At 47.7% G+C, this 71,643-nt stretch overlaps 1 protein-coding gene and 1 long non-coding RNA gene across 3 annotated transcripts; one reads left to right on the top strand and one right to left on the bottom strand.

Moving 5' to 3' along the window:
- The first annotated feature begins 35,791 nt into the window (after positions 1 to 35,791).
- LOC146340945 (uncharacterized) lies at positions 35,792 to 38,419 on the top strand. The gene is made up of 3 exons (XR_014784099.1): positions 35,792 to 35,936; positions 36,067 to 36,315; positions 37,380 to 38,419. It is a non-coding gene; the product is annotated as an uncharacterized LOC146340945 (long non-coding RNA).
- A 7,488-nt stretch (positions 38,420 to 45,907) lies between these two features.
- LOC146340944 (vomeronasal type-2 receptor 26-like) lies at positions 45,908 to 53,739 on the bottom strand. 2 transcript variants are annotated; one of them, XM_084808236.1, is made up of 4 exons: positions 53,663 to 53,736; positions 53,216 to 53,425; positions 51,140 to 51,266; positions 45,908 to 46,956 (listed from the first exon to the last, which is right to left on the bottom strand). In XM_084808236.1, the coding sequence occupies exons 1-4, from the start codon at positions 53,711 to 53,713 to the stop codon at positions 46,034 to 46,036; spliced, it is 1,311 nt and encodes a 436-aa protein (XP_084664362.1). In that variant the 5' UTR covers positions 53,714 to 53,736; the 3' UTR covers positions 45,908 to 46,033. The 2 variants fall into 2 exon arrangements, with proteins under 2 accessions (XP_084664362.1, XP_084664363.1); XM_084808237.1 differs by lacking the exon at positions 53,216 to 53,425 and having other exon boundaries at positions 53,663 to 53,739.
- Between the last annotated feature and the right edge of the window lie 17,904 nt (positions 53,740 to 71,643).

Genomic DNA, 71,643 nt, shown 5'->3' with positions numbered 1-71,643 from the left:
TGTCCGCAGACCTGCCATGTGGATGCACCCGGCCGGTGGCTCCGCAGAGTTGCCACGGAGCAGAGCCAGTTGGGATAGGATTTCAGGGGGAGGTACGGCACGCCGACCGCCACCGTGAATGTCACCCTTCAAAAAGGAAAGTGACTTTTGTACATTCCTAGTCTAAATCTCCAGAGAGTCACTGCCTGTCAGCATGGACACATCCTCCCCAACCTGGTTCCCTCAATGACATGCAGGGATGGAGAGGCATGGGGGGATCGTTCCCTCTCGCTTCTCCTGCCCTGAATTTGCGGCTAGACAGCCAATTTTGGATCTCTAGCTGTGGGACCTACAAGAGGGGGAAGTGGCAGCTGGATGATATGTAGGATGTGTTGTACCTTCTGACATCTCTGCCCTGGTATGCCCACAGAAATGCCCTGTTTTGCTGCTTTGTGCTCCTCTTCCAAGTGCAGTTCACAAGGCTGCTCCCCACTGCCTACGATGAAGCATTGGAGGGCGTGGAGGTCGGTTCTCAGGGAACCGACCTCAAAATGTGGCCTATCCTATGGCCATCTAACCCCTGACTACTTTAGATAGGATTGCACCATTGGTGACTAAAGGATCTGGGTTAGAATACAGGTCTCAATAAAATTGCACAAATTGATTACTGATCTGTATAGTCCCACAAACCAATGAATTTTGGTTGTCTTTAATTGAGCAAATAACATTTCTTAGGTTGCGGCGTTTCAGCTCATAGGCTAGCAATTTAGAGCTTCTATCCACAATACATCATATTTTTGTTGAAGACAAAGGAGTGATGTCGAAATCGGACCTACTTCAAGGGCATTAAGTTCCATTCTTGCTTGTGAAAGAAGACGGTAATTTCTTGCCCTAACTGATTTTTTGTTTCATTTCCAGAAGATTTATTTCTGACAAAAGTCTTTGTTTTTTTCGTATTGAAATCTCCTGAACTGCTGTCAATTCATTTATACATATGCCCCTTATAACAGAGTTCATTGCATCCCATATTCTTCATGTGACAATCCTACTTGCTCATTTGGATGGAAATAATGTTCTATTTCACTTTTAATTGTCACAACACAGAGTTGGTTTTATGGATGATAGGATTGAAGTGCCAAGGATCAGTTTAGAGGATTGGTGTAAACAAGGGTGTATGGTGAGACTTATAGCTGAATGATCTGATACCCTTTTTTGATAGATCTCAGTGCTTATGATGGAAGAGGCATGGGTCGAGAAATGAAGAGATGGTCTATTCTAGTGTATGTCTGATAGTGATGGACAAAGTATGCATAATCTCAGGATCCTATATTTAAGAAACTATTCATTTAAATGCAGCCAAAAGGTCCCTAAATGATGACATAGTGGTGTTCCTGCACTCATCCCCAAAGCAAGTTCTGTCCAGAGCTGGATCACTTACTATGTTGAAATTCCCCCTGTAATTGTTACACCTTGTTGAAATACCACTAATTTCTGCAAACTGTCATGTCAAAAAGTGTGTTGATTTGAATTTGGGGAGTACAAAGTGGCAAATGTATACTTTGCACCTCCTATGGCACCTTTCATAAATAGGTCTCTGCCACTGGAGTCTGCCAAAGTACTTTGTATGGATAGAAGAACGGAGGTTTCAAAAGGAATAGCCACACCACAGGCTTCTGAATAGCCTGAGGCAGTAAGTTGTTGTCCAAAATGTGGGTGTTTTAAGACTGCCTGATCTCTCTTAGTTGGATGCGTCACTGGAGCATGCTTTTTAATTTCTGCTTTAACAAAGGAACACTTTTCCTTTTAACAACTATGATTAAACCCCTGACAGTGAGGGAATAACATTTTAGATCACCCATTTATGTCGCATTAGATACGTGTGACAATGTAACCTTGATATCTAAGCAAGTCCAAACTGTCTACAAGCGATGACAAAACAAGTAGCCATGAAATGAATGACACTTCCAACAAAAACGCATAACTCTATAACTTATACCAGAAATTATCCCTGTCAAGAAGGGCCTAAGAGTAGGAGCCAGGAGGGCTTCTGGGGTGGTCACACATGCAGCATAGGGATGTACGAAAGTCACTTGCCTTTTCAAAGGGTGACATTCACGGTGGGGGGGAGGCGCTCTGTCCCTCCCCCCAAAATTCTCCCCGACTGGCTTCATTCTGGAGCGACTCTGTGGAGCCGCCGGCCGAGGCTGCCCGCAGCCAGACATCCGGCCACTGGGCAGCCTGCAAAGGGACGTAAATGGCTGCCGCCATAGCCGCCACCATTTGCGTCCCTGTATTTTGCAGTGATACGCTATGTAAATATTTACGTAGCCTATCACAGCCTCCGCAGGGACGCAAATGGCATCCCTGCATTAGCCGTCATAGGCTACGGAAGTATTTACATAGCGTATCACGGCCATAATGAAGAAGCGAATGGCAGCTGCAGATGCAGCCGCCATTTGCGAAGCAGCGAGAACAGCAGCAGGTAAGTGCCCCATTTCGCGTACCTTTCGTGGGGGGGGGCAGGGGGCTTCATTCCGCCAGGGATTTCAGGGGGCCGAATGCACTGGCATTCGGCCTCACTGAGATCCGTGGGGGAATTCTCTGACATCCCTAAGCAGCAGCCCCCTGGAGGTTGGATGCTTCAAGCTGTGTCTCAGCCTGCAGCTCAAGGCCATGATTTGCCTGGCAAATTGGGATAATAATAACAGCCGAGCCTGGTGGGAAGATGCAACATCTTTGGAGGGTGAGTCGGGTGTCCCAGGCCTGGGATTGGATTGGATGACTCGAACGGGCCTTGGATTGCTAGGGCTGGGCAATTAAAGGGGGCCTAGTGAAGGGGCGGGTGTCTCTCCTTGGCCCTGATGGTACTAAGGTGTGCTGCTTGTCGAGGGAGATCCTGGGAGGCCCATCCTTTGGTATGGATAGGATAGCCCAGCTAGCTTTCTTGTTTTGTGCATGGGAGTGTGTGCCTTGGTGTTTGGTGTTTCTGGTTTCGCTTAGAGTTTTGTACCTTGCTTGTAATTTCTTGTACAACCAACCACCACTCCCTCTTCCTTCCTCCTTGTTCCTTCCCCCTGATACATTTTTACCCAACTTCCAGTTGGTGTGGTGTGTCCTGAATACCTTCAGTGCTAAATGCAGTGCCTATTGGCCAGGAAGGGAGCTCCTGGGTTAACTTAGGGAATCTTGTGGCCAAGTTTGGCCTGGTCTACCTTGCAGGGTTGTTGGGGTGAAACCAGCAATCCTTCCCATGGTGGCAGTGCTGGGATAAGACACTGAAGTTGTCCAGGATGCTTGAGGGCACTGAGGAACCAAGGAGAGGCAGACGACAAAGCCGGGGTCGTATACTCCCAAGGTTTGTTGTTTTGGCTAGTAAGGACCATGCAGGCCCAAGGTAGGACTTGCTGCGACAGGGAGGAGGCGATTTCCTCCCATCTGCCTGGAGCAGAGGCCGTGAGTTTGGCCATCATTGAATGGGTTGTAGGTGCTTCTGCCTCCGAGCTGGGGGAGAGTGGAGTGCTTTGTTAACTCACCTCGGCTTGTATGAGTTTGTAGTTCTTCCATTTGGCATGAAGGGGGTTCAGCTATGTTTCAAAGGCTAACTAACAGGCTGCTCAATGGGCTGGGGGCTTTCGCCTATGCGTATCTGGACGATGTGGCCATTTTCAGCCAGACCTGGGAATCCCATTGGGAACATGTCCGCCAATATGCCGTTTGGGTATATTCAGGAGGCTGGCCTGAACATGAAGGCCTCAAAATTTCAATTTGGCCTTGGAGAGGTCACCTACTTAGGCTATCGGGTGGGAGGAGGCACCATTAAACCCCTTGATGCCAAAATAGCATCCATTCAGAATTGGCCGGTGCCTAACCCCAAGAAGCAGGTTCTGTCCTTTTGGGGGTTGGCTGGATGTTATAAGTGATTTATGCCCCATTTCAGTAACCTGGCTGCCCCCCTGACAGACCTTTGTAAAAAGAACAACCTGTACAAGGGATGTGGACTGCATTCTGTCAACAGGCTTTTGATCAGCTGAAAGCTAAATTGGTGGACTACCCCATTCTGCAGGCCCCTGATTTTGAGGCCACTTTTGTCCTTCAGACGGACGCCCCACAGGGGGGAATGGGGGCCATCCTTCCGTAGGAAGAAGGGAGAAGTATGAGCATGCTGGAAGGAAACAGGTTTGCAGAAGTACTGAAACATGAACACAATTTATTTTATTCATTTTCATTTAGTATTACATTTATATCCCGCCATGTTTCCTCTTCGAAGGAACTCAAGTTCCAAATGCCTCAACAGCGGCCAATAAAATGAAATGAAACCTACCCTCCCCAAGAACAATCCAGTGAGAAGAAGGGAGAATGGCATGGAGGAGAGAAGAACGTTCTCCTTACGGGGGAAGTTAGATCCGTACAATTTAGAGTATCTCCGAAGTGAGCCTAACCCTGAACCATACTGCAACTCTCTGTTTTATCTATAATGCATGATATGTAACACTAATTGCTGATAGTGTCATGGCATGATTTTTTAAAGAATTATATGATTGAAAGATGTCTAGGAGGAATATAATGCCATGCAGACAACCTTTTAAGTCCACTTCCAATTGAGTGGGAAAGAGCAAAAGCCCAGTGTGGAAAGGACCCTGTAATTAAGGAATAACTCCGCACATTGAACAATGTTATTGACCTTCTTACACGTGTACTTGACAGGAAACTAGATTAGCAGGGCATGTTTGGAAGTGATAGACAACCTACGTCCTTCTCCTGATTGCATGATCTTTACAGTTGAGAATGGGTCTCAGCACTATAATGTAGCATTTGGGGAGGAAGATGCAAGCCAGCAGACCAGCCCCAGAGGCCAAGATGGAGAAGACCTCCACAGCCACCATGGACTTTCCCTTGGTGCTCAGGTAGGTGAGGACAAAGAAGACCCAAACACTGCAAAACCCCAGCATGCTGAAGGTGATAAACTTGGCTTCGTTGAAGGTGTCAGGCAGTTTTCTGTCTAGGAAAGCCACCATGAAGCTGACGACAGCCAGAAGACCCATGTAACCCAGGACAGTGTAAAACATAGTGACTGAGCCTCCATTACATTCAATGATGATTTCTCCACCCAGGGAATGGAAGTCCAAGATTGGAAATGTGGGAGAGGTCACCAGCCAGCAAGCACAGATAAAAGCTTGGATGAGGGGACGGGCCAGGACAATTGGGTTTGGTAGTTGTCTCCCCAAGAGTTTTCTGGAGATGATTTCTGCTTGGTGGCCATGAAGGCCAGAAGCACCATGAAAGTTTTTGCCAAGATGCAAGAAATGGCAATGGAGAAGATGATGCCAAAAGCAGTTTGACGTAGAAGACACGTGACCTTCATGGGGTGACCGATGAATAGAAGGCAGCAGAAAAAACAGAGGAGGAGGACATAGGTGAGGTCTCGGTGTCGGCTTTGACAATGGGAATGTCACGGTGTATAACGAAGATCACCAACACTACAGATGTAATGAGAGAGAGGAAAAGAGCCAGAGAAGCTAAAATGAACCCCAGTGTCTCCTGATAGGAAAGGAAGTGGGTCTTCTTGGGGAAACAGTGGTCTTTTTTCCTGTTTGGATGTTGGTCTTCTGGGTATGCGTCACAGTGATCTGCATCTGGAATGAGCAAAAGTATCTCAAACATGACAGAGATGTTCTTATCATGGGGATGGTGGAGCCCACAAAGAAGGAGATGGAGATATCAATTCCCCAGCTTACTGTCCCTTTTAGTATTTTCTCTTTATGTTTCAACAACATATTGCATAAGACCAGAGTCAGGAAAGGTACAAAATGCTCCTTTTCACCTGTGTAGGATAGCCCATGCTAGCAGACCCATCTTCAGTATTCTGCAAGAAGAAAAACGTAAAGTCTGTAACTAGAAATTAAAAACTGTTAAGGGTAAGGACTAGGGATGGTGGAGAATTCTCCCACAGACTCAAATGAGGCTGGATCCTAAGGATCCAGCCCACTGGAGTCCACGGCAGAATGAAAGTCTCACCTCTGCCACCCGGGGGAATCCGCGCTGGCTGGATCATACCTGCCACTGTCCATCCGCTGCCGGCTGTTGTTGGCTGCTGCTGCCTGCCTTCGGACACAAATGGCATCCAGCGTAGTGGACGTCATTTGCGTCCCTGCCTTTTGCCATGATAGGCTACATAACTATTTATGTAGCCTATCACGGCAAAGAACAGGGATGCAAATGGCATCCACTATACGGGACACCATTTGTGTCCTCAGACCGGCCGCAGCCAAAGTCCAGCAGTGGCAGGAGCCAGACAGCGGTTCCGCGGACCCACTGCAGAGAGGAGCCGGATGGCGAGGATTCCGGGGGGAAGAATGGATTGCCTCCCCCCCCGGGGACCCACGGGCAAACGAGGGTGAGTACAATCCGTACACCCCTAGTAAGAACATCACCACAGCCTGTCACCTGCAGTGCCTTCTGAATGGGCAAATAAATACATAAATAACTCTCTGTCCTTTGCTTCAGATGACGCACTTTCTTCAGCAGAGATGTGTTGGTGCAGAGGCTGGGAAACAGGTGACAGAAATCAATATAGATTAAACAGCAGTTTCTTTGACATTGGAGTATCATGCTCCAGTTGCTACAGGAACTGATCATCACCGCTCAGCTTCATGTCTAATGCCCAAACAACCGAGATTGGAAACATGGTGTTTAAAACACTGTGCGTGGAAAGGTGAGCCAATGCAGCTATCTAAGGATATTATTATTCTTTATGATTTAAAGAGAAGGTTCCTTCAGGAAATTGTGAATTGTCTGCAAAACCGTAACCCACCAAGTTCTGCAACCCCCAATGGTTTTTATGGAGAAAATATGCATAGGTTAAATGGCCATGTCTTCTCCTTGCCCATGATCTTCCCATGTGAACCCCAGTTTGCTCTGCACTTTGTCAAGGCTCTGAATGCTTGCACTACCTGTCCGGTTAGAAATCGTCCCTTCTGGACAAATATCACACCTGTAGCAGCAAACCAGCTTCCCCTCTGGAACTTTTCTCTGGTGCCCTGGAGAGCACCGTTCCACACACCTTGCAGAGGGAGACACCTAAAAGGGAAGAGAGAAATAGTTGAGGGTTTACATGCAATGGATATTGCACAAAATAGGACAGAGTTACCCAACAGAGTTTCCCATTACACAATGGATAGGATCACCAGTTTAGAAAGTCTGAATCTTTTCTGGATTTCTGCAGGTTACTTAGAACCATCATAATGATTCTCAAGTGATAGAAATACAACATTCTTTGTTGCCTCCATGACATTCACTTCAAACCCACCTCTGTAGCCCACACGACTGCATCAGAGTGAATGGTGAAGTCCTGGTCAGGAGGAGCTTCTGCATCCACCTGTCCAACTTTGGTGTGAGCAAAGGATTCCTTTGGGAAGAAAATCAAGTTCACAATATCGCATCTCTCTTCCTTTTTAAAGAAAGAGATTTCATCTCCAGCACTGTTGTTAAACCAGACATTCCTTAAAGAGGCAAGAATCTGAAATGGAAGAGAGAATTATAAACAGGGTAATTGTGAGTGAGTTCTGGTGTCTTCTGACATTCTGTGACTGCCATCACATTAGGAGACTTCTCCTTTTTCCTTGACTCCATTGTTTAGTTCAACACTGAAGTCGCATTAGGATGGGCTCATAAGCACTAATTGCTTGCATGCGCTTGCCCAGTGGCTTGGCCTTCTTTCGTTGGTGTCTACTTCCCAGAAGCCACGCTTGTATCCTTGCCTGTGTGCAGGAGGAAGAAGGGTGGTGCCATCAAGGCGAGCAACACCTGAGGTGTTCTCATGCTGCCTGGCAAGAATGAACATGGGGCAGGGAGGGGGGAGGAGTGGCCTGTTGTTTGCTCCTGGAGATGGGGGGTGGGGAGTAGAATACTTTGCATTTGGGGTGAGAGCTTGCTTGATCCTTCCTCCTCAGTAGCTGCAGTTTTAAATACATGATTATCACAGAAGCAACATTGGTCTCCACTGCCTTTTACTCACTTCCTCTTTAAGGGACCTGATTGGCATGGAAGAATATCTTTGTGGAATGTCTCTATTGGGATCTTTAGACAGGAACAACAGCCCTTCTCCTAGGCTCGCCCTTTGCTTCCAGGATCAGACCACTGAGAAACCACCAAGGAACCTTTGATAAGATTGCCAACTCTCAACGAGGACATTACCTGCCCTGGCTGAAGATTCAGCAGCCTCTTGCCTCCCCCTGTCAATGCATGTTTGGATCCAGATGAGGACACAGCATGTAACGTGTGTGCAATGGAATAGACAGCATTGTAGATACTGTAGCTGTAACTGGACATCGTCATTTCAAGCATATGGCTTGGCAGGTCCCGTACCTTCTCCTCCCCAGTGCAGTTCCTCCATCCCCTTGGAGAGATTTCTCCTGATTTCAGAAACTGACATTCAAATGCATATTCTCACCATTTTTGGAGAAATACATCTCCTTGTGGTCGGTGTGGATTTAAAGCCCAGAGAAAATGTGTGAGTTCTGGCACATCCCTGCTGTGGACTCTGAAGTGCAATGCACCAGGGAAGAATTTGGCCTGCTCTAAATTTTGGCCTTTAGCAGAAGTTTCCCAACGGGCTGTCAGGATCCAAACCTTTCTAAATGGCATCTTCATCTTTTCTTCATAAATAGCCAAGAGGACTCTTAATATGTGTAAAACATTGGTGTCCCCACAGAAAATAATCCCTTGGGGTTCAAACCAAGCACTAGGAATAGATCCAGATAGTGCTTGTTGTAGAAGGAGAGAGTTTGTTGGTTCGAACATGTCAGTGAAGGCCACACAGATGTCCTTCTTTCTGAGCACTGGTGTCAGGGTCTGGATGAAATTTTCACCACTCTCCTCAGTTAAGGCAACCAGCCCAATCCAGTTCCAGTGGAAATGCAGGAGCAGCCAGACAAGGCCCACATATTGTGCGATTTCGTTACTATCAATTAGGGATGGAGGAGAATTTCTCCCCGAAACTTCGGGGGGCCGAGTGCCAACATGTTCGGCCCCCCGAACAAGTTTCAGGGAGAAATCCTCCACACACCCCTGCACCCCCCCCCGGGACGGGACTTACCTTTGCCTAATGTCCCTCCCAGCGGCGGGTCCGGCCGGCGGTTCGGCGGGTGTTCGTGCGGGGCAGGAGCGGCAGCCGGTCTTTCGACCAGCTGCTGCTGCCACCATTCCAATAAAAGAAAAAAAAAACGCCCCCGTGATAGGCTACGTGATGATTAACGTAGCCTATCATGGCTAGATCTGCAAAGTCAGCCGTGATAGGCTACGTAAATCGTTGCATAGCCTATCACGGGTGACTTAAAAAAAAAAAGCGCGTACGGATAATGGCGGCCCCCATAGGGAGCCGCCATTCCCATTCCTTATTTGGTTGCTGTAGTCTATGTAAATCTTTACGTAGACTACGGTGAAAATAAGGGCAATGCTATTTGCGTTCCCCTTATTTTCGCCGTAGTCTACGTAAAGATTTACGTAGACTACAGCGACCAAATAAGGAAAGCGAATGGCGGCTCCCTATGGGGGCCGCCATTAGCGTACGCACTTTTTTTTTAAAAAAAAGTCACCTGTGATAGGCTATGTGACGATTAATGTAGCCTATCATGGCTGACTTTGCAGATCTAGCCGTGATAGGCTACGTTAATCGTCACGTAGCCTATCACGGGGGAGTTTTTTTTAAAAAAAACAAACTTTGGAGTTCGCGGCCGGGCAAGGCGGGAAGCCTCCTCCCCGGCCTGAATTTCGGCCAGGCAAGGCGGGAAGCCTCCCCCCTGGCCTGAATTTTGGCCGGGAGAGGCGGGAAGCCTCCCCCCCAGCCTGAACTTTGTGGGGGGAGCAGCGAAGCACCTCCCCCCCACCGCAAACAAGCTTCGACGACAGGTAAGTGACTTTCGTCCACCCCTACTATCAATCCAGTAGAAGGAAGTAAATTCTGTTTTTTCTCCCTGAACAGGGTCAGCCAAACCATAACCAAGCTGAAAGAAGGGTTTTCTTGTTGGACCACTGCAGTAAATTTTGTGCTCCTTTAAAGACTGACACATTTTTAATGGCATAATCTTCCATGGACTACTACAGCTGACTTCAGATGCATGAAGTGCTATCCAGGAGGCAGACATCCATTAGGAACATAGGCATCTAATATGAAATGAGGCTCTCTTTAAGGTCCCCCCTACTGTGGATATCAACCCAAAAGTCAGGGCTGCCATGGAGGTAGCCTTGGCACAGTTTATAGCCATCGTTCTGAGGAGGCCCACGTTGCTATACTGAAGCAATAGGACTCTTTCTAAGTGTGGTGGGGATTTAGGGCCCCTCCCCAAATATGATAGTTTGGTCAAAAAGTTCCATTGTGTGTCAAATCCATTAGGACACACAAAAAGGAAAATGTGACATAATGTTAGTGGGTCTTAATCAGAAACACCGTAAGTTCCTCTACTCGGAACACTTTCCGTTTTCATCCAAAGATGTGTGGCTGAAACAGAAGCTCTTTTATACGGAAATGTGTCCCAATACATAAAACTCTGGCAAATGTTATATTGTTGTGGTTTCAGGTTCCCACAATCACTGGAGGAATTAATGAAATGCAGCAAAATCAAGAAGGAGTCTTGTGTCACCTTGTTCAAGGACACAAGTACAGAAGGAGAGCCATGCTGCCTCACTCCAAGGGTCCATCTAGCCAACCATTCTTTTCACACAGTGGCAAACCAGCTGACACCTGGATCTATGTAGAAATACTGCCTCTGGTACTGAAGGGAGCACATAGCCATCAGGACTAGTATCCATTGATTGCCTTGTCCTCCAGGAATTTGTCCAACCCCCTCGTAAAGCCATCCAAATTGGTGGCCATCACTACATGTTGTGGTAGCAAATTCCATAGTTTGACTATGCACTGTGTAAAGAAGCCCTTCCTTTGATCTGTCCTGAGTCTCCCACCAATCGGCCTCATGGGATGACCCTGGGTTCTAGTATTTTGAGAGAGGAAGAAAAATATCTCCCCATCCAACCTTCCCTTATGGGGGAGATGCTCCAGCCCCTTGATCATCTAAGTTGCCCTTTTCTGCACTTTTCCCAGCTCTACAATATCCTTTATTGGTAGTTTTATTCTCAGTTCCTTGTCTAATTATGCCAGACATGGAGTTTGCCTTTTTTACAGCAGCCACACACTGGGCTGACACTTTCATCAAGCTGTCCACCTCAACCCCAGCATCTTTTTGTTGGTTGCTCACTGCTACCTCAGAGCCCATCACGTTATACTTGAAGTTGGGCTTTTTTGTCCCAACATCCATCACTTTGTATTTGCCTACATTGAACCTCTTTTGCTATTTGGATGCCCATTCTCCCAGTTTGGAGAGATCCTTTTGGAGCTCCTCACAATCCCTTTTTGTTTTAGCCACCCTAAATAAGTTGGTGTCATCAGCAAACATCGACAGTTCACTGCACACTCCTCATTCCAGGCCATTTTTTAACAATTCAAAAAGCATTGGTCCCAGTACAGAACCTTGTGGGACCCCACTACTTACAACCCTCCAATGGCAGATACCATTTATTCCTACCCTCTGCTTTCTGTTCTTTAACCAGCTACTGATCCATAAGAAGAGTTGTCTTCTTATTTTATGACTGCCAAGTTTGCTCAGGAGTCTTTCGTGAGAGACTTTGTCAAAAGCTTTTTGGAAGTAGATGTAGACAATGTCCACTGGATCACTCCTGTCTACATGTCTATTGAAACTCTCAAAGAACTCTAACAGGTTACTGAGTCAGGACTTCCCTTTGCAGAAGCTGTGTTGATTCTTTTCCAGCAGGGCATGACCTTCTATATGCTTGTTAATTTTATTTTTAATAATGCTTTCAACCAATTTACCCAGAATAAGAGTTAAGCTAGCAGGCCTGAGATTTCCCGGATCCCCCCTGGATCCCGTTTTAAAAATTGGTGTTAAATTGTCTATCTTCCAGTCCTCTGGTACAGAGGCTGATCTTAGGGACATGTTGCATATTCTGGCTAGAAGATCAGCAATTTCATATATGGTTTTTTTGAGAACGCTAGGATGGAGACCATCAGGGCCTGGTGATTCATTTGCTTTCAATTTATCAATAAGGTTGTGAGCGTCATCTTCTGTCACCACTATTTGCCTCACTTCCTCAGACATCCTGGCTTCCTGAAAACATCAGTGCAGGCACAGGTATATCTGTCCTATATCTTCTGCAGTGAAGACAGATGAAAAGAATTCATGCAGCTTCGCTGCAATCTCCTTGTCCTCCTTTAGGGGGAGGTTTGTTTGTGAATCTTTAAGGTGTTGCAAGACTCCATTTTGTTCTCCCCATTCAAAGCTTTTTCTTATGTAACAGACCCATTGCTGATTGGGACTAGTCAAACAATAGCCACCTGTGATTCCTGGCTACAACCAAGGCTATCACAGGGCAGGGCAGCCAAGGTCAGAAGGCCTCCTACTCCTCCCATCCAAAATCAAGGCAACACACCCACTGCAAGGGGGGAAATGGTTTCAGAGATTGGCCTCTCCAGCTCAGAGTTCTGCAGACCCACCACATCTCTCCCCAAATGAATCCCTTTACCTGCGGGATCTTGAAGATTCCCATTACGAAAGCAATCTCCCTCGAGGATTTGGAATCAAGACCCCCAAAAACGGAGAGCAGTTGATCATGTCTGTGCCATTTGTAATTAGGAAACATTCACCCCAACGTGGAGAGCAGAGACAGACTGTTCAAGTGGATCCATCTTGAGATGTTGCTGTGGTCATAGATGTGAAAGCCAAGGGTGTGGTTGGGGAGGAGAATTCTGTCCCTGTGGATTGCCTTCATGGCGAATGCCAAGGCCAGGACTTGCTGGTAGTGCTTGAATATTGTCCTGCAATGATGGGAGTTACGTTGGGAGGTGAGTGAAGATTTAACATAATATCAGGTGGGAGGGAGACATTTGTTGCTGCTATGATTACCCAACTGCGAGTCAGAAATGTTTGCTCATCTACTTCAGCTCACCCAGAAATCAACCTTCCTCACCCCTGTCTTACATGAAGTCTGTGGGGGATGGAATGGTGGGCATTTGTAGGTCATTACGAGACTCTTGACATGAACCCCAACCATTCTTTCGCTCTGCCTACCCTCCTTGCACTGAACAGCCTCTAGGGGCAGGTCGCCTGTTCTCCCAGTTTGCGAAGAGGCGGATATATGATGGCCAACCCTCCCCAGGTCATCCCGTCCTCAGTTCGATTCAGAGGAGGAGACTGCAAAGCCAGCTTCTGGCTCAAGACTCTGAACATTATTTATTCCAGACTCAGGTACAAGGAGAACACAATCCAGCAACTTCAATGTTGGTGAAACAAAGTATGAAGTGTCCTCCCAACCTATTGGTTGAATGCACAAATCCCAGCTTCCAAGTGCCCCTTGTCTGTCTTACAAACACACACACACACACACACACACACCTCTTTCCACATATTTCACCTTGGAGCAGTAGATGCAACAGCAGAGCTTGGCTCCCCCAGTCTCTGGACATTATAGTTCCCAGGGCTTCTGTGTCACTGTCATAGCACCTCCTGTTAGTTATCTCAGAAGACCCTTGGGTGAAGAGGGGCGGGTTTTCCAGGGAACAGCTGGATGGAGGGAGATTTCCCCCCCCCCCACACACACACACACACATAATGGAAAAATATAGTTCTTCATATTCCTTGGTATGGTTATTCCTCATTTTGTCCATTCCCTGAGCATGTGCAGAGTGTGCTTTTTATTCAAACAAAGAGAAGGTTGCTGATCTTTCCCTTCATGCTGCATTTGTACAAGTGAAGTGTGACTGCTTCAGAAAGAACTTTCCATTATACTGTCTCTTTTTCTTCATGAGTTTCATATAAAAGGAGTATGATGTAGTGGTTAGAGTCCAGGCCAAAGTCACCCAGTGAGATAACTAACAGGCGGTTTACTAAGGAGCTGGATGTGGAAATACAAAGCTGAGCTGGGGGCAAGTGGGGTGCTGACATGTGTAGGAGTAAGTTGCATTGAACTCAGTAAGACTTACTACTGAGTAGACATGCACAGAGTTGGTTCTGCTCTCCATTTTAGCCTCACAACGTCACCAACAAGGCTGGATGTGGAAATAGAAAGCCTAGAAGGGGAAATATTTAGGGATGTCAGAGAATTTTGCCACAAATCTCGGAGAGGCCGAATGCCAGTGCATTCGGCCCCCCGAAATCGGTGGCGAAATGGTCTGCCACCCCCACCCCCCCGGGATGTTCCTTATTTTGGCACATGTAGTCTACATAAACATTTACGTAGACTACGGCGAAAATACGGGTGGCGGACCGTTTCTCCACCAATTTCGGGGGGCCGAATGCATTGGCATTCGGCCTCCCAGAGATTCGTGGAGAAATTCTCTGACATCCCTACTCCCCCCCCAGCAAGGATTCCGGGGGGAGGGACGGAGCACCTCCCCCCACCTGCGGAACCTGGCAGAGCCAGTTAAGCAGGGTTTCGTACACCCCTAGATTGGGCTATAGCCACACAACATAAATCCTTTGAGACAACTGAAGATGTCCTCACTTCTGATCTAGACACACTGGATAAATATTTCTGTAAGTGGAGGTTACAGCCCAATCCAACAAAGATGGAAGTAACATGCTTCCACCTTTGTAATAGATCAGCAGGCAGAGAGCTCAATGTTCAATTTAAGGGAAACCGGTTCAATCAGAACATGCATCCCAAATATCTTGGGGTCACACTGGATAGGACACTTTCCTATAAAGGACACTTGATGAATACTGCTGCCAAACTGAGAAGTAGAAATAACATTCTACACAAACTATGCGGCACTAGCTGGGGCTCGACAGCGGATACGCTAAGAACGCCGCACTCAGTCTGGTTTACTCAGCAGCAGAGTACTGTGCCCCAGTGTGGCTTAATAGTCCGCACACGAGAAAGATCGATACAAAACTGCATGAGTCAATACGTATTGTTAGTGGGACGATACGATCTACTCCCACATACTGGCTGCCTGTTTTGAGCCATATACCACCTCCGGATGCAAGACGAAAGAGCGCCCTTCCTCAAGAATACTGGAAGATTATTGACAATCTCCAGCTACCAATATTAAATGACATAACCTACTTGGAGCAAAACAGGTTAAGATTAGGGATGCCAGAGAATTCTGCGACGGAACTCGGTGAGGCCGAATGCCAGTGCATTCAGCCCCCCGAAATCCATCACAGAACGGCCTGCCACCCTCCCCTGCCCCCCACAGATCCCCCCCGGGATGAGACTTACCTGGGGCGGATGTTTCGGACAACGGTGGCGGCTCCAGAGGCAGCTTCGGCAGTGGCGGCGGCAGATCTTCCGACCGGCTGCCACCGCCGCCATTTGCAGTCTGTGAGTTTTTTGTTTTTTTCCCCCCATAGATGTGATAGGCTATGTAAAGACTTACGTAGCCTATCATGTCTGGGTAAAAAATAAAGTGTACACAAATGGCAGCGGCTATGGCCGCCGCCATTTGTGTTCCTTATTTTTCGCCGTCGTAGTCTACGTAAATATGTACTGGGCGCTATTTGCATTCCCCTTTCTTGTCTTTGTCTTAGTCTACATAAATATTTACGTAGACTAAGACGGCGAAAAATAAGGAACGCAAATGGTGGTGGCCGTAGCCTCCGCCATTTGCGTACGCGTTTTTGTTTTTGTTTTACCCAGAGCCCTCCGCGGCCGGAAATCCGGCTGTGGACGGCCCTGGCCTGGGCCTGGCCAGCTGCTCCGTGGAGTCGCCATGGAGCACAGCCAGCCATCGAGGATTCCGAGGGGGAGGACCGGATCATCTCCCCCCCCATCGAGGATTCCGAGGGGAGGGATGGAACGCCTCCCCCCCACACCATGAACACAATCCGCGAAAAGGTAAGTGACTTTCATACATCCCTAGTTAAGATCGAGACATCCAACCATTTCTACTGCTAAAGCTCTTCTAGAAGATGATTTCAATATCCACAACACGTGGAAACAACATTGGCTAGGAAATTGCCCTCCACAATGCCGAAGCTTGCCCTGAATCTTGGAAAAACCACCTGGATTTGACCAGCCCCGTGCGATATGGACAACCTTGAACCAAATTCGCATGGGGTCATGGTAGATGTGCAGATACCTTTTATAAATGGGTCAAAACAACATCATCAAATTGTGATTGTGGGGCTGAAAAACAAACTATCCAACATATAGTGACAGAGTGTCAAAACCGAGCCTACAAATGGGGACTTTGCTGAATTCCTGGGTGTGACAACAAAAGTAAAAAACTATATCTGTAACCTAGACATACATTTGTAATATTCCAGTCTATATTTTATATTTTACATTTCATATTTATTATGCTCTACGTTTTTATTGTAATACGATGTAAATGTGCCATAGGCTAAATAAATAAATAAATAAATTTCTCCCCTTACTCGCCTTTTTTTCAAAGCTACACAATCCCAGATTGTTGTAACTTTCCTCATTAGATCCATTCTTCATGGAATGGCATCAAGACATGCAAGATGCTCTAGGTGGCGCTTACATCTGTATCAGTGGAGGGTTTGTCACAGACACACCGTTCTTCACCTGCCCCTCATTGCTCCAGCATCCACATATTAGATGAAGTGGTTTCATCTGCTGGCAGGACAGGGTGTGCTCTCCAGATGGACGGCTCCTGGCACTATCATTCCAAAGGCCTTGTGCACCTACTTGGTTCTTTCCTCCAGAATGGCATTTTGTGGAGGGAAAAACAAGACAGACACAGCGCTGCGAAACACAAGAGGGTTAGAAGTGGAAGATGGTGATGGCTGAAAACCTTCTCAAACCCTGTGAATGAGGCCTGGCAATTGCGTACTGAAAGCCTTCTTGGGTGTAGGGATGTACGAAAGTCCCTTACCTTTGATGAAATTTGCTTCGCGGTCGGGGGGAGGCACTCTGTCCCTCCCCTCGAAATTCTGGCCAGGGGGGAGGCGCCCTGTCCCTCCCCCCCAAAATTCTGGCAGGGGGAGCGCTCCCCGTCCCTCCCGCCATGAATCCTGTTCTGCTGGGACTGCAAATGGCGGCGGCTGTAGCTGCCGCCATTTGCATCCCTGCAGTCAGCCATGATAGGCTATGTAAATGTTTACGTAGCCTATCATGGAGTGAAAAAAAAGGGAAAAAAACAGTGCGTAAGCAAATGGCGTCACCCATGGGCACCGCCATTTGCGTTCCTTATTTTGGCATGTGTAGTCTACGTAAATATTTATGTAGACTACGGCGAAAATAAGGGGAACGCAAATAGTGTATGCGCGGTTTTTTTCTTTCTTTCACTCAGCCGTGATATCACGGTATTTTTTAAAAAATCTAGCCGTGATACGCTATGTAAATCTTTACGTAGCCTATCATGTTTTTTTGGTTTGTTTGTTTTTTTAACTGGAAATGGCGGTGGCAGCAGCCAGTCAGAAGACTGGCCTCCTCCGACGAACCGCCGACGAACCACCACCAGAGCCACTGCCACCAGGGACATTCGCACAAGGTAAGTCCCGTCCCGGGGGGGCGGGGGGGCGGACCATTTCGCCACCAATTTTGAGGGGCCAAGTGCGCTGGCATTCGGCCTCCCCGAGATTCATGGCGAAATTCTCTGACATCCCTATTTGGGTGGCAGTTGGAAGACCCGGATTTCTTAGAATTAGGTAGGGGTGGACGAAAGTCACTTACCTGTCCTCGAAGATTTCCCGCGGTGGGGGGGAGGTGCTTCGTTGCTCTCCCCGCGAAGTTCAGGCCGGGGGGGGAGGCTTCCCGCCTCTCCCGGCTGAAATTCAGGCCAGGGGGGAGGCTTCCCGCCTCGCCCGGCCGAAATTCAGGCTGGGGAGGAGGCGCCTCGCCTTGCCCAGCCGCAAACTGAACAGTAAAAAAAAAAAAAACGCCCCAGTAATAGGCTACGTGACGATTAATATAGCCTATCACAGCTAGATCTGCAAAGTCAGCTGTGATAGGCTACGTAAATCACCACGTAGCCTATCACGGGTGACTTTTTTTAAAAAAAAGCGCGTATGCAAATGGCGGCCCCCATAGGGAGCCGCCATTCGCGTTCCTTATTTGGTCGCTGTAGTCTACATAAATGTTTACGTAGACTATGGCTAAAATAAGGGCAATGCAAATAGCATTGTCAGTTAAATCGTAAGTGATGATTTACGTAGCCTATCATGGCTGAATTTGCAAATCTAGCCGTGATAGGCTACGTTAATCATCACGTAGCCTATCATGGGGGCATTTTTGTTTTTCTTTTATTGCAATGGCAGTGGCAGCAGCCGGTCGAAAGATTGGCTACCGCCCCCACCCCTGACGAAGACCCGCTGAACCGCCGGCCGGACCCGCCGCCGGGAGGGACATTCGGCAAAGGTAAATCCCGTCCCGGGGGGGTGTGCGAGGGGTGGAGGGGCAGAAAATTTCTCCCCGAAACTTGTTCGGGGGGCCGAACACATTGGCGCTCAGCCTCCCGAACTTTCGGGGAGAAATTATCCGCCATCCCTAGAATTAGGTTCTCTTCATGATACTATCACTTTATAGAGATAAGTGCTGTTGTTGATCTGTTCATTTGATAATATAGGATCGAGCTGTATTTTCAATTCTCCTCAAACCATTTGGATAAAGAGCAGTCTGGCTGGGTCAGATATGTCAGAACGTGATCTGCATATAACGTGGCTTTTATCTGACTCATATTTATCTTGGTACCATGTATGTGGGGTAACAGGCAGAATCCAATAGTAGGTGGTCTGATGCCCAGGGAAACCAATAATGGTAAAAAGGGACAATCCTGTCCTCCCATTGGTTCTTTGTTCATTACAATATCTGGTGGTGAATATACAGCTTTAACAAATTGGGATGCAGTTCCCATAACATGAAATAAACACACAAAGAAACAAGAAAACATTCAACTCAGTCAAATGCCTTAAATGGTCTTTTAACAATTTGTCTATTAACAAAACATTCTAGGAAGTGGTTAATCCATGTAATAAATCGGGCTGCAGCATTTTTATGTGCAGGACCCCCAACTCTGAACAGTGAGAAGTTCAGGGGTTCCAGCACTTAGGCATGGTTTATTTTCCACAGAAGGAGACCTCTGTGATTGACATTTTATTTCTGCCTAAATACAGGGTGAGCATAAAGTGATGAACCACAACATTAGCACTCTAACAGGGCCCTGTTCCCCGTCCAATGTCCAGGGGAACCCCTGAGTCCAACAGGATTTACTGCAGAGAGCAAAGTCAACCCTCTAACTCCTTTTCAGACCCACTTATGGCACAGACTGTCCAAGACACACACGAGCTTCTCTGGTTTCTATTCTCACACCAAACGCAATGAGGATATTCCTCAGGGAGAGGGAAAGAGAACAGTCACCCGCCTCCAGAAGAGTCCAGTGAGGGGAAAGAAAAGATGAGTCATGTCACCGCTGCCCACCAACGATTTCTTGACCCATCCCATCTCCCGTTGAAACACACCAACAGAAGGTTATGGGCTATGATCTGTCTCTTGTCACATCATTAAGAGGGGTTGCCTCCAGGCCTCTGCCTACTGAAATGTTAGAACCAAGATGTACACAGTTGGGTGGGATTCTGAATTTCTTTGCACTCAGAGTCTTTGGGCTGTGACATACCCCCAAAGGTCATTCAGACCAACCCCAACCCTATAAACATATTAATGCCTTCCAGAACTTTAAGCTAACAAACAAAACACCATTCCACCCAGACAGTATAAAAATATACAGCAGTACAGGAGTTAACTAGAAGGTTTTGTTTTAAAATAAAAGAAATGGGGAACAGTATAAATCGTGTAAGAACAAATAGCCAGCTGAATTGTGATTGATTGACTGGGAAATGAATTAGCGGGGAGTTTTTTTAAAAAAGTATTGTAATCACAGGTTCCTTCTCCTTATTCGGTGATCTTTACAATTGAGATGGGCCTCAGGAGAATAATGTAGCATTTGGGAAGGAAGATGCAACTGAGGAGACCAGCCCCAGAAGCCAAGATGGAGAAGATTTCCACAGCCACCATGGACTTGCCCTTGGTGCTCAGATAGGTGGGCACAAAGGAGACCCAAACACTGCAAAACCCCAGCATGCTGAAGGTGATAAACTTGGCTTCATTGAAGCTGTCAGGCAGTTTCCTTGCTAGGAGAGCCACCATGAAGCTAACAAGAGACAGGAAACCCATGTAACCCAAGACCGTGTAAAACATGGTGACTGCAGCTTCGTTGCATTCCATGATGATCTCCCCAGGCAGGGAATGGAAGTTGACATTTAGAAGTGGTGGAGAGGTCATCAGCCAGAAAGTGCAGATCACAGCTTGGATGAGGGGGCAGGCCAGGAGAATGGAGTTTGTCAGTTGTCTCCCCAAAAGTTTTCTGGCCATGTTTCCTGGCTTGGTGGCCATGAAGGCCAGAACTACCATGACAGTTTTTGCCAAAATGGAAGAAATCGCAACAGAGAAGATGATGCTGGAAACAGTTTGTCGCAGAAGACAGGTGAGCTTTGTGGGTTGGCCAATGAACAGGAAGGGGCAGGGGAAGCAGAGCAGGAGGGAGATGAGGAGGACATAAGTGAGCTCTCGGTTGTTGGCTTTGACGATTGGTGTGTTACGGTGTTGAATGAAGGTTACCAGTACTAGAGACGTGATCAAGGAGAGGAAAAAAGCTAGAGAAGCTAAGATTTGCCCCAGTGTCTCTTAATAGGAAAGGAAATGGATCTTCTTGGAGATACACTGGTCTTGGTTCTTGTTTGGGTGTTGATCTTCTGGGCATGGGGCACAGCGAGCTGCTTCTGAAATGAGCAACAAGGATTGAAATATTGCAGTCATGACAGGATATTCATTATGTGGAGCCTTGTTCAGCCCTCACCAACAGGGATGGAAATAGCCATTCTCTACCTTACTGTACACCTTTGATCATTTCCTGTTTAAGCTTTGGCCATCAAAATACCAGAAGCAGAAAAGGTACAAAATGCTACTTTTTCTTCTCATATCATCCCTCCCCCATCCCCAACCCCCAGTCCTGTGGCATATGCCCTGGTTCAGAGGTTCTGTCAAGATATGTTACCAGTACGAGGGCAATGCTGTGTTACCTGAGGAATCATACATATAGAGAAACCTCCCAAAAACATCTTAGAGCAAGCTTAATCCCTCACTCTCAAGATGGGTGATACTGGATTCTATTTTTAAGAAACATCTCAGACAAGATGTGTCTTTTCTTGTCTTTTTACTCCAAAGATATCAGCATAACAGCACTAAATACAAGAGCTTCTGCATGCATGCATTCAAACGTTTCAAGTACCCAACATCATGGGAACTACAGACCCATCAGTCTGACATCAATCCCTGGGACAATTCTGGAGCAGATGCTAAAGCAATCTGTCTGTAAGCACCTTGAAAACAATGCAGTGATGACTCGAAGAGAACATGGATTTGTCAAGAACAAACCCTGCCATACGAATCTGATCTCATTTTTTGATCTGGTAACCTCCCTTGTGGACTGCGGGAATGCTGTGGACATCATATACCTCGACTTCAGCAAAGCTTTTGACAAAGTGCCCCATGATATCCTGATGAGCAAACGAGCTCAAAGTGGGCTAGATGGAACAACGATCTAGTGGATCAACAGTTGGCTACAGAATCGGACTCAAAGAGTGCTTATCAGTGCGATCTTCACCAACTGGGGAGAGGTAACAAGCAGGGTACCGCAGAGCTCATTCCTGGGCCCAGTGCTCTTCAACGTTTCCATTAATTACTTGGAGGAGGAGGTGCAGGGAATGCTGATCAAATTTGCAGATGACACAAAATTGGGCCGGATAGCTAATGCCCCGGAAGACAGAAACAGAATTCAAAGTGATCTTGGAAGATTTCTTGGATATGATCCTGTCCTGTGGGCTTGTCTTCTTCTTACATATCTTACTGCATTTACTATCTGGGAAGAGGTATCTTGTCACTTATCTCATGGCCCATCTGGCCCAGTTATGCCACTAATTGTTTTATGGCACTCTCTTGAATGATGCTAATGAAACACACTGCTAAGCTTTTAACACAGGCGCCTCGTTATCTGGATTCCTTCTTAATCAGTAAAAGGGTGCTAATGATCCATCTATAATTGCCCATCACTGCTGTCACAAGTTCTCTGACTAGACAAGAAAACCTGGCAAATTTAAGAACTCAGTCATGCTCAGTCACCTGCAGTTAGGGATGTACGAAAGTCACTTACCTGGTCTCGCAGTTTGCTTCGCGGTGGGGGGGAGGCACTTCGCTTCTCCCCCCGAAGTTCAGGCCAGGGGGGGAGGCTGCCTGCCTTGCCCAGCCGAAATTCGGGCTGGGAGGGAGGCTTCCCGCCTCGCCCGGCCGAAATTCAGGCCGGGGAGAAGCGCCCCATCTCCCCGGCCGCGAACTTCAAAAGAAAAAAGAAAAAAAAGCCCCGTGATAGGCTACGTAACGATTTACGTAGCCTATCACGGCTAGATCTGCAAAGTCAGCCGTGATAGGCTACGTTAATCATCATGGAGCCTATCACGGGTGACTTTAAAAAAAAAAAAGTGCGTACGTAAATGGCGGCCCCCATAGGGAGCCGCCATTCGCGTTCCTTATTTGGTCCCTGTAGTCTACGTAAAGATTTACGTAGACTACGGCGAAAATAAGGGCAACGCTATTGTAGCTTGGGATTGCCAGATTTGAAAACCTATTTTTCTGCCTGCTGCTTGATGTGGATGAAGGAATGGGTGACGTTGAAAAATAGAAGACTTTTAGAAGTAGGAGGACATGAATTTGATATGGGTGGCATGGTTATTTGTGGTATGATAAAACAAACAAGACTTTAATACTCATTATATAAGGAGGGCTGTATTAATAATTTGGAATAAATATAAATTAAGGTTTTCTCAAAAGACACCACGTTGGATATCTTCACAAGAAGCAATGCAGACAAGAGAATCTGATAGCATGCATAAATGGATAAGATATAATGATTTACTGGAATTGTCACAAGGGGAATAGAAGTGAAAATCAAGGGAAAATCCCCCTTTGCACTTTGGAGGGAGAAAAACAGATTTGCATCACTCTTTGCTTCTTTGTGGGCCACTTGGACTTGACCTGAGTTGTCAGGTTCATCCCTTTCACCTGTGTAAGTGTGAGCACATACATCCAAGTTGGAGTCTAGCTTAGCATAAACATAGCCTCCCTTCTCAGGCACATCCTAGGCTCTGATTAGATAAACGGTACCAGAGTTCGGTAGCATGGAAAGTGCTGAGGCGGAGATATCGCCCTTTGACTCATCTTACAAGCTGAGAGGCCCACTAGCAAGAAAACTCCAGCTAATGAACCAAAGCAAAGAGCAGTATGGATCGCTAAGTCTCTCTAAAACTACTGGAAACTTGGTTACAGGCCTAGGGCCTTACACCTGGGTATGTGTGAGACCCACAGGGAAAAGGAAGAAAGGACTCCACCTTTGATTTAGGAGCAGAAATGGGGCACAAAAGGAGCAAGCATGAACATAGGTCTCTTACCCTTTCCTCCTTGCACTGTCCTCACAACGTTCTGGAGTTATAAGGACATCTGAAGACATGTCAGTCAGTCCAAGGTGGGGGGGGGGCTTTACCTCAGGACATCAAGAGGTTAACTTTGCCGCACCTCTCCCCACCTCAGAAATGGAAGGGGTGGCAAACTTTCTAGTGAGGAAGCCAAAGAGTTCCAGTACTTATTTTTGATGAGACTATTAGACTCCCTCATCCCTCCAAAAAAAGGAGGGCTGTGCTCTATGGTGAGGAAACATCAGAGTATCAGAAACCATTTTCTTCCTCTGTGGAGAGTTTCATACACATAGACCTCAGACAGAGAAGGGGCCACCATCTCTTCAGTCTGAGACAAGGCAGTTCCCTCCTAGTCTAGGACTTCCTGCCTTTCCCCCTGAAGGTGCCATAACAGGGGGAGCAGTCCTGTCAGGAAGCGGCCTCTCTCTTCTGAACCCTGAGGGTTCGAGGGGGTGTCTCCAAGGGCAACAGCAGAACAGCCTGTTAGCTCCTTTAGAAAGAATGAAGAAGTAGAAAAATAAATATGAATTCCTTGTGACACCCTGAGGGGTTCCCAGATTCCCCTGGTGAAGGGTCTGGAAGTTGCATTCTGGTTCCAAAGCCGTGGATGAAATGCAGGCTCAGCCTTAGCCATTGATTGTTCAACCAGTCTTTCAAGTCTGCATGCAGTCATGGAGGAGGGGAGGATGGAAGTGCTGAGCTAGCAGGAGAGGCAGGCAGAGAAGAGGCGGAGTTCAGGGCTAGAGCACACAGTCTTCATGCAGAAGGTCCCAAGTTTGATCCCCAGGATCTCCAGCCAGGGTTGGGAACGGCTCTTGTCTAAATCTCTGGAGAGTCACTGCCAGTCAGCGTGGACACATCCTCCCCCACCTGGTTCCTTCAGTGCAATGCAGGGCAGGAGAAGCACAGGGGGATCATTCCCTCTTGCTTCTCCTGCCCTGCATTTGCGACTAGACGGCCAATTTTGGCTCTCTAGCCGTAGGACCTTGGAAAGGGGGAAGTGGCAGCAGGATGACATGTAGGATGTGTCGTACCGGCATTTCTCACTTCTCCGCCATGGCATGCCCCCAGGAATGCCCTGTTTTTGCTGCTTTCTGCTGCTCTTCCAAGTGCAAAGTGCAGGGCCGCTCCACGCCGCTTACGAAGAAACGTGGGAGGGGGTGGAGGTCAGTTCTCAGGGAACTGAACCATCCATGGCCACATAGCCCCTGACTCGTGGCCATCAGATTGCACCCTTAGTGACATCAGGATCTGGGTTAGAATACAGGTCTGAATAAAATTGCACAAATTGATTACTGATCTGTATAGTCCCACAAACCAATGAATTTTGATTGTCTTTAATTGAGCAAATAACATTTCTTAGGTTGTGGTGTTTCAGCTCATAGGCTAGCAATTTAGAGCTTCTATCCCCCAAATACACAGTATTTTTCTTGAAGGCAAACGAGTGATGTTGAAATCCTCCCTACTTCAAGGGCTATAAGACCCATTCTTCTTTGTGAAAGAAGATGGTAATTCTTTGCCCCACCTTATTTGTTGTGTTTCATTTCCAGAAGTTTTATTTCTGACAAAAGTGTTTCTTTTTTTCGTATTGAAACCTTCTGAATTGCTGTCAATTCACTTATACAAATGCCCCTTGTAACAGAGTTCGTTGCAACAGAGGATCAGTGTAAACAAGGGTTTATGTTGAGACTTATAGCTGAATGATCTGATACCCTTTTTTGACAGATCTCTGTGCTTATGATGGAAGAAAGAGGCATGAGTCAAAGAAATGAAGAGATGGTCTATTCTAGTATATGTTTGATAGTGATGGGCAAAGTATGCATAATCTCAGGATCCTATATTTAAGAAACTATTAATTTAAATGCAGCCAAAAGGTCCCTAAATGAGGACATAGTGGTGTTCCTGCACTCATCCCCAAAGCAAGTTCTGTCCAGAGCTGGATCACTTACTATGTTGAAATTCCCCCTATAATTGTTACACCTTGTTGAAATACCGCTAATTTTTGCAAACTGTCACATAAAAAAGTATGTTGATTTGAATTTGGGGAGTACAAAGTGGCAAATGTATACTTTGTACTTTCTATGGCGCCTTTCATAAATAGGTCTCTGCCACTGGGGTCTGCCATAGTACTTTCTATGGATACATGGGAGGTTTCAAAAGGAATAGCCACACCACAGGCTTCTGAATAGCCTGAGGCAGTAAATTGTAGGGATGGACGAAAGTCACTTACCTGGTCCCGCAGGTTGTTTCGCGGTGTGGGGGAGACGCCCTCTCCTAGGCCAAAGTGACCTTTTGAGGCATTCATGGTCAGGCCAGCCTCCTGAATACGCCCAAACGGCATATTGGTGGACATGTTCCTGATGGGATTCCCAGGTCTGGCTGAAAATGGCCACATCGTCCAGGTACACGCAGGCGGAAGCCCCCAGCCCATTCAGCTAGGGATGTACGAAAATCACTTACCATTCATGGATTCTGCTGATGGTGGGGGGGGAGGCATTCCGTCCCTCCCTCTGGAATCCTGGATGGGGGGGAGGCGCTCCGTTCCTCCCCGCAGAAATTCTGGCCGGGGGGGAGGTGCCCGGTCCCTCCAGACGCGAATCGTCCTGGCTGGCCGGGATGCAAATGGCGGCGGCCGTAGCCGCTGCCGTTTGCGTCCCTGCAGTCAGCCGTGATAGGCTACGTAAATCCTTACATAGCCTATCACGGCTGACTTTGGGGGGAGGGGAAAGCATGTACGCAAATGGCGGCGCCCATGGGCGCCGCCATTTATGTTCCTTATTTGGGCAAGCTATTTGCGTTGCCCTTATTTTCACTGTAGTCTATGTAAATCTTTACGTAGACTACACGTGCCAAAATAAGGAACGCAAATGGCGGTGCCCATGGGGGCCGCCATTTGCGTACGCGCTTTTTTTTTTTTTCAAAGTCACCCGTGATAGGCTATGTAAACATTTATGTAGCCTATCATGGTGTTTTTTAAAAATCTAGCCATGATAGGCTATGTAAATCTTTACGTAGCCTATCACGTTTGTTTGTTTTTTGTTTTTTTTTACTTGGAAATGGCGGTGGTGGCACCCGGTCGGAAGACTGGCCGCCACCGCCACCTAACCTCCGCCGGAGCCGCTGCCGCCAGGGACATTCGAGCAAGGTAAGTCCCATCCCGGGGGGGGGCACATCGTTTCTCCACCAATTTCGGGGGGCCGAATGCGCTAGCATTCGGCCTCCCCGAGATTCGTGGAGAAATTCTCTGACATCCCTAGCTGTGTCTCAGCCTGCAGCTCAAGGCCATGATTTGCCCAGCAAATTTGGAAAATGATAACAGCCGTGTTGTCTTGAAGGGGCTTCAGCTATGTTTCAAAGGCTAACTAACGGGTTGCTGAATGTAGGGATGGCAGAGAATTCCGCCACGGATCTCGGGGAGGCTGAATGCCAGTGCATTTGGCCCCCCGAAATCTGTGGCAGAACGGCCTGCCACCACACCCCACCCCACAGATCCCCCCGGGACGAGACTTACCTGGGGCAGATCTTCCGGGTGGCGGCGGCTGCGGCGGCTGTGGCGGTGGTCTTCCGACTGGTGCCGCTGCCGCCATTTGCAGGGGTTTTTTTACACAGACATGATAGGCTACGTAAGTTTTTACGTAGCCTAAAACATCTGGGTTAAAAAAAAAATAGGCGTATGCAAATGGCGGGGGCTATGGTCGCTGCCATTTGTGTTCCTTATTTTGGGCCATCTTAGTCTATGTAAATAATTACGTAGGCTAAGACAGTGAAAATAAGGGGAACGCAAATAGCGTCTGCTACGCTATTTGCGTTCCCCTTATTTTCTCCGTCATAGTCTACGTAAATATTTATTTGGTTAAAAACGGCCAAAAACAAGGAGCGCAAATGGTGGCGGCCGTAGCCGCCGCCATTTGCATACGTGGTTTTTTTTTATTTTTGTTTTTTTACCCAGAGCCCTCCACGGCCGGAAATCCGGCTGCAGATGGCTCTGGCCTGGCTGGGCCTGGCCTGCTGCTCTGCGGAGCTGCCGTAGAGCACAGCCGGCCACGGAGGATTCTGGGGGGGAGTAACGAAGCACCTCCCCCCCATCCAGGATTCCAGGGGGAGGGACGGAACGCCTCCCCCCCCCCATCAGCAGAATCCACGAAAGGTAAGTGATTTTCGTACATCCCTAGCTGAATGGGCTGGGGGCTTCCGCATGTGTGTACCTGGACGATGTGGCCATTTTCAGCCAGACCTGGGAATCCCATCGGGAACATGTCCACCAATATGCCGTTTGGGCATATTTAGGAGGCTGGCCTGACCATGAATGCCTCGAAATGTCACTTTGGCCTAGGAACCTACTTAGGCCATCGGGTGGGAGGAGGCACCATTAAACCCCTTGATGCCAAAATAGCATCCATTCAGAGTTGGCTGGTGCCCAACCCCAAGAAGCAGATTCAGTCCTTTTGGGGGTTGGCTGGACATTATAGGCAATTTGTGCCCCATGTCAGTGACCTGGCTGCCCCTCTGACGGACCTTTGTAAAAAGAAACAACCTGTACAAGTGACGTAGACAGCATTCTGTCAACAGGCTTTTGATCAGGTGAAAGCTAAGTTGGTGGACTATCCCATTCTTCAGGCCCCTGATTTTGAGGCCCCTTTTGTCCTTCAGACAGATGCCTCACGGGGGGGGGGGGCAGTCCTTCCACAGGAAGGGCCAGACCAAGAACTCCACCCAGTAGTCTATTTGAGTAAAAACATATTGCCTTGAGAAGGGAAGCTGGCTACTGTGGAGAAAGAGTGTCTGGCCATTGTGTGGGCCTTAGACAAGCTCCATCCTTATTTAAGGGGCCGAAAGATCCAGCTACAGACTGACTGTTCCCCAATGTGCTGGCTGGATCCAGTGAAGGGGTCAAACCGGAAGCTATTGTGCTGGAGCCTAGCCCTACAGGACTATCATTTTACTGCCTCTCACATCCAGGGCAAGAAGAACATTTTGGCTGACAGCCTCTCCCATGTTCATGATTTGAGCCAGGTGTCAGGAGACGGGACTCCTGATCAGCGAGCCTAGGCTGTTGGTCTTCTCTGGAGGAGCCCGTGGGAGAGTTTTCGAATCTGGTTTTCGTTTCTTTTCTGTAACATGTATTTTATTTAAAATCTGTGATGGGGGGGAAATAGAGAGTAGGGAAATTGTCCCCCGAGCCCTCTTCTTTTAAAGGGGGGGATGTCAAGAATGGGTTAATTGAGTAGGAGCCATGAGGGCTGCTGGGGTATTCACGTGTGCAGCAGCCACCTGGAGGTTGGTTGTTTTCAGCTGCGTGTGAGCCTGCAGCTCAAGGCCACGATTTGCCTGGCTACTTGGGAAAATGATAACAGCCATGCCTGGTGGGAAGATGCAACCTCTTTGGAGGGTGAGTCGGATGTCCCAGGCCTGGGTTTGGATTGGGTGCCTCGAACTTGCCTTGGATTGCTAGGGCTGGGCAATGAAAGGAGGGCTAGAGAAGCGGCGGGTGTCTCTCCTCGGTCCTGACGGTACTAGGGTGTGCTGCTGGTCAATGGCGATCCTGGGAGGCCCATACTTTGGTATGTATAGGGGAGCCCAGCTAGCTTTCTTGTTTTGCACGTGGGAGTGTGTGCCTTCGTGTCTGGTGTTTCTGGTTTCACTTAGAGTTTTGTATCCTGCTTGTAATTCCTTGTACAACTGACCACCACTCCTTATTCCTTCCTCTTTGTAACTTCCCCCTAATACATTTTTACCCAACTTCCAGTTGGTGCGGTGTGTCCTGAATAACTTCAGTGCTGACTACAGTGCCTATTGGCCGGGAAGGGAGCTACTGGGTTAATTTAAGGGAATCTGGTGGCCGAGATTGGCCTGGTCTACCTTGCAGGGTTATTGGGGTGAAACCAGCAATCCTTCACGATCCCTGAGAGAAAACTCCTCATAAAAGGATTAATTTGCCAATTCACAAAGCATCACCATCCTATAAAAAAACACAGATTTACAGCACAGCCTTATATTGGAGACATCAACTCTAATCTATCACTAGAGGAGGCAAGTGCCCCATTTGAACCCATACACTGGATCTTCCTTTTTAAATATAGATTCTCTTTGGGGGCTGTATGTTAACTTCTGCCTGAATCTGCCTCATGTTAGGACCTACTGACAAGGGGTTCTCTACCTCATCCTGAGTGACTAAATCCACTTCAACCTTCATTAATGCTCAGGAAGGCCTGGCTTGCTATGGTCCATGGGGTCACAAAGAGCTGGACACGACTTAACGACTGAACAACAACATGTAGGTGGATAGCATTTGTTTCAGGAGAACAAAATTCATTTAAATTTAAATATCTAAAGGCCTGCCAGTCTTCAGGGCTTGGTTGCTTTGGTAGCAACCAAGCAGAGGGCTGAGGGGCGGGGAGGTTGGAGCAAAACCAGTTGACAGCTTCAAATTAACTAGCTCCTTGGAGGATTGAAAGGTCTCCTGGTCTTGAATGTCAGCTGAATGGATTGGAAAGTACCTAGCAGAAGGCAAATCTTGATGAACAACTCACGTTCGAAGCTGATTCTCCAGTGTTGAAAAAGAACTCACAATCTTACTCTGTTTGGACGTGGGCAAGGATCATGATCTCCAGGACGACTGATTTGTTTAGATTTTCTCATTTAAAAATCAGACAAGTTATCTGTCAAGCTAGAATTGTAAAATGATACAACTAGCTGGAAAACAATGTTTCTAAATTGTTAAGAGAATTATCAATATCAATAATGAGTAAAAATGGTAAACACAAGAAAAACTAAAGATCAGTATTAAATCAATATCTAACAGCTCAGAATAAAAATATTTTTTCCAACCCCCCTCAAACACCACTAGGAGATTCCTTTCCCACAACGATAAAAATTGAGAGTCCAAAATCCAATGTAAAGCTTTTAAGCCCCTCTCGTTGAGTCCGAGTCAGGCTTAATCAGTTACATTCTCTGCAGGGGGGTATCAGCTTCTCTTTGCAAAAATAAAAATTGCATGCAGTGCTGTGTTAATACTATGAGAATACTATGATAGATTCCCTTGAAATGGTCAGGAGACTTAGTCAATAACGTCATCCATTCATTCATATGAGGTTCTCTTCTCTTCTCAGTGCTGTTGAGAGGAAACACAAGAGCACTTTTCTTTTCAAAACAGTTGAGGGATCACCCAAGCAGCAGTGCTGAATCCAACTTATAAGCGGGGTGGGGGACCTCTAAGTAGACCCCAAGTGTAACTTTTCCAATACAATCTAATCTAATCTAATCTAATCTAATTTAATATATGGTTGGAGGCAGATGTTTCCTCATCTACTTCAGCTGACCTAGAAATCAACCTTCCCCAACCCTGTCTTACATGAAGTCTGAGGAAAGGTGGGCATTTCTAGGTCATTATGAAACTCTTAACATGAACCTCAACCTTTGTTTCGCTCTTCCTACCGTCCTTGCACCAAACAGCCCCTAGGGGCAGGGGACCTGTTCTCCCAGTTTGCGAGGAAGCAGATATATGATGGCCAACCCTCCCCAGGTCACCCCCACCCTCAGTTCGATTCAGAGGAGGGGAATGCAAAGCCAGGTTCTTCTGCCTCAAGACTCTGAAAATTATTTATTCCTAACGCAGTTACAAGGAGGACACAATCCAGCAACTTCAATACTGGTGGAACAAAGTATGAAGTGTCCTCCCAACCTATTGGTTGAATGCACAGATCCCAGCTTCCAAGTGCCCCTTCTCTGCCTTACACACACACACACACACACACACACACACACCTCTTTCCACATATTTCGCCTTGCAGCAGTAGATGCAACAGCAGAGCTTGGCTCCCCCAGTCTCTGGACAGGATAGTTCCCAGGGTTCTGTGTCACTACCATCGTGCTATTGACCTTGCCAGAGAAGGAAAGAGGAATTATGCTTGGGCTTAGAATGGGGCCATACATAGCTCAGTGCCACAGAGCACAAGCTTTGCATCCTTTGCATCCTTTACATGCAGGAGGTCCCAGGTTCAATGCCCAGCTTCTCCAAAAAAGGCAGGAAAATGTCCTGACTGAAACCCTGGAGAGCCGCTGCTGCCCTGGAGAGCTCCTGCTGCCAGTCAGTGCTGACAATACCGGGCTCGATGGACCAAGGGTCTGACTTGGTATACTGTAGCTTCCTATGTTGCCATGCAGCCGGAGAAGGACCCCCAAGTCTCTGCTTCTCATTACAGGTTGAAGCCAAATTAGGATCAGCCTGGAAGGAGCCCTCTAAGCAACGCAGGCAAACATCTGTCCCAGAACCCTCTTGTGGACACTCACAAAGCAGAAGTGCAGAGTTCTGGTGGTGCTAAACCACTGAAGTCCTGAGTCTCTTCATAATAATTCACGCCAACCGGTAATTTCCCTCCGACAAGGAGGTCTCCGGGGGTGTGATAGGCTTGCAGTTCCTTAGGCCTGATCAAGAGGCAGGTGGTCCTCAGCATCCTCTGGGTGGACTGAGGCACCATCCAGAGCAGCAGCAGCAAAATCATCAGCGGCACAGAGAGACCTTCCCTCCTAGGTCAGCGACCAGGCAGAACCGGAAGAAGAGCTGAATATACAGGTGCCGGAAGGGAATTCGAGCGTAGCCAGAAATGATCATCCCTCAAGTCATCAGACACCACCCCGCCCCACATGGAAGGGCCCAGGACATATTTATATGAAGCATGTTTTCTCCTGGATTTCGTTGTTCTTGGTTGGGTGGGTGGAAATCCATGGGGGTTCATCAGAAATTACTGTCATTTCCACAATTCCAGAGTGGCAAAATAGCCACAGCCCCACAGCACTCAGCTCCCTTTGCACAGTGGGTAGAGGGGGGAAATGTTTTAACTTCTTCTCTGTGGGGCAGACAGGCTCTGAGATTGGACTGGAGTTGTCAAGTTCCGGGCTTGGGCCTGTGTGGACCTGAGGAGCTAAATCCAAGATGGAGTCTGAGCTCATGCCAAAGTTCATTAGTCCAGATTGGTGACTGGGAAAAGGGAGGAGCTGGGTCTGGCAGAGCCATGCTCAGTGATGCTTGGAGGAACCATAGCATATGAGCTGTGTGTCTTAGGGATGGCGGAGAATACCACCACGGACTTCAGTGAGGCCAGATTTTTGGACTCTGGCCGCCCAGAATCCATGGCGGAATGGAGCAATCGCCCCCGCCACCCCGCAAAGTCTGCATGGACCAGATCCTACCTGGCTATGGTAGTAAAATAAATGAATTTATTTATTTATGAAATAAATGAGAACAAGGAGATTGCAGAGAAGCTGCATGAATTCTTTCCATCTGCCTTCACTGCAGAAGATATAGGACAGATACCTGTGCCTGAACTGATGTTTTCAGGAAGGAAATCTGAGGAACTGAGGCAAATACTTCTCAAAAACCCCAAATATGAAATGGTTGATCTTCTAGCCAAGATATGCAACATGTCCCTAAGATCAGTCTCTGTAGCAGAAGACTGGATGGCCAATGTAACACTAATTTTTAAAAAGGGATCCGGGGTGATCTGGGAAATTTCTGGCCAGTTAGCTTAACAAGGTAAATTGGTTGAAGACATTATTAAAGTTAAAAATAGGAAGCCTCTAGAAGGACATCCCCTTCAGGGATCACTGCCTCGCTGTGGCGAAGGGGCTTGTGTAACTCAGTGAAGCCATAAGCTATGCCATGCAGGGCCACCCAAGATGGACAGGTCATGGCAGAGAGCTCTGACAAAATGTGGTCCACTGGAGAAGGAAATGGCAACCCATTCCAGTATTCCTGCTAAGAAAACCCCATGGAACGTATCACAACGCTAAAAGATATGACACCGGAAGATGAGCCCCTCCAGTGGCCATTATATACTTTGCTGCCAAAGATGAAGAAGCTCTATACAGTCAGTAAAAACAAGACCTGGAGCTGACTGTGGCTCAGATCATGAGTTTCTTGTTGCAAAATTTCGCCTTCAATTGAAGAACGTACAGTGGAGGTGAGGAATAGGTTTCAGGGATTTGACGTGATAGACAGAGTGCCTGAGAAACTATAGACTTCTTAAATGAACAATGCAAAGAAATAGAGGAAAACAACAGAATGGGAAAGACTAGAGATCTCTTCAAGAAAATCGGAGATCTCAAGGGAAAGTTTTGTGCAAAGACGGGCATAATAAAGGACAAAGAAGGCAGGGACCTAAAAGAAGCGGATGAGATTAAGAAGAGGTGGAAGGAATACACAGAAGAACTATACAGGAAATATCTTAATGCCCCTGATAGCCATGATAGTGTGGTCACTGAACTTGAGCCAGACATCCAAGAGAGTGAAGTCAAGTGGGCCTTAGGAAGCATTAGTAACAACAAAGCTAGCGGAGCTGACAGTATTCCAGCTGAGCTATTTAAAATCCTAAAAGATGATGCTGTTAAAGCGCTGCATTCAATATGCCAACAAATTTGGAACACTGAACAGTGGCCACAAGACTGGAAAAGGTCAGTTTACATTCCAATTCCAAAGAAGGGCAATGCCAAAGAGTGTTCAAACTACTGTACAATTGCACTCATTTCACATGCCAGCAAGGTGATGCTCAAAATCCTACAAGCTAGGCTTCAGCAGTATGGGAACCAAGACCTACCGGAAGTACAAGCTGGGTTTCGAAGAGGCAGAGGAACTAGAGATCAAATTGCCAACATTCGCTGGATCATGGAGAAAGCAAGAGAATTCCAGAAAAATGTCTATTTCTGCTTCATTGACTACGTTAAAGCCTTTGATTGTGTGGATCACAACAAACTGTGGCAAATTCTTAAAGAGATGGGAGTACCAGACCACCTTACCTGTCTCCTGAGAAACCTGTACGAGGGTCAAGAAGCAACAGTAAGAACCGGACATGGAACAACCGATTGGTTCAAAATTGGGAAAGGAGTACAACAAGGCTGCATATTGTTGCCCTGCTTATTTAACTTATATGCAGAGTACATCATGAGAAACGCCAGGTTGGATGAATCACAGGTCAGAATTAAGATTGCCGGGAGAATTATCAACAACCTCAGATATGCAAATGATACCACCCTAATGGCAGAAAGCGAAGAGGATCTAAAGAACATCTTGTTGAGGGTGAAAATGAAGAGTGAAAAAGCTGGTTTGAAAAACTTAAACATGAAAAAAACTTAAACATGAAAAATTGTGGCATCTGGCCCCATCACTTCCTGGCATATAGAAGGGGAAGAAATGGAAGCAGTGACAGATTTTATTTTCTTGGGCTCCAAGATCACCGCAGATGGTGACTGTAGCCATGAAATTAAAAGATGCTTGCTTCATGGGAGGAAAGCCATGGCAAAACTAGACAGCATAGTAAGAAGCAGAGACATCACCTTGCCGACAAAGGTCCGTATAATCAAAGCTATCGTCTTCCCAGTAGTAATGTATGGCTGTGAGAGCTGGACTATAAGGAAGGCTGAGTGCCGCAGAATTGATGCTTTTGAACTGTGGTGCTGGAGAAGACTCTTACGAGTCCCCTGGACTGCGAGGAGGTCAAATCAGTCCATCCTAAAGGAAATCAACCCTGAGTGCTCATTGGAAGGACAGATACTGAAGCTGGAGCTGAAATATTTTGCCCACCTAATGCGAAGAGAAAACTCTCTGGAAAAGACTAGGAGTGTACGAAAGTCACTTACCTGGTCTCACAGTGTGCTTCGCGGTGGGGGGGAGGTGCTTCGCTGCTCCCCCCGAAGTTCAGGCCAGGGGGGGAGGCTTCCTGACTCGCCCGGCCGAAATTCAGGCCGGGGAGAAGCGCCCCGTCTCCCCGGCCACGAACTTCAAAAGAAAAAAAAAACGCCGCTGTGATAGGCTACGTAACGATTAACGTAGCCTATCACGGCTAGATCTGCAAAGTCAGCCGTGATAGGCTATGTTAATCGTCACGTAGCCTATCACGGGTGACTTTGAAAGAAAAAAAAAAGCGCATACGCAAATGGCGGCCCCCATTGGGAGCCGCCATTCCCATTCCTTATTTGGTCCCTGTAGTCTACATAAAGATTTATGTAGACTACGGCGAAAATAAGGGCAACACTATTTGTGTTGCCCTTATTTTCGCCGTAGTCTACGTAAATCTTTACATCGACTACAGGGACCAAATAAGGAACGTGAATGGCGGCTCCCTATGGGGGCCGCCATTATCCGTACGGGCTTTTTTTTTTTTTTTAAAGTCACCCGTGATAGGCTACGTAATGATTAACGTAGCCTATCATGGCTGACTTTGCAAATCTAGCCATGATAGGCTACGTTAATCGTCACGTAGCCTATCATAGGGGCGTTGTTGTTTTTTTTACTTTTCTTGTAATGGCAGCGGCGGCAGCCGGTCGAAAGACCGGCTGCCGCCCCCGCCCCTGACGAAGACCTGCCGAACCGCCGCCAGGACCTGCCGCCGGGAGGGACATTCGTGAAAGGTAAGTCCCATCCCGGGGGTGGGCGGAGGCGGGGGGGTGGAGAATTTCTCCACGAACAACCTTCGGAGGACTGGATGCGTTGGCATTCGGCCCCCTGAAGTTTCAGCGAGAAATTCTCCCACATCCGTAGAAAAGACCCTGATGCTGGGAAAGACTGAAGGCAAAAGGAGAAGGGGACGGCAGAGGATGAGATGGCTAGACAGCATCACTGATACAATGAATACAGACTTGAGCACACTCCGGGAGAGAGCGTGGGACAGGAAGGCCTAGCGTGCTATGGTGCATGGGGTCATGAAGAGTCGGACATGACTGAACGACTGAACAACAACAACAGAAGGACAAGCCCCACTGGAAAAGAATCAAGACTGCTTCTGCATAGGTAAATCCTGTCTCACTAACCTTGAAAGATCTTTGAGAGTGTCAGTAAACATGTAGACTGGGGTGATCAAGAGAATGCAACAAAATGGACTTCCAAAAAGCTTCTGACAAAGTCTCTCATCAAAGACTCCTGAGCAAACCTAGCAGTCATGGAATAAGAGGACAGCAGTTACTTATGGATCAGTAACTGGTTAAAGAACAGAAAGCAGAGAGTAGGAATAAATGGTAAATTGTGCCAATGGAGGGATGTGAATAGTGGGGTCCCAAAGGGATCTGTATTGGGACCAGTGCTATTCAACTTGTGCATAAATTATCTGGAAAAAAGGAATGTGCAGTGAACTGTCCATGTTTTCCGATGACACCAAATTATTTAGGGCGGCTAAAACAAAAAGGAATTGTGAGGAGCTCGAAAAGGATCTCTCCAAACTGGGAGAATGGGCATCGAAATGGCAATGAGGTTCAATGTAGGCAAATGCAAAGTGATGCACGTTGGGACAAAAAATGCCAATTTCAAGTATATCTGATGGGACCTGCACTAGCAGTGACCAACCAACAAAAAGATCTTGGGGTTGTGGTGGACAGCTGGATGAAAATGTCAACCCAATTTGTGGCTGGTTTAAATAAAGCAAACTCCATGTTTGGCATAATTAGAAAAGGAATTGAGAATAAAAGTGGCAATAAAAGATATTGTACAGCTGGAAAAGGTGCAGAAATAGCCAACTAAAATGATCAAGAGGCTGGAGGATCTCCCCTATGAAGGAAGGTTACAACATCTGGGATTGTTTAGCTTGAAAAAAGGGGAGTAAAGGGAGACAAGACAGAGGTGTACCAAATTATGCATGATGTGGAGAAAGCAGATAGGGAGATGTTTTTCTCCCTCTCTCAAAATACTAGAACCCGGGGTCACCCCATGAAACTGATTGGTGGGAGATTCGGAAAAGATAAAAGGTAGTACTTCTTCACACGGTGCATAGTTAAACCATGGAATTTGCATTTTTAGTCTTAAACTAAACAATGGAGCCCACTCAAACTTATCCCATTTTCCAAATGTCTCTTCCATTTCAGATTCTTGTCACTTTGAGGAATGTTCAGTGTTGGAGATGAAGTCTCTTTCTTTACAAAGGGAGAGAGATATGATTTTGTGAACTGGAGTTTCTTCCCAAATGAATCTTTTGCTCACACCAACATTGGACAGATGGATCCATTAGACCCCCCTGGCAAGACTTCATCGTTCACTCTGATGCAATTGTGTGGGCTGCACAGGAGGGGTTGAAGTGAATGACATGGGAGAACTGATTCTATGGTTCTATGGCTTGAGAACTAAGGATGTCAGAGAATTCTGCAAAGGATCTCAGTGAGGCCAAATGCCAGTGCATTCGGCCCCCCGAAAACTGCCACAGAACGAAGCCCCCACCCCCGCATTGCACGAAAGGCACGCGGGACAAAGTGCCCACTGCCCCACCCCACAAAAGGTGCATGAAGCAGAGCACTTACCTGCTCCCGTCCGCGCTGCTGTGCGAATGGCAGCCATCCTGTGGCCGCCATTCGCTTCTTCCTCTTCAGCCATGATAGGCTACGTAAATACTTTTTTATGCCATTTGCGTACCTGCGGAGGCTGTGATAGGCTATGTAAGTATTTACGTAGCCTATCACGGCGGGGGGGGGGGAAACCCAGCGTACACAAATGGCGGCAGCTACCGCCATTTGCCTACGCTGGGTTTTTTTCCCCCTGTAGCAGCCATGTCGGGGGTCAGACTAAGTGGTCTCATGTTCTTGCTGAGCTAGCATAGTTTGGCAGGAACAGCAATGTAGAGACTTCCCCGGTCACCAAGCCGAATTGCACAACACAGTCATGATTTTGCCTTTTTGCTTACTGCAAGACTGTATCCTTGTTCTCAAGATAGAATGTCCTATGGCCCATTTCCTGTACTATAAACAACTGTACCAACTGTAAAACCACAGGAGAGGGGGTGGGAGAAAGGGTCGCTTGTGTGTCATCATCTCTATAAAAGTAATGTGTGGCTATGCCTCTGGGCTTTTGGCTCTTTGGAAAAGATTCCAGCCTTAAGCCCGCGCGTTAAATAAAGAATACTCATTTTTCTTTACTCCGTGGTCTCTCTGACTCTGATTTCTGCTACACCCCCTGCCGTGATAGGCTATGTAAGTATTTACATAGCCTATCACAGCTCACTACAGGGACACAAATGGTGGCAGCCACGACAGCCGCCATTTGCATCCCTGCAGGGCTGCCCAGCGGCCGGATGTCTGGCTGCGGGCAGCCGGAGCCGGCCAACAGCTCCGCGGCTTGGCCGTGGAGCAAAGCTGGCAGGCCAGGATTCCGGGGGGAGGGATGGAGCACCTCTCCCCACCTGCGGAACCCAGCGTAGCCAGGTAAGTGGGGTTTTATTTATTTATTTATTTATTTATTTATTTATTTATTTATTTCATTTCTATACTGCCCAATAGCCGAAGCTCTCTGGGCGGTTACGTACACCCCTATTGAGAATGGAAGGTCTTTTCTAGATAAGACAAAAAGCCTATTGAGTCCAGGGTGGGGTCCTTGTCCAGTGAGAAAGGACCATCTTTGCATGCAAAATCCCAGGTTCAGTCCTTGGTATCTCCAGATACGGCTGGAAACAGACCCCTACCTGAAACCCTGGAGAGGCAGGAAATATTTTGACTGTCTAAAATGGTGATCCTATCCATTGTGTAATGGGAAACGCTGTCAAGTAACTCCAAGTGCTTTTTAGTGCACTATCCATTTCATGTTAAAGCGCTCTCTCCCCTTTTAGGTGTCTCCCCCTGCGAGGTGTGTGGAGGGGGGTTCTTGAGGGCACCTGAGAAAAGTTCGAGAGGGAAAGCTGGTTTGCTGCTACAGATGTGATTGTTGTCCAGAAGGGACAACTTCTAACTGTACGGGTAGCTCAAGCATTCAGAGGCTTGAAAAAGGGCAGAGCAAACTGGGGTTAGCATGGGGTGGGAAGATCATGGGCTAGGAGAAGAGACAGACATTTCACCTATGAATATTTGCTGCATAAAAACCATTGGGGATTGCATAATTTGGTGGTTTACTAGGTTTCAGACTATTCACCATTTCCTGAAGAACCCTTCTGTTGGAATAATAAAAGAATAATAATATACTTTGATGTTTGCATTGGCTCACCTTTCTATGCATAGTTTTTTTAAACACCATGTTTCCACCCTCGGTTGGTTTGGCATTAGTTGTTGATTAGTTGATCAGTTGTTGTAGCAATTGGAGCATGATACTCCAAAGTTGAAGAAAATGTGTTTTAATGTATAGTGATTTGTGTCACCTCCACATCTCCTTTGAAGAAAGTGCATAATCTGAAAAAATGACAGAACTGTAGAATGATAGAACTCTTCCCTCCTAACTCCATAGTTATCATAAGTAAATGTAAATAAATAACTATGAATAATTTCCCCACCTTCTCATAGGAAACAACTAAGTTTTCAAGGGAAAACACACCGAAATAGTGAAAAGAAACCCAGTGATAAAGGTAGAAAGCCAGAAGTGGGGAGGAGGCTATCCCATGTATTGCACTTATTGCCACATGTCCGACTACCTCCCTGCTGGACGGAATTCATGGAATCATAGAACAGTAGGGTTGGAAGGGGCCTACAGGACCAACGAGTCCAAGCCCCTGCTCAGTGCAGGAATCAGGTCAGAGCATCCCTGACAGTTGGCTTCCAGCCTCGTCTTGAAGGCCTCCAGTGTGGGAGAGCCCTTTCCTCCCTAGGTAATTGGCTCCATTGTCATATTGCTCTAAAAGTCTGGAAGTTATTCCTGCCGTTCAGCCAGTATCTGGCTTCCTGTCACTTGAGCCCATTATTCTGTGTCCTGCATTCTGGGATGACTGAGAAGAGATCCCTGCCTTCCTCTCTGTGACAAACTTTCTAGTACTTGAAGAGTACTTTCTTTGTTGCCCTCCTCTGAACCCTCTCCAGTTTGTCTGCATCCTTCTTGAAGTGTGGTGCCCAGAACTGGACACAGGACTCCAGATGAGGCCTAACCAGTGCTGAGTAGAGGAGAACAAGTACTTCCCTGGATTTGGAAGCTATACTTCTGTTAATGCAGCCCAAAATAGCATTTGCCCTTTTTGCAACCACTTCACGTTGTTGGCTCATATTCAGCTTGTGATCTACCACATGTCCAAGATCCTTCTCACTTGTAGTATTGTTGAGCCAAGTATCCCCCATTTTGTAACTGTGCATTTGGTTCCTTTTTGCTACGTGCCGAACATGGCATTGCTCCCTATTAAATGTCATCCTGTTTTCTGCCCAGTGCTCCAGCCTATCAAGATCACTTTGAATTTTGTTTCTGTCTCCCAGGGTATTAGGTTTCCTGCCCAATTTTGTGTCATCTGCAAATGTGATCAGCATTCCCTGCACCTCCTCATCCAAGCCATTAATAACAATGTTGAAGAGCACTGGGCCCAGGACTCAGCCCTGCGGTACCCCCTCATTACCTCTCCCCATTTTGAGAAGATCCCATTGAAAAGCACTCTTTGCGTCCACCTCTGTAGCCAGCTGTGGATCCCTCTCATAGATAAATCTCCATCAAACATGAATTGAAACAAATTTCTCATATAACCCTACAAGATGGAGATTGGGAGGAGACAGCAGATGTATTTGCATGAATTAAATCAGGGGAAGGCAGTTACAGGAGGTCTGGGGGGATTGTCACCATCAGAATGCCCCCCCATCTGCTCTGGGAGGGGAAACAACTAACATTAAAAGAAAATTGTGGTGCTGTCATCAAAACATAATGTCAAATGGCTGTGTGGTCCTCAGCAGTGACAAAAGTGCTGAAGCTAGCTTGCCATCAAGCTATATTTGTCCATTTTAGCACTCAATAGCTGCTACAGAGTGCCATTTTGTTTCTTAAAAAATCCTGGGGTGGCATTGGGGGAATGTGTGTGGCAGGGTCTGCATGTTGCAAACCCAGTTTTTTTTTAAAAAAAGCATAATATGAAATAACTACTTCATTATGGCATAAGCTTTTCTAGACTTTAGACAACCACAGTCCATGGAAGCTTATGATGTAGCAAATTAAATAAACAAGGTCACATGAGATGCTTTGCTGTTTCCACTGCAACAGACTAACACCACTGACAGCCCTCTGGATGAGGCCTTATTTGCTGTCAGGCGGAACCCAAGACTGCTGGGCAGAGGACCATAATGTAGGGATGTTAGAGAATTCTGCCATGGATCCCAGGGGGGCCGAATTCCAGTGCATTCGGCCCCACGGAATCCGTGGTGGAACGGAGCCCCCCGCCCCACCTCCCTGCGAAAGCCCCATGAAACGGAGCCTACCTGGCTGCAACTTCCATCTGAAAAGCCCAAGGTGTTTGAAACAAGTCAGTCTATTCTAGGGATGTACGAAGTGCCCTTACCTGGCTCCGCGAGGTTCCGCTCAGGGGGGGAGGCGCCCCGTCCCTCCCCCTGGAATCCTGGCCGGCCAGCTCCGCTCTGCGGGGATTCCGCAGAGCCACCGGCCAGCTCCGCCAGGACCCAGACATCCGGCCGCTGGCTAGCAGGGAAGCAAATGGCGGCGGCTGTAGCCACCACTGTTTGTGTGACTGTAGTCAGCCGTGATAAGTTACATAAAGGTTTACGTAGCCTATCACGTCTGGCTTAAAAAGAAAAAAAAACGTGCGTACGCAAATGGCGGCGGCTACGTAAATATTTATATAGACTAAGATGGGCAAAAATAAGGAACACAAATGGCGGTGGCCGTAGCCGCCGCCATTTGCGTACGCTTTTTCTTTTTTTTTTAAAGCCAGACGTGATAGGCTACGTAAGTCTTTACATAGCCTATCATGTCTTGTAAAAAAAAAAAACAACCTCCAGACTGCGGCCAAAGACCAGGTGCCACCGCCAGGAAGATCCGCCCCAGGTAACTCTCGTCCCGGGAGGGATCTGTGGGGGGCGGGGGGGTGGCAGGCCATTCCGCCACAGATTTCGGGGGGCCGAATGCGCTGGCATTCGGACTCACCAAGATCCATGGCGGAATTCTCTGCCATCCCTAGCATTCAAGAAAAGGGATTAAAGTGTTGTTCACATTTTAGAGGATAAAGAAGTGAGATAAGAACATAAGAAGAGCCATGCTGGATCAGACCAAGGGTCCATCTAGTCTAGAATTCTGTTCACAATGTGGCCATCCAGCTGTCAACCAGGAAACCACATACAGGACAGGAGTGCAACAGCACTCTCCCACCCATGTTCCCAGCCACTGGTGTACATAGGCTCACTGCCTCTGGTTCCAGAGGTAGCACAAAGCCCTCAAGGCTGTTAGCCATTGACAGCCTTCCCTCCAGGAATTTCTCTAACCCCCTTTTAAAGCCATCCAACTTCGCGGCCATCACTACATCCTGTGGTTGCGAATTCCATAGCTTAATTATGTGCTGTTTGAAAAAATACTTCCTTCTGTCTATCCTGAATCTCCCACCAATCAGCTTCATGGGATGACCCCAGGGTCTAGTATTTTGAGAGAGGGAGAAAAATATCTCACCATCTACATTCTCCACACCACACATAATTTGGTAGACCTCCATCATGTCTCTCCTTACCCTTCTTTTTCCCAAGCTAAAAATCCCAGCTACTGGAACCTTCTCTCACAGGGGCGATGCTCCAGCCCCTTGATCATGTTAGCTGCCCTTTTCTGCACTTTTTCCAGCTCTACCATATCTTTCTTTAGGTGTGGTGACCAGAACTGTACACAGTATTCCAAGTGTGGTTTAGCTAAGCCTAGATAAAACTATTCAGGTTGCCTGGCAGGGTGCCAACTGCCCAGATGCTCTAGGGGCACTGTGCATCTGTATCAGCCAAGGGCTTGTCACAGACACACCATTCTCCACCTGCCCCTCATTGCTCCACCATCCACATATTAGACGAAGTGGTTTCACCTGCTGGCAGGAGAGGGTGTGCTCTCCAGATGGACGGCTCCTGGCACTATCATTCCAAAGGCCTTGTGCAGCTACTTGGTTCTTACCTCCAGAATGGGATTTTGTGGAGGGAAAAACAAGACAGATGCAGCACTGAGAAACACAAGAAAGTTACAAGTAGAAGATGGTGATGTCTGAAAACCTTATCAATCCCTGTGAATGAGGCCTGGCAATTGTGTACTGAAAAGACTTCTTGGGTGGCAGTTTGAAGACCCTGGTTTGATAGAATAAGGTTCTCTTCATGATCCTATCACTTTTAGCGACATACAAATCCCTTACCTGTTCCGGTCGGGGCATCCGCTCGCTGGGGCGGGGGAGGAAATCCAGTCCCCCCCCCTGGAATCCTGGCTGGTCAGCTCTGCTCCATGATGGCTCCACGGAGAAGCTGGCCAGGGCCGTCCGCAGCCAGACTTCCAGCCACGGACGGGCTGCTGCGGACACAAATGGCGGCCACCACAGTGGCCGCCATTTGCCTCCTTCCAAGCTGCCATGACAGGCTATGTAAGAATTTACATAGCATATCACGGCATGCCCCCCCTCAAAAAAACAGCGTACGCAAATGGCGGCGGCTACAGTGGCCACCATTTGCGTTCCCTATTTTTGGTTGTCTTAGGCTACGTAAATATTTACGTAGACTAAGAAAGCAAAACTAAAGGGGAACGCAAATAGCGTAGCGGACGCTATTTGCGTTCCCCCTTAGTTTCGTCATCTTAGTCTACGTAAATATTTACGTAGACTAAGACAACCAAAAATAGGGATTGCATATGGCGGCGGCCATAGCCGCCGCCATTTGCGTATGCATTTGTTGCTGTTGTTGTTTTAACCCAGATGTGATAGGCTCAGTAAGTCTTTACGCAGCCTATCACAGCTGAATACAGGGACGCAAACAGCAGTGGCTACGGCCGCCGCCATTTGCGTCCCTGCTAGCCAGCGGCCAGATATCTGGCTGCTGGCAGAGACGGCCAGCGGCTCGACGGAATCCCCGTGGAGCGGAGCCGGCCGGCCAAGATTCCGGGGGGAGGGACGGAGCGCCTCCCCTGCCAGCGGAACTCGGCGGAGCCAGGTAAGGGGGGTTTCGTACATCCCTAGTATTTTTTTTTGGGGGGGTTAGCCGTGATAGGCTACGTAAATTGTTACATAGCCTATCACAGCTCGAAGGACAGCAATGGTGGCCGCAGCAGTCCGGCTGCGGCCGGCCAGGAGACCAGCCGCTGCTGCCGCCGGAGCCGCCATCGGAACCGTCGCCAAATCCGACACATCCGCCCAAGGTAAGTGTCGTCCCAGGGATTCCGCAGGGGGGGGCGGGAGTGCAGGAGACCTTTCCACCATGGATTCTGGGGGGCCAGATTCTACAGAATCCACCCTCACTGGAATCCATGGTGGAATTCTCCACCATAACTAATCACTTTAAAGAGATAAGTCCTGTTGTTGATCTGTTCATTTGATAACATAAGATCGAGCTGTATTTTCAAATCTCCTCAAACCATTTGGATAAAGAGCAGTCTGGCCGGTTCACATATGTCAGAACGTAAACTGCAGACAATGTGGCTTTTATCTGACTCGTATTTATCTTGGTACCATGTATGTGGGGTAAGAGGCGGAATGCAATAACAGGTGGTCTGATGCCCAGGGAAACCAATAACGGTAAAAGGGGACAATGCTGTTTTCTCGTTGGTTCTTTGTTCATTAAATTATCTGGTGCTGAATATACAGCTTTAACAAATTGGGATGCAGTTCCCATAACATGAAATAAACAACAAAGAAACAAAGAAACAAGAAACATCCCACTCAATCAAATGCCTTAAATTGTCTTCTAACAATTTGTCTATTAACAAAACATTCTAGCAAGTGGTTAATCCACTTAACAAATTGGGCTGCAGATTTTGATGTGCAGCCACCCCAGCTCTGATCAGTGAGAAGGTTCAGAGGTTCCAGCACTTAGGCATGGTTCATTTTCCGCAGAAGGAGACTTCTCTGATTGGCGTTTTATTTATGCATAAATACAGGGTGAGCATAAGGTGATGAACCACAACATTAGCACTCCAACTGGGCCCTGTTCCCTGTCCATTGTCCACGGGGACCTCTGAGTCCAACAGGATTTACTACAGAGAGCAAAGTCAACCCTCCACCTCCTTTTCAGATCCACTTATGGCACAATCTGTCCAAGACACACATGAGCTTCGCTGGTTTGTATTCTCACACCAAACACAATCAGGCTATTCCTCAGGGAGAGGGAAAGTAAACAGTCACCCTCCTCCAGAAGAGTCCAGTGAGGGGAAAGAAAAGATGAGGCACACCACCTCTGCCCACCAACAATATCTTGACCCATCCCATCTCCCGTTGAAACACACCAACAGAATGTTGTGCGCTATCATCTGTCTCTTGTCGTGTGATTAAGAGGGCTTGCCTCCAGGCATCTACTCTGCCGAAGGAAATCTTAGAACCAAGACTTACACAGTTGGGAGGGATTTTGAATCTCTTTGCACTCAGAGTCTTTGGGCTGTAAAGTACCCCCAAAGGTCATTCAGACCAACCCCAACCCTAGAAATAATATTAAAGCCTTCCAGAACTTTAAGCTAACAAACAAAACACCATTCCTCCCAGTCAGTATAAAAATATACAGCAATACAGAAGGGAACTAGAAGGTTTTATTTTAAAATAAAACAAATTGGGATCAGAATAAATCCTGTGAGTACAAATAGCCAGCTGAATTGTGAGTTATTTGACTGGAAAATGAATTAGCGGGGAGTTTTTTTAAAACAATGTATTGAAATCACAGTTTCCTCTCCTTATTAGGTGATCTTTACAGTTGAGACTGGGCCTCAGGAGAATAATGTAACATTTGGGAAGGAAGATGCAACTGAGGAGACCAGCCCCGGAGACCAAGATGGAGAAGATTTCCACGGCCACCATGGACTTGCCCTTGGTGCTCAGATAGGTGGGCACAAAGGAGACCCAAACACTGCAAAACCCCAGCATGCTGAAGGTGATAAACTTGGCTTCATTGAAGCTGTCCGGCAGTTTCCTTGCTAGGAAAGCCACCATGAAGCTAACAAGAGACAGGAAACCCATGTAACCCAAAACAGTGGAAAACATGATGACTGAGCCTTCGTTGCATTCCACTATGATCTCTCCAGGCAGGGAATGGAAGTTGACATTTAGGAATGGTGGAGAGGTCATCAGCCAGAAAGTGCAGATCACGGCTTGGATGAGGGGGCAGGCCAGGACAATGGAGTTTGTCAGTTGTCTCCCCAAGAGTTTTCTGGCCATGTTTCCTGGCTTGGTGGCCATGAAGGCCAAAACTACCGTGACAGTTTTTGCCAAAATGGAAGAAATCGCAACAGAGAAGATGATGCTGAAAACACTTTGTCGCAGAAGACAGGTGAGCTTTGTGGGTTGGCCAATGAACAGGAAGGAGCAGGGGAAGCAGAGCAGGAGGGAGATAAGGAGGACATAAGTGAGCTCTCGGTTATTGGCTTTGACGATTGGTGTGTTACGGTGTTGAATGAAGGTTGCCAGTACTAGAGACGTGATCAAGGAGAGGAAAAGAGGTACAGAGGCTAAAATTTGCCCCAGTGTCTCTTGATAGGAAAGGAAGTGGATCTTCTTGGAGATACACTGGTCTTGGTTCTTGTTTGGGTGTTGATCTTCTGGGCATGAGGCACAGCGAGCTGCATCTGGAATGAGCAACAACGATTGAAATATCGTGATCATGACACGATGTTCGTTGTGGAGACTTGTTCAGCCCTCACTGACAGGGATGGAAATAACCATTCTCTACCTTACTGTACACCTTTGATAATTTTCTGTTTAAGCTTTGGCCATCAGAATACCAGAAGCAAAAAAGGTACAAAATGCTACTTTTTCTCCCCATATGATCCCTCCCCCACCCCTAGGGATGCACAAATCCCATACTTGCCAGTCCTGGGGGGGGGGGGTCCGCAGGGGGAGAGGTTCAACCCGTTCTTCCCCCCAGAATCCTCACAAGCCGGCTCCACTCCAACGCAACTCCACAGAGTGCTCAGTGCCGTGCCATATCGCTGAGCACTCACTGCAGGAAGGGATCCAGCCGCAAATGGCATCTGCTATGCTATTGCATCCCTGTTAGGGATGTACGAAAATCACTTACCTTTTTGAAGGGTGACATTCGTGGTTTGGGGGGATGCGCTCCATCCCTCCCCCCGAAATTCTCCCTGGCCGGCTCCAATCCACAGCAACTCCACAGCACGAATGGCAGCAGGTAAGTACTCCATTTCCCATGCCTTTCGCGGGGTGGGGGGGCGGGGTGCTTCGTTCCACCACGGATTTTGGGGGACTGAATGCATGGGCATTCGGCCTCACCGAGATCCATGGCGGAATTCTGTGACATCCCTAATCCCTGTTTTTTCACGCGATAGGCTATGCATTTGTATTTACGTAGATATTTGCGTAGACTATTGCATGAAAAAAACAGGGAAGCAAATGGTGTCCACCATGTAAATGGTGTCCAGGACCCTTCCTGCAGTGAGTGCTCAATGATACAGCACAGCAATGGTGGCCGTATCGCTTGCTGTACAGAGCTGGCCAGCGAGGAGGATCCTGCTCCTCGCAGGTCTGGTGGGAGTTGGAGGTAGGTGGACCCCTTCCGCCATGGACCCCGGAGGCTGGATTGAAAGAAAAAATCCAACCACAATGGAGTCTGTGGTGGAATGTTCTACCATCACTACCCACCCGCCACCCCTGTTCGTATTGCATATGGCCTGGTTCAGACGTTCTCTCAAGATATGTTCCCAGTATGAAGGGTTACCTGATGAACCATCCATATACAGAACCCTCTCACAACTTAATCCTACACTCTCAAGATGGGTGATGCCATACTCTATTTCTTAAGAAGCACTCTCAGACTAGATTTGTCTTTTTTTGTCTTTTTACTATAAAGGTATCAGCAGAACAGCACTGAGTACAAGAGTTTCTGCATACATGAATTCAAACATTTCAAGTATCCAACATCAGGGGAAATACAGACCAGTCAGTCTGACATCAATCCCTGTGTAGGGCTGTACAAATCACCTACCTGGCTCCGCTGGGGCTATCCGCGATGGGGGGGGAGGCACTCCGTCCCTCCCCTTGGAATCCTCCCCAGCCAGCTCCACTTCACAGAGACTCTGCAGAGCCGCTGGCCATGGCTGGCCACAGCCGGACTTCTGGCTGCAGCCGGGCTGCTGCGGCTGCAAATGGCGGCCATCGTAGCAGCTGCCATTTGCGTCCCTGCATTAGGCCAATTTATGTTACGTAAATATTTACGTAAGATAAAACGGCGAAAAAAAGGGGAACACAAATAACGTACTGGGCGCTATTTGCGTTCCCCTTTTTTTTGCCGTTTTATCTTACGTAAATATTTACGTAAGATAAATCGGCCAAAAATAGGGCATGCAAATGGCGGCCACCGTAGCCACGGCCATTTGTGTATGCTGGGTTTTTGTGTGGTTTTTAACCCAGCTGTGATAGGCTACATAAATTCTTACATACCCTATGATGGCTGCAAGCCAGGACGGCAATGGCAGCGGCAGCAGCCTGGCCGTGGCCGGCCAGGAGACCAGCCGCTGCCACTGGAGCTGCCACTGCCAGAGCTGCCACTGCCGGAACCACCGCCACCGCCGCTGGAACCACCGGCCGTCAAGAATTCTGGGGGGGAGGACCAGATTGCCTCCCCCTATTGAGATTCCAGGGGGAAGGATGGAGCGCCAACCCCCACCGCGAAAAATTTCGCAAAAAATTTCGCAAACAATTTCGGGGAACAAACTGATCACCTCCCCCCCGTTGAGGATTCCAGGCGGAGGGATGGAGTGCCTCCCCCCCACCGTGAAACATTCTGTGAAAACCTAAGTGAGTTTCGTACATCCCTAGTGGACTGTGGGAATGCTGTGGACATCATATACCTCGAGTTCAGCAAAGCTTTTGACAACTTGCCCCATGATATCCTGATGAGCAAATTAGCTCAAAGTGGGCTAGATGAAGTAGCGATAAAGTGGATCCACAGTTGGCTACAGGATCGGACTCAAAGAGTGCTTCTCAATGGGATCTTCTCCAACTGGGGAGAGGTAACGAGTGGGGTACTGCAGGGCTCAGTCCTGGGCCGAGCGCTCTTCAACATTGTCATTAATGACTTGGAGGAGGAGATGCAGGGAATGCTGATCACATTTGCAGATGACACAAAATTGGGCCAGATATCAAATGCCCTGGAAGACAGGAACAGAATTCAAAGTGATCTTGGAAGATTTCTTGGATATATCATCCTGTCATGTCAGCTTGTCTTCTTCTTGCATAACTTGCTGTATTTCCATCTGGGATGAGGCATCTTGTCACTTATCTAATGGACCATCTGGCCCAGTTATGCTGCTAATTGTTTTATTGCACTTGTTTGAATGATGCTAATGAAACACATGACTATACTTTTAACACGGACACCTCCCTATCTGGATTCCTTCTTTATTGGTAAAAAGGTGCTAAAGATCCCTCTCTAATTGTCCGCAACTGCTGTCTCTCATCTGGCAAATCCCAGAGATGAGACCCCTTCACTACTCATGAGTCAGAGCACAGAGCTGTGTTGCATTGGCCATTGGGATCTCATTTGTAATTCCAGAATTCTCTTGGAGGCATCGGACTACTGAACTTCCTAACTGGGGTGAGATGATGCAGCGCTGAGATGATGCAGACAGGAAAGTTTTGCCTGATCTGCCACAGTAGCAGACTTGTGCTCAATATTCTTCAAGGAAGAAAATCAGAAATTCTCTAACTAGAAATGAAAACCTGGCGAATTTAAGAACTCAGGCATGCTCAGTCATCTGCACTATCTTCTGAATGGGTGAAGATATAGGGAAAATGCTATCCCACATCATCTTAATATGAGAAAATGTCCTCTGAGGAGCTGTGTTGGGGCAGAGGTTGGGGAACAGATTGCAAAAATCTCTACAGATAAAAGGGGGAAATAGTTTGGCATCGGATTAGGGGTGGATGGACTCCCTGAGTCCAAGGTTGCTGGACGCATGGGGTGCTGCCACTGCTGCCTGCCCACCCAAGCCTGGCCGCACGAGCCCTGGTCCAGGAGTGTCCTGCAGCTGCCCACTCTCCCATGTGCGCCACCATTTTGAGGCATGACAGGGGCTGGAGTTTCCATATATCTAGTGTTGTGCAGAATGGTGGCTGTAAAGGGCCATTTCCACAACAGGACAGGCCTCTAATGTTGTGGAAATGGCCCTTTCCAGCCACCATTGTGGGCAACATTAGATATACGAAACACAAGAGCCCACATCTTGCACTAAAATGGCAATGCGCTTGGAGAACAGGAAGCCCCCGGGCACAAGCAGATGGGTCCAGCACATCCCAGGGGTTCTCCAAGCCGGGTTTGGGGGCAAGTGGGGTGGGGGACTACAACAGACTCTGGGACCCAGTTGGGCACCCACAGTATCCCTGCATTGGAGTAAAGTCCTCCAGTTGACATAAGGATGACCAACCACCTGCCCATGGACAGTGTTCTGCCCCAAACACTTCAGGTCTGATGCCAAAACAACCAAGGTTGGGAACGTGGTTCTAAAATAAATATACATGAAAAGTGGAGCCAGGACACGTTCTGTACTTTTGAGTATTAGTAATTTCCTGGGAGTCCTTATTTTTTCATTTGAATAGATTTCTTGAGGAAGTGATGAATACTTTGCACATATGTAAACAACAGAGGTACGCCATCCAAAATGGTATTTATACAGAAAATATTCCTAGGGCAAATTGCCCATGTCCCCTTGTCTATGACCTTCCGCCTGACCCCACTTTACTCTTACCGCAGTATGGTCTGCACTGTTACATGGCTCTCAAAGTCGGAGGTACCTGTGGAGTTAGAAATCGTCCCTTCTGGACAACGGTCACATCTGTAGCAGCAAACCGGCTTGCCCTCTGGAACTCTTCTCCGGTGCCCTGGAGAGCACCGCTCCACACACCTCGCGACGGGCACCTCCTGAAAGGGGAAAGGCAAATGGTAGAGGATTTCCACATGGCAACAACTGCACTAAATGTAGCTACTCAACATGTAGCAGCCATATTGGGGGTCAGGCTAAGTAGCCTCATGCAGTCTCATGCTTCATGTTCTTGCTGAGCTCTTTCTCCCTTGAATATATTGTTGTAAGCTGATGAGACACAGGAATTCCTTATCTTGTCAAAGGTCATGCAATTGTATATCTTGTTCTCTGCTGTTCTCTGCTGTTCTCTCCTTATCATGGCTACCCTATAACCCAGTTCTTGTATTATAAACAATGGTGCTAGGAGAAGAAATGTTGAGGACTGCAACCCCACACGGGAGGGGGAGGAGGAGCCATTTCATATGTGTCACAATGTCTATAAAAACAATGTGCTGATGTATTTCGGGGCTTCTGGCTCTTCGGAAATGATTCCAGCCTTAAGCCCGCGTGTTAAATAAAGAATCTCTTTTTCCTTCACTCCGTGGTCTCTCTGACTCTGGGTTCTGCAACAAACAGAGTCTCCTATTGCATGATAGAGGGGATTATGAGTTCCAGAGAGGATGGAAAATACATGGTACTGCTGCCTCTTATTTGAAAGGCAGTTTAGCAGAGAGAGGCAAAGCAGAATGCGGGTTTGCCAGTCCCACAGTCACATAAAGGCTAAAGAACATATAGCAGCCATACTCTTCCTTTAGGGAAGAAATAAAACAGCTTTGCTCGCATGTCATCTTGCATATAGATATAATTAGGGATGGCAGAGAATTCTGCCACGGACTTCAGTGAGGCCGAATGCCAGTTTCGGGTTCCCCCGAAGCCCGTGGTGGAACGGCCTCCCACCCCCCACCACCCCACGGAATCCCCCCTGGGACGAAGCTTACCTGGGGTGGATGTTCTGGTGGGGGCGGCTCCGGCGATGGCTCCGGCGGTGCCGGCGGCAACTGGTCTCTCAGCCGACTGTTGCAGCCAAAAATGGCGGCCACTGTAGTGGCCACGAATTGCGTCCTGCCAGGCTGCCGTGATAGGCTATGTAAGTATTTATTAGCCTATCACGGCAAAGAGCAGGGGCACAAACAGTGGCCGCTATGCCGTTTGCGCCCCTGCTCTTTGCCATGATAGGCTACATAAATACTTACGTAGCCTATCACGGCAGCCTGGCAAGATGCAAATGGCGGCCGCTATGGCAGCCACCATTTGTGGCTGCAGCAGCCGGCCATGGCCGGAACTCCAAATGTGGACAGCCCTGGCCGGTAGCTCCATGGGGCTGCCGCGGAGCAGAGCTGGCCCAGGGAGGATTCCGGGGGGAGGGACGGAGCACCTCCCCCTCACAGTGAATCAAAGCTGGGAAAAGGTAAGTGACTTTCGTACATCCCTACATATATTGCATGCACAGCTTGCAAAACAAGAGTTTGTTCAGTCAATTTCTCTGTGTTCAGGCAGGACAGAGAGCAAGCCAGGTGTACTCCCAGCAATGGAGAAAGGCAGGGGGGTAGGGGAGGAAGAAACAGGAGGCCGCTGGGGGCTATAGAGTCCTAAGGCCAGCTGTGTCAATGCTTTGACTAGCTAAATGCCGAACTGCCCCCTTCCTTGAACTTGCAGACGAGGTTGCAATATCCCCAACAGGAGGGCCGAATCTCTCAGAACCATCGTAAGAGAGGCTCCTCTGGGAGACACCAATTCTAACGTGAGAACCAGCTGTATCCTGATGAGACTAAGGGGACAGGGAGCCTCCACCCAGCAAATCCCTTCCCTTTCCCATTACATCAGTGAGTTCGTCCCGTCCACTTTCCTCCTCAGTGCAGAGAGAGAGAGACGGAGCTCTATACCTCTCTCTGCACAGAAAAGGAGACCTCGTCCTGCAGCTCCGTCTGAGCTGGGTGCCTCTGTCCTGCCACGTTCATGTTCCAACTGGGGTGTAAGGCAGACCACAGAACAATCCCTTCAACCCCACCTCTGTCGCCCACACAATCGCCTCAGGGTGAATGGTGAAGTCTTGGCCTGGGGGAGCCCCTGAGTCCACTCCCCCAACTTTCACAGAATAGAAAGACCCATTTCGGAAAAAGATCCAATTCAGGATATCCCATCTCTCGCCATTTTCCATGAAAGAGACTTCATCTCCAGCGCTGTTGTTAAAGCGGATGCTCCTCAAAGAGGCAAGAATCTGAAAAGCAAGAGTCACTTAGAAAATGGGGAAAATTGTGAATCAGTTCTGGCATATTTTAACTAGGGATGTCAGAGAATTCCGCGATGGATCTCGGTGAGGTCGAATGCCAGTGCATTCGGCCCCCCGAAAACTGTCGCGGAACAAAGCCCCTGCCCCCCCAACTCATGAAAGGCGCACGGGATGAAGTGCCCGCCGCCCCCACCCCACGAATGGCGCAGGAAATGGAGCACTTACCTGCTCCCATCCGTGCTGCTTTGTAAACGGCGGCCATCCTGTGGCCTCCATTCTCTTCCTCTTTCTTCAGCCGTGATAGGCTATGTAAGTATTTACGTAGCCTATCACGGCTCACTGCAGGGACATGGGGCGGAGCTGGCCAGCCAGGATTCCGGGGGGGGAGGGATGGAGTACCTCCCCCCACCTGCAGAGCCCGGCGGAACCAGGTAAGCGGGGTTTCGTACACCCCTACTTCTAACACTCTGTAACGGCCATTGAGTTAGGAGACTGGTTTTTTTCCTGAACTCCATTAGTAAATTTAATGCTTAAGATGCATCTTATTTTGGCATACCTACTCGGCTATACTTGTGCAAAGTTTCGGGCTTTTTTGGCTGGTGCCTACTTGCTACAACACTCCCTCCTACCTTCGAGTGGGAGCTGGAGGGGCTTTGCTCAGAGCAGCAAAGAGAGCAACATCTGGGGTTCTTCACCTGGCTGTCAAGATGGAACATAGATGGGGGGGAGCTGCCTGCTGTTTGCTTCACAGGGGTGTGCTGGGGAATGATGCCACTTTATGGATGAGAATTCCTCCCTCCTCACTAATCATAGTTGCAACTGTAGAATTATTCCAGAAACACCATGAATCTCCTCTATCCCGGACTCCCTTTCCAGTGCTCTTTAATGGAATGGACGGCCACGGAAGCATTTCCATGGGAACAAGTCCTTCTTCAGAGCTTAAGAAAGGCTGACTCCCCTTCTCCCAGGCCCCCCATTTGCTTCCAGGATCACACCACTGAGAAACAACTCAGGTACTTTCATACGCTTGCCCAGTGTGAAGGAGGATGTTACCTGCCATGGGTGGATGTTCAGGAGCCTCTTGCCTCCCCCCATCAGTCCACGTTTGGATCCAGACACAGCATGTAATGCGTGTGCCACAGAATAAACAGCATTGTAGATCCTGTAGCTGTGACTTGTCATGCTCATTTCAAACGTGGTGTGTGGCAGGTCCTCTGCCTTCTCCTTCCCAGTACAGTTTCTCTTTCCTCGTGGGGAGGTTTGGCCTGATTTCAGAAACTGACAGCTAAATGCCTTTTCCCACCAGAAATGGAGAAGGACAACTCCTTGTGGCTGGAGTGGATCTAACACCCCAAGAAAATGCTTGAATTCTGGCACATCCCTTGTGTGGACTTTGAAGTGCAAAGCACTATACAAGGTTTTTAGATTCGAGCCACCTGAGGGGGCTCCTGCCACAGCCATTTCCCAATAGGATGTCATGATCCAAACCTTCCTAAATGGGGTCCCGGTCTTTCTTTCATGATTCCTCAAGAACAGTGTTAATTGTGACATAGCACTGGAGTCCCCAAAGAAAATCATCACTTGGGGCTCAAACCAAGAATGAGGAATAGATCCACTTCCTATCTGACGCCGATAAAGTGGGTCTGCTGGATTGAATGTTTTAGAGATGGCCACACAGATGTCATTCTGCTTGAGCATTGGGGTGAGTGTCTGGATGAAATGTTCAATGCTGTCACCCTCGGGAGCAAGGAGCCCAATCCAGTTCCAGTGGAAATGCAGGAGCAGCCGGACTAAGCCTTCATACTGAGGAATTTCACTGGGATCAATCCGATAGAAGGCAGGGAATGGCCCTCCCCCTCCCTGAGCAGGGTCCAGAAAGCCATAACCGAGCTGAAGGAAGGAATTTGCTATGAATCTGTTGTAGCAGAATGTTTGGGCAGCAAGCACAGTATGAATGGCATGAGCTTCCATGGACTACTAAAGCTGACCGTGGATGCATAAAGTGCTCCCCAGAAGGAAGATGGACATCTTAAAAATACATATCTAAATATAAAGTAAGGCACTGTGATGTTGTTAAGTCTCCACCAGGTGTGGATATCACCCCCAAAAGTCAGGGTGACCATGCATGTAACCCGAAAGCATTTCATAGCATTCCAGTGAATGTGCTCTTGTGTCGAAATTCTAGAAATGTATTGGGGGCTTTCTGGCCCTCCCCATATACGTATAATAGTTTGGTCATGGCAACCTAAGAAGAGTCCTGCTGAATCAGACCAAGGGTCCATGTCATCCAGCATTCTGTTCCCAGAGCTGCAAACCAGATGCTCGTGGGAAACTCACAGGCAGGACATGAGTGCAACAGCACCTCCTGCCCATGATCCCCACAACTGGCATACAGACTCATCGTCCCTACGATACTGAAGGCAGCATACAGGCATCAGGACTGGTATCCAGTAATAGCCTTCTCCACCTGGAATGTGTCCAATCCTCTCTTAAAGCCATGCCAATTGGTGGCCATCACTGCATGTGGCAGGTGAGTTCCACAGTTTAACTATGTGCCATGTGAGGAAGTCCTTTTATCATTTCTCTCCTTACTCACCTTCTTTCCAAAGATAAACAATCCCAGATGTTGTAACTCTCCTAATAGGGGAGTTGTTCCAGCTGCTGATCATTGCAGTAGCCCTTTTCTGCACTTTTTTCACCTCTGCAATGTCCTTCCTTGGTGTGGTGACCAGAACTGTACACAGGATTCCAAGTGTGGTTGCAACCTAAATATGTATAAGTGGAGTTTGATCATGGAAATTTTATTTTCAGCTCCTTTGCTAATTATGCAACACATGGAATTTTCCTTTTTCACAGCAACCACACACCGGGATGACATTTTCATTGAGCTGTCCACCACAACCCCGAGATCTCTTTCATGGGCAGTAACTGCTAGCTCAGGTCACATCAGCTTGTACGTGAAGTTGGGATTTTTTGCCCCAATGTGCAACACATTACACTTGCTAACACTGAACCGCATTTGATCAAATTGAATCTAGTCTTCATGGAAAGGCATCGAGACACACAAGACAGAAAATGAGAGGCAATGTTATTCGTATCTATCCCCAGATGGATCCCCTTACCTGTGGGATCTTGTAGATGCCTGTTAGGGATGCTATTTCTCTGGAAGATTTGGAGTCCAGACCCCCAACAATGGAGAGCAGTTTATCCTGCCGGTCACATTTATAATTGGGCATCATTCGCCCCCGAGAGGAAAGCAGAGCAAGGCTGTTCTGATGCATCCATCTGGCAAGGTTCTTGTGTTCATACATGCGGAAGCCCAGCGTTGTGTTGGGAAGGAGAGCTGGATCCTTGTTGAGCTCTGTGATAGCAAATGCCAAGGCCAGGAAGTGCTGGTAGTTCTTGGCTATCGACCTGTAGCGGAGAGAGAGACATTGGGAGGTGGGTGAGGATACCAATGGAACTGGTGAGAAGTGCAGTGTTAAAAAAGCTTCTGCTTTAAATGTGCCTATTATTCGGAACCATGAGGACTCCAACATTGTTTTATTCTTAGAGGAAGGAGCATAGTTCAGGGATAGAATGCCTCCTCTGAAGGTTTCTGGTCCCAGGATCCATACTTGGCATATACAGGCTATCCTGGGAGAGACAGAGAGAGACCCTGCCTAACACCCTGGAGAGCTGTTGCTACTGATGAAAATGGGGAAAATTACACCTATCACTTTTGGGAAGAATTGCAACAATTAAAATGAATGTATTACCTAGAATGTTATTTTTGTTTCAAATGATACCCATCATTACATCGGATTTACCTTTTAAGCAGTGGCAGACCAAGTTGATATGGCATATAACCAAGTTGATAAGGCAAGCAAAAAACCCAAGAGTTCAAATACAAATGTTCCAAGATGCAAAGGAAAGAGGTGGCTTGGGATTACTAGATTTGAAAACCTATTTTTCTGCCTGCTGCTTGATGTGGATGAAGGAATGGGTGATGTTGATGTTGCTATAGAATTAAAGCCAGAAACTTTTTCATTTGGACTAACAGTTGAACACATACAAGAGAAGGGGGAACCCTCTTTCTCTACATGACAACGGCTGCACGGTTATTGTATGCACAGAAGTGGCAGAATGAAACAAGACCAACTGTGAGCGAGTGGATGATGAAAATGATGGAGCTGGCAGAGATGGCAAAACTTACTGATATAATTAAAGAAGGATCAACAGCCAAATTTATGTTAGATTGGAAGCCTTTTATAGCATTTGTACAAGAAATAGAGAAAAATGATGTCTATGTATGTGGATTTTGAGCTTTGAGATGGTTGGTTCTCTTTTCTTTTTTTTCTTTTGTTGTTGTAAAAAATTGGGAGAGAAATCATACAATGTCTGTGAACTCAATGTATGACATACAACTAAGATAAGAAGTACAAAATAATAATAAGCATTTGTTGTGTAAGGGGAGCCAAAGGTAGATACCTTACAATCTTAAGAGGTACTTTAGTGTATGTGCATTGTGTGTTTATGTTGTTGTTGTTGTTATCATTTTTAAAAATAAAATTATTATATCAAAAAAGAAAAGAACCCTCAAGTCTACGACTCTCCTTACAGGTCGAAGCCAATCCTGACAGGCCTCTGAGAGCGTCATCTCAAACCATGAGATTTTAAACATCAGCAGCATTGCTGATGCATTTCCCTGGAAGGAGCTTTCCCATCTGAGAGCAAAGCAGGCAAGCCCGTATCCCAGATCCCTCTGGTGGAAACTTACCGGCGAATACCGGATATGTATAATCGGGGGAATCTACAGAAGTCTTCTGACTTTTTGAAATAATAAGTGCCAAGGTGTAGATTTCCACCGACAGTGAGGTCTCTCAGCCTGTAATAATCTTCTTCCAGGTTAGACGGCCAGGTCAGGGGGCACGTGGTCCTCAGCATCCTCTCGGTGGCCTGAGGCAGGAGCCAAAACAGCAGCAGCAGCAGCCAAATCATCAGCAGCACAGGGAGACCTTCCCTGCTAGGTCAGAGACAAAGAGAATGAGAGAAAGATGCCCTGGCAGGGGAATTAGATCACAGCAAGAAGAGAGAAGATGCCAAGTGACCAGACACCACCCCAGCCCCACGTGGAGTCACTCCAGGCATATTTCTATTAGGCATGTTTTCTCCCGGATTTCTTTGACCTGCTGGATGGAAATCCCTGGAGGATTCATCAAGAATTATTGTCATTTTGATAATTCCAGGCAAGAGTAATCACCGCATCCCAATAACACTGTGCCCCCTTTGCACTTTGGAGGGAGAATAACAGATTTGCATCACTCTTTGCTTCTTTGTGGGCCACTTGGACTTGACCTGAGTTGTCAGGTTCCTCCCTTTCACCTGTGTCAATGTGAGCATTTACATCCAAGATGGAGTCTAGCTTAGCAAAATCATAGCCTCACTTCTCAGGCACATCCTAAGCTCTGATAAGATAAACGGTACCAGAGTTCGGTAGCATGGAATGTGCTGAGGTGGAGATATTGACCTTTGACTCATCTTACAAGCTGAGAGGCCCACTAGCAAGAAAACTGCAGCTAATGAACCAGAGCAAAGAGCAGTATGGATCGCTAAGTCTCTCTAAAACTACTGGCAACTTGGTTACTGGCCTGGGGCCTTACTCCTGGGTATGTGTGAGACGCACAGGAAAAAGGGCTCCACCATAGATTTAGGAGCAGAAATGGGGCACAAAAGGAGCAAGCATGAACATAGGTCTCTTCCCCTTTCCTCCTTGCACTGTCCTCACAACGTTCTGGAGTTATAAGGACCCCTGACGACATGTCAGTCAGTCCAAGATGGGGGGGGGCTTTACCTCAGGACATCAAGAGGTTAACTTTGCCGCACCTCTCCCCACCTCAGAAATGGAAGGGGTGGCAAACTTTCTAGTGAGGAAGCCAAAGAGTTCCAGTACTTATTTTTGATGAGACTATTAGACTCCCTCATCCCTCCAAAAAAAGGAGTGCTGAGCTCTCTGCTGAGGAAACGTCAGAGTATCAGAAACCATGTTCTTCCTCTGTGGAGAGTTTCATACACAAAGGTCTCAGACAGAGAAGGGGCCACCATGTCCCCAGTCCGAGACAAGGGAGTTCCCTCCTAGCGTAGGACTTCCTGCCTTTCCCCTGAAGCTGCCATAACAGGAGAAGCAGTTCTGCCAGGAAGCGGCCTCTGTCTTCTCAACCCTGAGGGTCCAAGGGGAAGTCTCCAAGGGCAACAGCAGAACAGCCTGTTAGCTCCTTTAGAAAGAATGAAGGAGTAGAAAAATAAAAAAGAATTCCTCATGTCACTCTGCGGGGTTCCCAGATTCCCCTGGTGAAGGGTCTGGAAGTTTAATTTTGGTTCCAAAGCCATGGATGAAATGCAGGCTCAGCCTGAGCCATTGATTTTTCAACCAGTCATTCAAGTCTGCATGCAGTCATGGAGGAGGGGAGGATGGAAGTGCTGAGCTAGCAGGAGAGGCAGACAGAGAAGAGCCGGAGTTCAGGGCTAGAGCACACAGTCTTCATGTAGAAGGTCCCAAGTTTGATCCCCAGGATCTCCAGCCAGGGTTGGGAATGGCTCTTTTCTAAATCTCTGGAAAGTCACTGCTAGTTAGCTTGGAAACATCCTCCCCCACCTGGTTCCCTCAGTGCAATGCAGGGCAGGAGAAGCACGGGGGGATCATTCCCTCTTGCTTCTCCATCCCTGCATTTGTGGCTAGACAGCCGATTTTGGCTCTCTAGCCATAGGACCTTGGAAAGGGGGAAGTGGCAGCTAGATGATTTGTAGGATGTGTCGTACCAGCATTTCTCACTTCTCCGTCCTGGCATGCCCACAGAAACGCCCTGGTTTTGCTGCTTTCTGCTGCTCTTCCAACTGCAAAGTGCAGGGCAACTCCGCGCCACTTACAAGGAAGCATGGGAGGGGGTGGAGGTCAGTTCTCAGGGAACTGAACCATCCATGGCCACATAGCCCCTGACTAGTGGCCATCAGATTGCACCCTTAGTGACATCAGGATCTGGGTTAGAATACAGGTCTGAATAAAATTGCACAAATTGATTACTGATCTGTATAGTCCCACAAACCAATGAATTTTGATTGTCTTTAACTGAGCAAATAATATTTCTTAGGTTGCGGAGTTTCAGCTCATAGGCTAGTGATTTAGAGATTCTATCCCCAAATACAGAGTATTTTTCTTGAAGGCAAACGAGTGATGTCAAAATCTTCCCTACTTCAAGGGCTATAAGATCCATTCTTCTTTGTGAAAGAAGACAGTAATTTTTTGCCCCACCTGATTTGTTGTGTTTCATTTCCAGAAGTTTTATTTCTGACAAAAGTGTTTCTTTTTTTCATATTGAAACCTTCTGAATTGCTATCAATTCATTTACACAAATGCCCCTTGTAACAGAGTTCATTGCATCCCATATTCTGCATGTGACAATCCTACTTGCTCATTGTATGGAAATAATGTTCTATTTCACTTTTAATTGTCACAACACAGAGTTGGTTTTATGGATGATAGGACTGAAGCACCATGGATCAGTTTAGAGGATCAGTGTAAACAAGGGTTTATGGTGAGACTTATGGCTGAATGATCGGATACCCTTTTTTGATAGATCTCTGTGCTTATGATGGAAGAGGCATGAGTCGAAAAAATGAATAGATGGTCTATTCTAGTATATGTTCGATAGTGATGGGCAAAGTATGCATAATCTCAGGATCCTATATTTAAGAAACTATTAATTTAAATGCAGCCAAAAGGTCCCTAAATAATGACATAGTGGTGTTCCTGCACTCATCCCCAAAGCAAGTTCTGTCCATAGCTGAATCATTTATTATGTTGAAATTCCCCCTATAATTGTTACACCTTGTTGAAATACCGCTAATTTTTGCAAACTGTCACGTAAAAAAGTATGTTGATTTGAATTTGGGGAGTACAAAGTGGCAAATATATACTTTGAACCTCCTATGGCGCCTTTCATAAATAGGTCTCTGCCACTGGGGTCTGCCGTAGTACTTTCTATGGATAGATGGGAGGTTTCAAAAGGAATAGCCACACCACGGGCTTCTCAATAGCCTGAGGCAGTAAATTGTTGTCCAAAATGTGAGTGTTTTAAGACTGCCTGATATCTCTTAAATGGATGCGTCACTGGAGCATGCTTTTGAATTTCTGCTTTAACAAAGGAACACTTTTCCTTTTAACAACTATGATTAAACCCTTGACAGTGAGGGAATAACATTTTAGATCACCCATTTATGTCGTATTAGATACCTGTGACAATGTAACCTTGATAACTAAGCAAGTCCAAACTGGCTACAAGCGATGACAAAACAAGTAGCCTTGAAAAAATGACACTTTCAACATTTCAACAAAAATGTATAACTATAACTTATACCAGAAATTATCCCTGTCTAGGGATGGACGAAAGGGACTTACCTCATCCCGCAGCTTGCTTCGCGGTGGGGGGGAGGCGCTTCGGTTCTCCCCCCGAAGTTCAGGCTGGGGGGGAGGTGCCCCGCCTCACCCGGCCAAAATTCACCGTTGTGCTTATTTTCGCTGTAGTCTACGTACATTTTTTCGTAGACTACCCCTGCCCAAAAAAGGAACGCAAATGGTGGCGCCCATGGGCGCCGCCATTTGCGTACGTGCTTTTTTTTCTCAAAGTCACCTGTGATAGGCTACGTAAAGATTTACATAGTCTATCACGGGTCACGTTGAAAATCTAGCCGTGATAGCCTACGTAAATCATTACGTAGCCTATGACGTGGTTTCTTTTTTTTTTTACTTTACTTTGTAATGGCGGTGGCCCCCACCAAAACGCCACCGGAACCCGCCGCCGAGAGGGACATTCGAAGGAGGTAAGTCCCATCCCGGGGGGGGGGCGGGGGGATGAAGAATTTCACCACCAATTTCAGGGGGCCGAATGCGTTGGCATTCGGCCTCCTGGAGATTTGTGGAGAAATTATCCGCCATCCCCAGACTTGTAGGGGCTTCCGCCTCCAGGCTGGGGGAGAGTGGAGCACTTTCATAACTCACCTCAGTCTGTATGAGTTTGTAGCTCTTCCATTTGTCCTGAAGGGGCTTCAGCTATGTTTCAAAGGCTAACAGGCTGCTGAATGTAGGGATGGCAGAGAATTTCGCCATGGATCTCAGGGAGGCCGAATACCAGTGAATTCGGCCCCCCGAAATATGTGGTGGAACGCCTGCCCCCCTGCCCCCCCGTGGATCCCCCCGGGACGAGACTTATCTGGGGCGAATCTTCCGGGCGGCGGCGGCTTCGGCGGCTGCTTTGGCGGCGGCGGCAGCTGGTCTTCTGACTGGCTGCCACTGCTGCCATTTGCAGGGTTTTTTTTACACAGATGTGATAGGCTATGTAAGTTTTTATGTAGCCTAAAATGTCTGGGTAAAAAAAAAAAAGTTGTATGCAAATGGTGGCGGCTACGGCCAGCTGCCGCCATTTGCGTATTCCTTTTTTTTTTACCCAGACGTTTTAGGCTACATAAAAACTTACGTAGCCTAAAATGACTGGGTAAAAAAAAAAAAGAAGGAAGGCATATGTAAATGGCGGCAGCTATGGCCACCGCCATTTGCATTCCTTATTTTGGGCCATCTTAGTCTACGTAAATAATTACGTAGACTAAGACGGCGAAAATAATGGGAACGCAAATAGCGTCCGCTACGCTATTTGCGTTCCCCTTATTTTCTCCATCATAGTCTACGTAAATATTTACGTAGATTAAGACGGCCAAAAATAAGGAGCGCAAATGGCGGCAACCATTGCTGCCGCCATTTGCGTATGCGGGGTTTTTTGTGTTTTTTTTACCCAGAGCCCTCCGCGGCCAGAAATCCAGCTGCAGATGGCTCTGGTCTTACTGGCCCTGGCTGGCTGCTCTGTAGAGCTGCCGCAGAGCACAGCTGGCTGCGGAGGATTCCGGAGGGGAGGAATGGAGTGCCTCCCCCCACGTCCAGGATTTCAGGGGGAGGGATGGAACACCTCCCCCCCACCATCAGCATAATTCATGAAAGTTAAGTGATTTTTATACATCCCTAGCTGAATGGGCAGGGGGATTCCGCCTGTGCGTACCTGGATGATGTGGCCATTTTCAGCCAGACCTGGGAATCCCATCGGGAACATGTCAACCAATACGCCGTTTGGGCGTATTCAGGAGGCTGGCCTGACCATGAAGGCCTCAAAATGTCAATTTGGCCTCGGAGAGGTCACCTACTTAGGCCATCGGGTGGGAGGAGGCACCATTAAACCCCTTGATGCCAAAATAGGGTACATTCGGAGTTGGCTGGTGCCCCACCCCAAGAAGCAGATTCAGTCCTTTTTGGGGTTGCCTGGATGTTATTGGCGATTTGTGCCCCATGTCAGTGACCTGGCTGCCCCTCTGACCGACCTTTGTAAAAAGAAACAACCTGTACAAGTGACGTGGACTGCATTCTGTCAACAGGCTTTTGATCAGGTGAAAGCTAAGTTGGTGGACTATCCCATTCTGCAGGCCCCTGATTTTAAGGCCCCTATTGTCCTTCAGATGGACGCCCCACAGGGGGGGATGGGGGCCATCTTTCCGCAGGAAGGGCCAGACCAAGAACTCCACCCAGTAGTCTATTTGAGTAAAAACATATTGCCTTGAGAAGGGAACCTGGCTACTGTGGAGAAGGAGTGTCTGGCCATTGTGTGGGCCTTAGGCAAGCTCCATCCTTATTTATGGGGCTGAAAGATCCAGCTACAGACTGACCATCCCCCCTGTGCTGGCTGGATCCAGTGAAGGGGTCAAACCGGAAGCTATTGTGCTGGAGCCTAGCCCTGCAGGGCTATCATTTTACTGCCTCTCACATCCAGGGCAAGAAGAACATTTTGGCTGACAGCTTCTCCCATGTTCATGATTTGAGCCAGGTGTCAGGAGACGGGACTCCTGATCAGCGAGCCTAGGCTGTTGGGCTTCTCTGGAGGAGCCCGCGGGAGAGTTTTCCAATCTGGTTTTCGTTTCTTTTCTGTAACATGTATTTTATTTAAAATCTGAGATGGGGGGGGGGATAGAGAGTAGGGAAATTGTCCCCCAAGCCCTCTTCTTTTAAAGGGGGGGATGTCAAGAATGCGTTAATAGAGTAGGAGCCATGAGGGCTGCTGTGGTCTGCAGCAGCCAGCTGGAGGTTGGTTGTTTTCAGGTGCATGTGAGCCTGTAGCTCAAGGCCGTGATTTGCCCAGCTAATTGGGAAAATGATAAGAGCCGTGCCTGGTGGGAAGATACAACCTCTTTGGAGGGTGGAGTGGGGTGTCCCAGGCCTGGGTTTGGATTGAGTGCCTCGAACATGCCTTGGGTTGCTAGGGCTGGGCAATGAAAGGAGGGCTAGAGAAGGGTCAGGTGTCTCTCCTCGGTCCTGATGGTACTAGGGTGTGCTGCTGATCAATGGCGATCCTGGGAGACCCATACTTTGGTATATATAGGGTAGCCCAGCTAGCTTTCTTGTTTTGCATGTGGGAGTGAGTGCCTTGGTGTTTGGTGTTTCTGGTTTTGCTTAGAGTTTTGCACCTTACTTGTAATTCCTTGTGCAACCGACCACCACTCCCTGTTCCTTCCTCTTAGTTCCTTCCCCCTAATACATTTTTACCCAACTTCCAGTTGGTGTGGTATGTCCTGAATAACTTCAGTGCTGACTATCGTGCCTATTGGCCGGGAAGGGAGCTTCTGGGTTAATTTAGGAGAATCTTGTGGTCAAGATTGGCCTGGTCTACCTTGCAGGGTTGTTGAGGTGAAACCAGCAATCCTTCACAATCCCTGAGAGAAAACTCCTCATAAAAGGATTAATTTGCCAATTCACAATGCATCACCATCCTATAAAAAAACACAGATTTACAGCACAGCCTTATATTGGAGACATCAACTCTAATCTATCACTAGAGGAGGCAAGTGCCCCATTTGAACCCATACAATGGATCTTCCTTTTTAAATATAGATTCTCTTTGGGGCAGTATGTTAACTTCTGCCTGAATCTGCCTCATGTTAGGACCTACTGACAAGGGGTTCTCTACCTCATCCTGAGTGACTAAATCCACTTCAACCTTCATTAATACTCAGGAAGGCCTGGCTTGCTATGGTCCATGGGGTCACAAAGAGCCGGACTCGACTTAATGACTGAACAATAACATGTAGGTGGATAGCATTTGTTTCAGGAGAACAAAATTCATTTAAATTTAAATATCTGAAGTCCTGCCAGTCTTCAGGGCTTGGTTGCTTTGGTAGCAACCAAGCAGAGGTCTGAGGGGTTTTTTGGAGCAAAACCAGTTGACAACTTCAAATTAAATAGCTCCTTGGAGGATTGAAAGGTCTCCTGGTCTTGAATGTCAGCTGAATGGCTTGGAGACGTGGAGAGTGCCTAGCAGAAGGCAGATCTTGATGAACAACTCACGTTCGAAGCTGATTCTCCAGTGGTGAAAAAGAACTCACAATCTTACTCTGTTTGGAGGTGGGCAAGGATCATGATCTCCAGGACGACTGATTCGTTTAGATTTTCTCATTTAAAAATCAGACAAGTTATCTGTCAAGCTAGAATTGTAAAATGATTCAACTAGCTAGAAAACAATGTTTCTGAATTAAGACGATTATCAATATCAATCATGAGTAAAAATGGTAAACACAAGAAAAACTAAAAATCAGTATTAAATCAGTATCTAACAGCTCAGAAGAAAATTATTTTTCCCAGCCCCCCTCAAACACCACTAGGAGATTCCTTTCCCACAACGATAAAAATTGAGAGTCCAAAATCCAATGTAAAGCTTTTAAGCCCCTCTCGTTTAGCCCGAGTTGGGCTTAATCAGTCACATTTTCATCAGGGGGGTATCAGCTTCTCTTTGCAAAAATAAAAATTGCATGCAGTGCTGTGTTGATACTATGAGAATACTATGATAGATTCCCTTGAAATGGTCAGAAGACTTAGTCAATAACGTCATCCATTCATTCACATGAGGTTCTCTTCTCTTCTCAGTGCTGTTGAGAGGAAACACAAGAGCACTTTTCTTTTCAAAACGGTTGAGGGATCACCCAAGCAGCAGTGCTGGATCCAACTTATAAGCGGGGTGGGGGACCTCTAAGTAGACCCCAAGTGTAACTTTTCCAATACAATCTACATAATTTGAGAGTGAAGTGAGGTGATGAAACTGTCGAGTGTGCTGTCAAGCAAGGTGATAAAAACATTGAAATTAATTGAAATTTTAAAACAAACGGCGGTCTGAAACAGACCCATTGCTGATTGGGAATAGTCAAACAATAGAGACCAGAGAATCCTGGCTACAACCGAGGTTATCATGGGGCAGGTTAGCCAAGGTCAGAAGGCCTCCTACTCCTCCCATCCAAAATCAAGGCAACACACCCACTGCATGGGGGGAAATGATTTCAGAGATTGGCCTCTCCATCTCAGAGTTCCTGAGTTCTGCAGATCCCCCACATCTCTCCCCAGATGGATCCCCTTACCTGTGGGATCTTGAAGATGCCCATTAAGGAAGCAATCTCCTTTGAGGATTTGGAATTGAGACCCCCAATAACAGAGAGCAGCTTACCTTGCCTGTCACATTTATAATTAGGAGACATTTGTCCCCATGTGGAGAGCAGAGACAGACTGTTCAAGTGGATCCATCTTGCGATGTAGCTGGTGTCATGGATGAGAAAACCAAGGGAGTGGTTGGGGAGGAGAATTGTGTCCTTGTGGATCTCCTTCCACAAATGAACGCCAAGGCCAGGACTTGCTGGTAGTGCTTGAATATCATCCTACGATCATGGCAGTTACGTTGTGAGGTGAGTGAAGATTAATATAATATAAGGTGGGAGGCAGATGTTTGCTCATCTACTTCAGCTGACCTAGAAAACACCCTTTCCCAACCCTGTCTTACATGAAGTCTGAGGGGGATGTAAAGGTGGGCATTTCTAGGTCATTATGAAACTCTTAACATGAACCTCAACCTTCGTTTTGCTCTTCCTACTGTCCTTGCACCAACAGCCTCTAGGGGCAGGGGACCTGTTCTCCCAGTTTGTGAGGAAGCGGATATATGATGGCCAACCCTCCCCAGGTCACCCCCACCCTCTGTTCGATTCAGAGGAGGAGAATGCAAAGCCAGGTTCTTCTGCCTCAAGACTCTGAAAATTATTTATTCCTAACGCAGTTACAAGGAGGACACAATCCAGCAACCTCAATGTTGGTGGAACAAAGTATGAAGTGTCCTCCCAACCTTTTGGGTGAATGCACAAATCCCAGCTTCCAAGTGCCCCTTCTCCACCTTACACACACACAAACACACACACACACACACTCCTTTCCACATATTTCACCTTGCAGCAGTAGATGCAACAGCAGAGCTTGGCTCCCCCAGTCTCTGGACAGGATAGTTCCCAGGGTTCTGTGTCACTACCATAGTGCCATTGACCTTGCCAGAGAAGGAAAGAGGAATTATGCTTGGGCTTAGAATGGGGCCATACATAGCTCAGTGCCACAGAGCACAAGCTTTGCATCCTTTGCATCCTTTACATGCAGGAGGTCCCAGGATTAATGCCCGGCTTCTCCAAAAAAGGCAGGAAAACATCCTGACTGAAACCCTGGAGAGCCGCTGCTGCCAGCCAGTGCTGACGACTCCGGGCTGGATGGACCAAGGGTCTGACTCGGTATACCGCAGCTTCCTATGTTGCTATGCAGCTGGAGAAGGACCCCCAAGTCTCTCCTTCTCATTACAGGTTGAAGCCAAATTAGGATCAGCCTGGAAGGAGCCCTCTAAGCAAAGCAGGCAAACATCTGTCCCAGAACCCTCTTGTGGACACTCACAAAGCAGAAGTGCAGAGTTCTGGTGGTGCTAAACCACTGAAGTCCTGAGTCTCTTCATAATAATTCATGCAAACCGGTAAATTCCCTCCTACAAGGAGGTCTCCGGGGCTGTGATAGGCTTGGAGTTCCTTAGGCCTGGTCAAGAGGCAGGTGGTCCTCAGCATCCTCTGAGTGGCCTGAGGCACCATCCAGAGCAGCAGCAGCAAAATCATCAGCGGCACAGAGAGACCATCCCTCCTAGGTAGGGATGTACCAAAGTCACTTACCTTTTCGCAGGGGTGCTTCGTGGTGGGGGGAGGTGCTTTGCTTCTCCCCCCGAAGTTCAGGCGAGGGGGGGAGGCATCCCGCCTCGCCCAGCCGAAATTCAGGCCCAGGGGGGAGACTTCCCGCCTTGCCCGGCCAAAATTCAGGCTGGGGAGAAGCGCCCCGTCTCCCCGGCCGCGAAACAAAGTGTAAAAAACAAAAAACAAACCCGTGATAGGCTATGTAACGATTAACGTAGCCTATCACGGCTAGATTTCCAAAGTCAGCCGTGATAGGCTACGTAAATCGTTACGTAGCCTATCACGGGTGACTTTGAAAAAAAAAAAGCGCGTATGCAAAAGGCGGCGCCCTATGGGCGCCGCCATTTCCGTTCCTTATTTGGTCCCAGTAGTCTACGTAAAGATTTACGTAAACTACGGCGTAGTCTGTAGTAAACTACGTAGGCGCTTTTTTTTTTTTCAAAGTCACCCGTGATAGGCTACGTAATGATTTACATAGCCTATCACGGCTGACTTCGGAAATCTTGCCGTGATAGGCTACGTCAATCGTTACGTAGCCTATCACGGGTTTGGGGTTTTTTTACACTTTGTAATGGCGGCGGCGAATCCCCCGCCCCCGACGAAAGGCCGACGAACCGCCGCCGGGACCCGCCGCCGGGAGGGACATTCGCCAAAGGTAAGTCCCATCCCGGGAGGGGGGCGGGGGGGCAGAGAATTTCACCGCTGATTTCGGGGGGCCGAATGTGTTGGCGCTCGGCCCCCCGAAGATTCAGGGAGAAATTCTCCACCATCCCTACTCCTAGGTCAGCGACCAGGCAGAACTGGAAGAAGAGCTGAATATACAGACCACAGCAGGGGAATTCGAGCATAGCCAGAAATGATCAGCCCTCAAATCATCAGGCACTGCCCCACCCCACATGGAAGGGCCCAGGACATATTTATATGAAGCATGTTTTCTCCTGGATTTCGTTGTTCTTGGTTAGCTGGGTGGAAATCCATGGGGGTTCATCATTTCCACAATTCCCGAGTGGCAAAATAGCCTCAGCCCCACAGCACTCAGCTCCCTTTGCACAGTGGGTGGAGGGGGAAAATGTTTTAACTGCTTCTCTGTGGGGCAGACAGGCTCTGAGATTGGACTTGAGTTGTCAAGTTCTGGCCTTGGGCCTGTGTGGAGCTGAGGAGCTAAATCCAAGATGGAATCTGAGCTCGTGCCAAAGTTCATTAGTCCAGATTGGTTACTGGGGAAAGGGAGGAGCTGGGTGTGGCAGAGTCATGCTCAGTGATGCTTGGAGGAACCATAGCATATGAGCTGTGTGTCTTAGGGATGGCGGAGAATTCCACCACAGACTCCAGTGAGGCCAGATTCTTTGGAATCCGACCGCCCGGAGTCCATGGCGGAATGGAGCAATCGCCCCCGTCACCCCGCAAAGTCTGCGTGGACCAGATCCTACCTGGCTATGGCGGGTCCGGAACCGGCTGCTGCTGGCGGCTGTCCTGGCTGCAGCCGCAAACGCCATTGGCGTGCCTCCCTTTAGGGACTGGAAACAAAGCCCTATGAAGAGAGACTGAAAGAACTGGGCATGTTTAGCCTTGAGAAGAGAAGACTTAGGGGAGATAGGATAGCGCTCTTCAAGTACTTGAAAGGTTGTCATAGAGAAGAAGGCCAGGATCTCTTCTTGATCATCCCAGAGAGCAGGACACGGAATAATAAGCTCAAGTGACAGGAAGCCAGATTCCGGCTGCACATCAGGAAAAACTTCCTGACTGTTAGAGCAATACGACAATGGAACCAACTACTTAGGAAGGTGGTGGGCTCTCCCACACTGGAGGCATCCAAGACAAGACTGGACAGCCATTTGTCAGGGATGCTCTGACTTGGATTCCTGCATTGAGCAGGGGGTTGGACTCAATGGCCTTGTAGGCCCCTTCCAACCCCACTATTCCATGATTCTATGATTCTATGATTCTATGAAATGGCATCTGCTACTCCATTTGCGTGCCTCCCTTTAAGCCATGACAGGCTACGTAAATCCTTACGTAGCCTATCATGGCAAAGCAGGGACTCAAATGACGCGGCCAGAAGTCAGGTTGCGGGGGGCAGCCCCAGCCGGCTGCTCTGCAAACTTGCCGCAGAGAGGAGCCCGCCAGGGAAGATTCCAGGGGGAGGAACGGATCGCCTCCCCCCCCCGCTGGACCCCCCGCGGATGCAGGTAAGTGGGGTTTCATTCACCCCTAGTGTGTCTAAGCTTAAATGCATGTTTTGTTTCTCTTGTAGGCCTGATGGAAGGTTCTTTTGACAGTTTATATATGATTGTTCAGTTGACATACTGATAATTTGGGATTGATCTTTTCCCTCCCCATTAAAAGATTGTCAAGTTCATTAGCAATGTTTTCTTGTGCCTACTTCAGCTGCCTATTCAAGTTACTGGCCCACAAGAAACAGCATGTAGGCAATTTGGAGCTCCATTTTCCTTTTAACTCCCTTCTGCTGGGGGGAAAAGAGCCAATAAAGACCCATCAAGGGAGTTTGTCAAGCAATGCACACATACATAGAGTACACTGGTGACAGATTCTGAGGGCATCTCTACACCAGCCTAAAATCCAGCATTTAAAATGGGGCTATCTGCTTCTGTCTGAAATGCAGGATCTGGCCCCCTTTACACGTGCTTCCTTTACCTCCTCCCCTTTCCCCTTCCTTCTCCCCGTGTGTGTCTTCCATGATCTTTCGTTGATCTGCTCCTCTTCTTGCCGCTTTTCCTCTTTTCACGGAGGGAACTCAAGCGGGACACAACAGGGTAATTTGATAATTCGTTATCTGCGACTCATTTAAAAATGGAACAAAGGGCATTTAGTGCAGAAGATGCCCTGGAGGGTCACAGCATCATGTAAAGACTCCACCAACTTCTGTGAAGGAGCCATCTCTATGCCTTTCACCATGACCTGGGTTAAGGGGTGTTTCTGTGTTTCCCGTCCCTGAAGCAGTTTGACCAAACCATTCTCATTGGGGAGGGTCCCTAAAGCCTGAAAGCCACACAGTTGCTTACAAAGAGTCACATATCTAGCATATAGACAGAATGGCCTATTCATTGCAATAGGAAGAAATTGTGTCAGGCTACCTGCAAGGCAGACCT

This window comes from Heloderma suspectum, chromosome 6 (genome assembly GCF_057233095.1).
Source record: "Heloderma suspectum isolate Gila_16-S chromosome 6, 16-S_ref, whole genome shotgun sequence".
NCBI lineage: Eukaryota > Metazoa > Chordata > Lepidosauria > Squamata > Helodermatidae > Heloderma > Heloderma suspectum.
Note: the sequence above shows the minus strand (reverse complement) of the source record. Positions and strands in the feature narration are given on the sequence as shown.

What these genes read in the sequence shown, in the direction of transcription:
- LOC146340944 (XM_084808236.1), bottom strand. Translation starts at nt 53,713, where the DNA reads ATGGAGGCCACAGGATGGCCGCCGTTTACAAAGCAGCACGGATGGGAG. An exon ending in CGATTGTGTGGGCGACAGAG is followed by an intron (nt 51,267 to 53,215) that starts GTGGGGTTGAAG and finishes TTCCCCTTTCAG; the next exon opens with GAGGTGCCCGTCGCGAGGTG. An exon ending in GACGATTTCTAACTCCACAG is followed by an intron (nt 46,957 to 51,139) that starts GTACCTCCGACT and finishes TGCTCATTCCAG; the next exon opens with ATGCAGCTCGCTGTGCCTCA.